We start from the raw sequence: 51,985 nt of genomic DNA, 5'->3' as shown, positions 1-51,985 counted from the left end.
CAATACACAATAAACTGGCCTTTAAAACAGGATTGAAAGCTAAACACACCATCAAAGTGAACGAATGTGTGTGTGTGTAAGCATGCAGATGACCCACTGCGGTAGATCTGATCTGTGCTGGTCCTCCGGATATTATCATGGTTAATGGATGAGCTGAAGCTCCTTGAAATTTATGACACTCATTAGCCTAGCGTCCCTCTTGCTGGCCCTTTTACAGCGAGGTGAGGGAGGGTCGTGTGTTTGCGTGGGGTGATCTTTAGCCCCAGCTCTGGGATCAGACAAACACTTATTAACAGAGAGGAATGCAAATAAAAGGCAAGACTTTAAGGGTGAACACACCAGAGAGAGAGGAGTCTCGTCCGAACACACACACACACACACACACAGGAATCAGCTGGAACAGTCTAGAAGCGAGGAATGTCTCTGAGCGAGCCAGCAGTGGAGCACTGTGACCTTGTGCAGGGAAGTCAGCAGTGCACTGCTCGATGCGTTAAACACACATTAATCAGCTCATATCTACAGACACTGGATGCTTATGAACATTGAATGAGTGACACAGTACTTATTCTGCCTTGACATAATGTTTTGGATTCCAACTCCTCTTAAAACTTTCAAGCTTTATCGACCAAATGTTGTTTGTCAGATGCTTGCTGCTTTCATTCATTAAACTCTAGGTCTTTAGGTGCTTTGACTTACTGGGTTTCATTTCTGATATGGTATTTATTTTTTTTATTTTTTTTGTCTATAGCAGACAATCAAAAACCTCAAAAGCAGTGAGTATCTTTAGTATGAGATACTGAGTAACTTTATAAAAAGTATCCTTATTACAGATATAATAAACTTTAAAAGCACATACTTAAGTGCAAAGTGAATTTAATGATTATTGATTAATGACACTTAATTACATGTTTATTCTATGCAAATCTAGTTTGCTTTGGTAAATTTGTGTTTCTCTTGCTTACTTTATGATTTTAATCCTATGTATCAAACACAAAAACACAACTGGTTTTCTTTCTTGCACAACCTGTCATTTCATTATGGATATATATATATATATATATATATATATATATATATATATATATATATATATATATATATATATATATATTACATATTACACACATATATATTATATATATATTAGTCAGCTCTCTGGGTAAAATAACAGATGGTTCAAGTAACGTTGACTTCCCATTGGATGCGATTAAATCAATATAAATTTAATAATATAGGCATTGTATATATTTCAGTAAGTTTCATGCATCTTTTTGAAATATAAAGTTAAAAAGCTAAAAAAGGAAACCACTCAGTTCTGAAAATCAGAGATCTGTGAGTGCCTTTAAAGGGTGTTGGGCGAACAGGTCTGCAGTGCAGAAGCTGACACCATTGAAACTATTTGCAAACAAAGCCACGCTGAGGACACATGATTTACCTTCATAGCGTCACAGACTCATTGGGTAGTTTTGCTTCCTTCAGCTCTAATCTGTTAATCTGCCCTTAGTGCTTTGTTTACACTCCTGCGCTTTCATTGAGACCACTCATGTCTCACACCAGTGCAGTAACACATGTAGCCAGTCCAACTCAAACAACCTTGAAAAGAAGGTTTTCAGAGCCTCTGTGCTACTGTATGCTAATGGGAAGTTTCAGTACAAATCATTCATGTTACCCATACAGAAATGCAATAAATGTTGCCATACCGAGAGTAATATTGCCATAAATGTTACCTAGAGGGCAAAATATATAATTTCAACATGTGTACATTCTCTAGGTAAGATGAAGTTTATAACACATATAAAATTCCCATAAGTACATATGTTAGTAATGTCCATATGATGATTTTTAAGTCAACAATATAGAAATATATAGATTTATATATAGATGTACATGTATGCATGATGTGAATGTCCAAAAATGTATTACACATGCATATTTATGAGCTAGATATACAGTACAGACCAAAAGTTTGGACACACCTTCTCATTCAAAGAGTTTTCTTTATTTTCATGACTATGAGAATTGTAGAGTCACACTGAAGGCATCAAGGGCTATTTGACCAAGAAGGAGAGTGATGACCTGGCCTCCACAGTCACCGGACCTGAACCCAATCGAGATGGTTTAGGGGTGAGCTGGACCGCAGACAGAAGGCAAAAGGGCAACAAGTGCTAAGCATCTCTCGGGGAACTCCTTCAAGACTGTTGAAGACCATTTCAGGTGACTACCTCTTGAAGCTCATCAAGAGAAAGCCAAGAGTGTGCAAAGCAGTAATCAAAGCAAAAGAAGAACCTACAATATGACATATTTTCAGTTGTTTCACACTTTTTTGTTCTACAATTTTCATAGTCATGAAAATAAAGAAAAGAAGGTGTTTCCAAACTTTTGGTCTGTACTATATATACATATATATATATATATACTATATATAGTGTGTGTGTGCAGAACATGTCATGCTATGCAATGCATTTCTCTGCATGGGTGGCCTCACTTGGTCAAGAGAGACTCCACTGTCAGCTTAAGGCGTTTGTTGCCATGGCAATGGGTAGGACTTGTGAAGCTATTCGGCTTACTGGAAACGTGCTTTATTGTTGACTTTCAGGAAGGGGTGGAGGTGCGCAGGGCTGAGGAGGAGCTGAAAGTACAGCTGTGGTGGCAGTGTTTTGGTCTGTGAGGTGTCTGCCTCATCACTGGGGTCAGGTGGCTGAGCTTTATGGCCATTCAGGTCAAACAAAAGAGAGCTGGATGCCTGATACAGCCAAACACACGTCACCATTCACACCTTTCACCTGATACCCCTGACAGCACTTCAGCAGGGCAGCATCCGGGGCATCAGCCACAGCCTGTCTGCTTCATATGATAAGACCTGCAAAAATCAATCAAGCCTAAAAATCTGTTCTGTTTTTTTTTTCTAAGTCTTTTAATAAAAACTGCTTATATGTTCTAATTTAAATAAGGCCTAGTCCTGACTTAAGCTAAGCCATGTCTGAGAAACTGGGTCCATATTTTTAAGAAATTCAGAAATCACATATTAAGTTGTGGTTAAGTCCTACTTAAGTGATTCAGACTGCGCTCTAAAGGTCAGCTAATAGCATTTAATATAAATTAATATTCAAAATGAAAATTCTGTCATTTGCTCCCCGTAAGTGGAACACTTAGAAGATACTTTGAGGAACACTGGGAATAAAACAATGACTTTCAACTGATACATTTCCCAAAACATCTTCTTTTGTCAGCTGGAGTGTTGCAGTGATGATGTATTTTTATGGGCCAACCTGGAACACATCACTAATTCTCTTGACAAAAACCCAATGAGATTTTTCCATTGGCTTTTGTACAATTGTGGAAAATAAGTTCTGTGATCAACAAAATTTGGTGATTTTATGATAATATCCACAAATGAACACAGCTTTTATGAATTCTAAAGCATAAATGTAATCTGCACAAGGTAGTAAAACTACACTATAAGCTATATACATACTATAGGCCACGTTGCATGACTTCAACATCACTATTAAGCTTCTGACAACTCTTTCTACATTTGAAAAAATTATAGAGTTATAATAGTTTGCAAGAGTGCAATTATAAACACGACGAGGCTGTGAAAGCATAAAAAAAATTGCTATGATGAAAGCAACTTAATTAATAACAGAAGCGAGTTATTCACAACCTGAATCATCAGACACATTTAGATGATGGAGCAGAGGACGCTTTAAAAGTCAATATATCCCATGTGCTCCAGTTCTATCTCTCTCTCTCACACACACACACAATTTTCTCCATTTTCTGCCTACTTTTAAATTTAAGCAATTGTGCATAATGAAAACGTTATGCAATTGGCCTAGTTAGATGGGTTTTCAGATTGGTGTGTCGTGTAATGTTCCCGACAACCTCTGCAGTCCCATTTATAGAGACTTGTTAGCAACCACCTTTTCTAGACAAGATATTATCTATATTATTACTGTTGCGTTTTATGATGCAAAATATAATGTGACAATGTCTTGCGCTTGTGCTAAAAACATGCCAAATTATGGGCATTAAAAAAAAAACACACACAAAAAAATCAATGACATTAAGTCGATGAAACCGGAAGTGTAAATGCACTTCTTTGAAAGGTGCACTATGTGCTGTGCTTCCATCTACTGGTAAAGACGTTCAATCGCATGAACTAACATTCAGCCATTGCGCACTAGGACCCTGAAACGACGGAGACAGGCAGCAGTGAGTGAATATGGCAGACAGAGACACAGCGTCAGATGCTCACAAACACTATGCTTATGCCGAGCTGCTCAGGTAACGGTCATCATTTTTTCACTGTAATAAAGCGTTAGTTTGTGGAGTTGTTTGTGGTCTGCAGTAACACAGACACTCCCAAATCAGCCTGGAAACAGAAAACATGCGCGAGGCAGCAAACAAGCAAAAGTTCAATCACGTGACGCATAGAGATCAGTGGGTATGACAGAAGAAGTTGTCAGTTTAAAGAAATGTATCTGATGCAGATTTTTAATAACCCTCTGAAAATGTGAGGATCAACTCCCAATCGCTTCCATCCGAGCACACTGACATTTCTGTGGGGTCTTTCAATTATGGGCACCTCCAAACAAACATGATCAAACATGCTATCACTATTTATTTCATTTTCTACCAGCACTTTCTAGTAGTATGCATACATGAGTAGAATTCTCAAATTTCTCTGAAAAACTTAACAAAAGTCATTCTCCCTCAGATTATTCAACGTTACGTGTTGCAGTTGACACTGTGAACATTTTGCAATGAAATGTCTCACTCTTTAGTCTCACTAAGGCAAATATCGCAGTAATTGTATATATCATAAACACACAAACATAGTAGTTTCATACTATTTGCATAATTTGTGAGGTACTGCTTGGTTGAAAATGATATAATAAAATATTCAGGTCTAAAGTAATAGTCATCTTTTTCTAGTGGAGATGATTAACTGAGGCAGTCGTGATTTGTATAAATAACTGATACTAATCATTTTCACACAATCAGTATTGAAATGTTTTTATTTCAGTCTTTGTTTATACGATCAGATGAGAACTGGACTCTCCTGGCCGAGAAGAGAGTCGAGAGACTGTGAGTTAAGTCATAAAAACACACACTCAATGCACAGCACACCAAAGCTGAGAAAACAGAAAGAAAGGTGATGCTGTTTTTGTGTTTCTTATGCATCTGCACAGAAGGAATCTAGTGAAAGCTGTCTGGATCCCTGACGAAAGACTAGTGGAGCTGCAGTCACCAGCAGTGAGTCTGTGACAGGCATCGAATGAGATATCATCTCCATCTGTTCGTAGGCCACTCTTAGTAACTATGCCATGTTTTGCAGGGGAAGCTTTGGCTGACGATGAGTTTTTCAGAGAAGCACTCCTGAAAAGGCTCTTTTCCTTATTGATTGTGTGAGTGGACACTTTCATACTCTTATTTATATCAGTTTTAAGTAATTTTATGTCATTGTAACTATATTTTAAGTGGAACATTTACTGGACTGAAGCAACTTAAGTTTCATTTAAATTGCTTTACACTATTGACAAAATGTGTGAGTTTGAGTTCAAAACCACTGTGAAAAAGAAGAGCGAAACGTACAATAAAAGTGCACCTTTAAACATACGCAAGTCTAATTTGTCTTCTTTAATTTAGGTTTTTTGGACATTTGGAAAGGCTTGGGTATGTTTGACCTCAGGTAACAGTAATGTGCTTGTTCTTAAAGGGACACTCCACCCTAAAATTTACTTTTTGTCATTAATTACTTACCCTAATATCGTTCCAAACCCGTAAAAGCTCTGTTCAATTTAAGATATTTTCGATGAAAACCTGGAGGTTTGAGACTGTCCCAAAGACTGCCAAGTAGGGGTTGCACAACTAGTGATTTCTGCTAGTTGATTCCTTATTTAAAAAAATACTCGAGTTACTCGACTACTCGTGGTTCATGCTACTGTAAATGAAAAGACATTAAAAGTTCTTATCATTAAATGCTTATTAATTCATAGCCTTATGCAACAGTTACGTATGTAAATTGTCTTTATAATTATGACATTACATATTTACATTTTCATGTAACAGCCAGTATCTGTATCTGTATCTAACAATCACACAATTTTTTGTATCTGCATTAGGATACAACGTCATACAGTTACTTGATAAGACCGTCATGACTATCTTTTTTTTTTTTATTGTTATCACTGAACAAGTATGCCGTGTTAAACTAAAATAATTATTAATTTCAAAAATAATATTTATCATGCAAGTAGAGAGATGTCATGACAAACGTTTAGTGATCATTTGAACATGACTGAATCAATTCAATGTGCACATTTTCATTACGCAGAACTCTTTGAGCCAGTCTTTTTGTGAACTTCACTAAACAAATGTGCGTATGCCACACAAACCAACAAAAGATAAAGATGCAATGTAGGACTAAGTTGGTTATAAGTCTACTCTTGAGAGAGAACTGGTTTGGTTTTTGAGAGACTGAGACACGCAACGCGTCTGTTTGATTGGTGAGCACGCTGTGCTTATTCTATTCATTCGTATCATATCATAGCCTAAGTTTTAAATCATTGCCTTTTACATATATACAAATAATAGAATGAGTATGATGTATTATAATAGGGGATATTACTCTTGCAAAGCTCTGATTTCTGAGAGATGCACATTTCCACTGTCGGGCCAGTGCGAGCCAGGGCTTAAAGTGGGCTGGCGGGGCTCATACACTAAAAACTAAAGGTTCCTGGAGGCATCTTTTGGGGTTCTTCACTTCGCCTCACCGGCGGAACCCTCTGAAGAGCCTCTAAGCACCGCTCTAAATGGGGGTGGTTCTCTGAGGAACTTTCAACGGTTCCTGCAGGGATGGCCAGGAACCACCTGGGGTGCTTCAAGGCACCATTTCCCTAATTTCAGTTCTTTAATATTCACATGATCCCCCCCACCCCGGTTTATTTTTCATGCTATTGACATTTTTAATGATTTTAAAAAACAAACTGAAAAAATAAAACAAATGTGTATAAAACATAGTTTATTGATAAACAACAACATCCATTATCACCTTAGTCAATGCTGCACATCACAATCCCATTCATGGAAACATCAGTGTTAATACTGCTATAAACAACAACAACAAAAAAAACATTTACTTCTTGGAAAAATTATAAACAAATAAATGTGACTCAATTATCTTAGAACTTTAAAAAACATTTCATGTACCTAAAACTATGATACAATTTAAATTCAATTCAATTTTAGGCACAATGTAATTAATAGTAACATTTTCTTTCCCATTCTAAATTATGGAAACTGATTGGGAGAATTCACACAGGACATTTTAAGAAATTGATAAGCCTCAAGGTAGATGTATTTAGCTTAATAAACCAGTTTCTCAGCAGCGTAAGTTGTTATAGTTGGGTAAACTTCGAGAGCAGTGAATGGGAGAGTATCACAAATATATTTTTGCATTCTCATTTACTCAAATAGCAAAATGAAAAACTCTACAATAGCATTTTCACAACTTTCAAGCAAAGGAAAAAAAACTGTCAGAGACTGATAACAGCAGTCAGAAGAGAGAACAATGTCAGATTTAGCATTCCTCCCAAAGACTCTGGATTAGAAACACCCTTGCATTAGCATTGACTTTTTCTGTAATTTGATACATAAAATTAAATAAAATATTTACATTTATTCATTTAGCACAGGTATTTTTTAATTATCTTAAAAATGAGGAACACCACTGGAATTATTTTTGTCATATTAGTGCATTGTGGGCTAATTAAGTGCACAAAGTGTGTATAATGTGTGTGTGTATACACTAAATATGTATACACACATGGACAAACTCATACTTACCTCATCATATACAGTCCAGGACAGCAGGATCATCATGTTACAGGAAGGGCAATGTTAGAATTACTCTGAAAACAATAAAAAAAGAGAAAAAAAACTGTTAATAAACTAAATAATTGAATGTTTTAGAAGGGTTTCTGGTATGTGTCTGCAACCGTTCACTTATTTACACACCTGCAAAAGGGTCTGTTTATTGTCAGCCAGCATCAGACTTCAGCAGCTGTCTGTCCACTGCCTCACAGGTGTCCACTACAGAGCCACATTTCTTTATTAACTGCTGAATTCAAAAGAACACATGGGTAGTTTTTTTTAAATTTTTTAATTCATTTCATTGTGACAGTGTATACAGTCATATATAATTTTGGATTAGGCCAAGCTGAAACACTATTTCAATGTCAAATAAATAATTAAATACTTACATTGTGCTGCTCTGTGAACCCTTTGAGACTTTTAGAGAAGTCATACTGGATTTTCTGAGGAGAGAAAATGATCAAAACAAGTTTTATGTACGTTATGTCTAAATGAATCGAAAAATAGACTAAAAGCCTAACGTTACATGTACGTTAACATGGATGTGTAACTATTTAACAAAAGTAAACGACAACAATAATTTAGAAAAGTTAAAGAAAAAGTTAAAATGAATAAACGTAAACATTGTGTGTAAACCTAACTAATAATTATTGTTTGTAGTCTCAATTTCATCCCACAAAGTTGGAATGGTGTGAGAGTGTCACGGTTGGTAAACCGTGATCTCGGGTTGTTTACACTTTGTGGTGAATTCTGTGTGTTCTGCGTCTGCACTGATTAGTTGTGGGCGTCTCCGTTAATTGTATCAGCAACAGCTGCCACTCATTACTCATCTCCTATATAATGGCTTGTCTCACGTCTTGTGTTTGTGAGATCGTTGTTTCATGTCGTTGTGTTACCCCCGTCTGGCTTCTGTGTTAGTTTGGGTTTTGGATGTCTGTGTTTTCCCTAGAACCTCATCCACTCTCCGCACAATCACTCAGCCACGGACACTTACCTTCGGCTCTGTTCCCTGCAGTTCCTGTGCCACTCTCTCCTGCTGCCTCACGCCGTCAAGACCCGGACTCCTCACCTACACTCCACTACCAGCTGGATTTCTCACCTTCCACCGTCTCCCTGGAGTGTTATCGCCTCATCGTCTTTGTGTGTCTTTGTATCATTCTCAGCATCTCATTAAATCCTGTTAACTCGCATTTGTTTCCGGACTGTCTTTTCACCAGCCGTCACAGAACGATCTCACCCAACATGGAAGCAGCGAGCACCAACACCTTCACCGATTTCCTGCACCATAGCGTCAAGAGAATGGATCAGCAGCAGGAGAGCATCTCGAACACCGGACGCGCTGTCCAAGCGCTAGTGGCACAGGTGTCCAAGCTCACCCAGCAGATCCATCAGCTCACGTCGCCCACTGCGCCCATCGCCCCGCCTGCGCCGACCGTTCCCCCAGGGATTCCCCAGGACCACTTCCGGCCTGAGCAGCAACTTCCGGCGCCGGAGAGTTACGCTGGTGAGCCAACTTATTGCAGTACATTCCTTAACAAGTGCTCTATGCATTTTGCCCTGCAGCCCCGCACTTTCGCCACCGAAGAATCCAAGGTAGCGTTCATGCTCACACTCTTATCGGGCAAGGCTGCCTTATGGGGAACGGCGGTGTGGGAAAATCAGCATCCGTGCTGTGCCTCGTTCCACCTCCTTTCTGACGAGATAAAGAGAGTTTTCGACCTGGCCGCGACCGGCAGGGAGGCCGCCCATTGCCTCTCGGAACTCCGTCAAGGACATTCATCGGTCACAGAATATTCCATCGAGTTCCGTACCCTGGCGGCCGCGTGCCAGTGGAACGAGGCGGCGCAGTGGGATAGATTCCTGCATGGGTTATCCGACCGTGTGCAGCAGGAGATCTACCTCCTCGAGCTGCCCCCTACCCTCAACGAACTCATCGACCTGGCGTTGCGGGTGGAGGCCAGGTTTAATCGCCTGGGCCGCCAACACAGTCCTTCCAGACCTCCATTCTCTCCTGGTAGGGGGCGCTTGAGTCGAGAGAACACAGTCGGCTCTGTCGACGATCACGAGCCCATGCAGGTGGGTCAAGCTCGGCTGTCCCGGAGGGAGAGGGAACGGCGGAGGTCCCAAGGACTATGTTTATACTGTGGAGACTCTGATCATAACATCTACTCATGCCCGGTTAAAGGACCCAGCCCGGTAGTAAACCTGAGGCTACTATCGGGTGGGATCTCCGCTGAGAAGTCTTCAACTACATCATCGACCCTCCTTCCGGTGAAACTGCGGTGGAGAAATCAACATCATGAGAGTCACGCCCTTCTGGACTCTGGAGCCGAAGGTAACTTCATGGATTCTTCACTTGCACATCACCTGAACATTCCTGTCCTTCCTGTGTCTCTCCCCATCCATGTCACCGCACTCAACAGCCAGGAACTGCCTCCCGTCACCCACCATACTGAACCCATCACACTCATCACATCCGGCAATCATCAAGAAACCATATCCTTTTTTCTCATGGACTCCCCTGTTGCTCCCATTGTTTTAGGTCACCCCTGGTTGTCCAAACATAATCCACGAGTGGAATGGGGTTCGAACACTATCACATTGTGGAGTGAAAGTTGTCATGAGTCTTGTTTGGTTTCTGCCTGTCCTGTTGTTCCTGTGTCTGTCTTTCAGAAGGAGACCATGGCGTTGCAAAACGTGCCTGTAGAGTATCTGGACCTGAAGGAAGTGTTCAGTAAGTCCCTGGCTGCTTCTCTTCCTCCGCATCGTCCCTATGACTGTGCCATAGACTTAGTGTCAGGTAAATCTCCGCCTAAAGGCAAGTCATACTCTCTTTCTATTCCCGAGAGGGAGGCCATGGAGAAATACATTTCTGATTCCCTAGACTCTGGGTTCATCCGTCCTTCCTCATCTCCAGCGGGGGCGGGGTTCTTTTTTGTGGGTAAGAAGGATGGTTCTCTGCGACCTTGTATTGATTACCGGGAGCTGAACAACATTACTATTAAGAATACTTATCCATTACCACTCATGTCTTCAGCTTTCGAGAGGTTGCAGGGAGCATCGGTATTCACAAAATTGGATTTACGTAACGTTTATCATTTGGTCCGCATCAGGAAGGGGGATGAATGGAAAACTGCCTTTAATACCCCTAGAGGGCACTTTGAATATTTGGTTATGCCATTCGGGCTCTCCAACTCGCCTGGGGTTTTCCAAGCACTCGTGAATGACGTGTTGAGAGATATGGTAGATCAGTTTATATATGTTTACCTGGATGACATACTGATTTTTTCTTCATCTCTCCAGGAACATGTTCAACATGTCAGACGAGTGCTCCAGAGGTTACTAGAGAATGGGCTTTTTGTCAAGGCGGAGAAGTGCATATTCCATGCACAGTCGGTCCCCTTCCTAGGGTTTATCGTGTCGTCTGAGGGAATACGAATGGACCCTGACAAGGTAAAGGCTGTGATAGATTGGCCATCTCCAGATTCCCGTAAGGCCCTACAGCGGTTTCTGGGGTTCGCCAATTTCTATCTGCGTTTTATTCGTAATTACAGCCAACTAGCCTCACCTCTGACAGCCTTGACCTCCCCCAGTACTCCGTTCAGGTGGTCTGACGCAGCTGAAACTGCGTTTTCTAACCTAAAGAGCCGCTTTGTTTCGGCTCCCATCCTTGTCGCCCCTGATCCCACACGGCAGTTCGTGGTGGAGGTCGACGCATCAGAGGTGGGGGTAGGAGCAGTGTTGTCCCAACGTGCTGCTTCAGACGATAAGGTCCACCCTTGCGCGTTTTTCTCTCATCGATTATCTCCTGCCGAACGTAATTACGACATTGGCAATAGAGAGTTGTTGGCGGTCAAATTAGCGTTGGAGGAGTGGCGCCACTGGTTAGAGGGTTCAGGGGTTCCCTTTATTGTTTGGAGCGATCATAAGAATTTAGAAAACATTAGAACTGCTAAAAGACTCAATTCCAGGCAGGCTCGATGGGCACTTTTTTTCGGTCGTTTTGATTTTACCCTATCGTACCGCCCGGGTTCCAAGAACGTTAAACCCGATTCTTTGTCACGTCTTTTTGATCCCTCCGCCCGTCCCGTTACTCCTGAGTGTAATTTGCCTGAGAGATTAGTTGTCTCAGCACTCGTATGGGAGGTCGAGTCGAAGGTCAAGACGGCCTTAGAAGGGGTAACGCCTCCGTCCGGTTGCCCACCGAACCGCTTATTTGTGACGGAGGAGTTAAGGTCCGAAGTTGTCCGGTGGGGCCATTGTTCCAACATGGCTTGTCATCCAGGGATAAGTAGAACTAATGGGTTGGTTAGACAACGATTCTGGTGGCCACGTATGGCTCGCGACGTCCGCGATTTTGTTTTGGCTTGCTCCGTTTGTGCCAGTGGTAAGTCATCTAACCGACCTCCTGATGGGCTCCTTCAACCGCTGTCTGTCCCTTCGAGACCCTGGTTACATATCGCTCTAGATTTTGTTACCGCCCTCCCGCCCTCTAATGGCATGACAGTCGTTTTGACTGTAGTGGACTGGTTCTCGAAGGCGGCACATTTCATTCCCTTGCCCAAATTACCGACAGCCAAAGAGACAGCGGTTACTGTTTTAGATCACGTCTTTCGGCTCCATGGCCTCCCGGTAGACGTGGTTTCAGACAGGGGATCCCAGTTTATATCCAAATTTTGGAAGGAATTTTGCAAGTTATTAGGAGCGTCAGTTAGCTTGTCGACGGGTTATCATCCCCAAAGCAACGGACAGTCTGAGCGAGCCAACCAAGATTTAGAGAGGACGTTGAGATGTTTGGTCTCCAAGAATCCTTCTTCCTGGAGTCAACAACTCTCTGTGGTGGAGTATGCCCACAATTCGTTGCCAGTGTCAGCTACGGGCCTCTCTCCGTTTCAGTGTAGTGTAGGGTACCAGCCACCAGCTTTTCCCAGTCTGGAGTCTGAAGTCGCGGTCCCCTCCGCTCACGCGTTTGTCCAGAGGTGCCACCGCACCTGGACCAGAGCCCGTGAGACTCTGCTCCGGGTGAGGGAGCGCACTAAGGCCAAGGCCGATCGCCACCGGTCAAAGCCTCCCGTCTACGGCGTGGGTCAAAAAGTGTGGCTTTCTACCAGTAACATTCCATTGCGATCCGTTTCGAACAAATTAGCTCCCAAATTTATCGGCCCGTTCACTATCACCAAGATCATTAGTCCGGTGACAGTCCGCCTCAAACTACCTCCTGCGTACAAGAGGATACACCCCGCCTTTCATGTGTCCAAAATTAAACCCGTGTTTTATGCACGTATTAATCCGCCTACTCCGGTTCCCCCGCCGCCGCGTCTCGTAGAAGGGGAACCAGCATATTCGGTTAATCGTATTCTGGACTCGAGACAGAGGGGACGAGGATTCCAGTATCTGGTGGACTGGGAAGGTTACGGTCTGGAGGAGAGGAGTTGGGTACCTGCTAGGGACATATTGGATCACTCCCTTATTGATGAATTCAATCAGCAGGTAGGCCCTTCTGGGAACTCCAGGAGGAGTTCTTAGAGGGGGGGGGTACTGTCACGGTTGGTAAACCGTGATCTCGGGTTGTTTACACTTTGTGGTGAATTCTGTGTGTTCTGCGTCTGCACTGATTAGTTGTGGGCGTCTCCGTTAATTGTATCAGCAACAGCTGCCACTCATTACTCATCTCCTATATAATGGCTTGTCTCACGTCTTGTGTTTGTGAGATCGTTGTTTCATGTCGTTGTGTTACCCCCGTCTGGCTTCTGTGTTAGTTTGCGTTTTGGATGTCAGTGTTTTCCCTAGAACCTCATCCACTCTCCGCACAATCACTCAGCCACGGACACTTACCTTCGACTCTGTTCCCCGCAGTTCCTGTGCCACTCTCTCCTGCTGCCTCACGCCGTCAAGACCCGGACTCCTCACCTACACTACACTACCAGCTGGATTTCTCACCTTCCACCGTCTCCCTGGAGTGTTATCGCATCATCGTCTTTGTGTGTCTTTGTATCATTCTCAGCATCTCATTAAATCCTGTTAACTCGCATTTGTTTCCAGACTGTCTTTTCACCAGCCGTCACAGAGAGCCGTAGATGGTTGACAGTTAGTTTTGGGCGTACTCGGCCCAGCCCAGGAACTGGTTCCAGGAGTTCTGATGACCATGGCAGAAGGTTTTGAGGAATCGCCCTACCTCTTGTATCTTTCGTTCCGTTTGATCTTTGGATTGAGGATGGTATCCAGAGGAGACGCTTACGGTCACACTTAGGAGGGAGAAAAAGACCTTCCATACACTGGAAATAAATTGGGGTACACGGTCCAACACAATGTCCTTGGAGAGGCCAAACTTGTGAAACACCCAATTAAAGAGGAGTTCTGCTGTCTCCAAGGCTGTGGGTAAACCCTGTAGGGGAATGAAACGGCAGAATTTAGAAAATCTAGTGACTATTACCAGGATACAAGTGTTACCATCAGATGGGGGCAGATCTGTAATGAAATTCACTCTTAAGTGTGACCAGGGATGGTTGGTGATGGGTGGTGGATGCACTTTGCTGACTGGAAGATGACAGGGACTCTTGTAAGTAGCGCATTCGTTACACCATCTGACGAACCATCTCACATCTCCTGCCATGTTGGGCCACAAGAAGAGTTGTGTCAGCCCCAGGGTGGGCAGTGCCTAAGGAAGTAGGCGTGGTTAGAATGAGTGGAGTGCGTTGGGTCCGTGGAACATACGGACGTCCGAGGGGCAGCCCGGCGGAGCACCAGGAGGAGCTTGAATAGGTCCACTGAATAGGGCTAGAAATGAGTTGAGTCTTCAGGAGCATGGAGTCGGGACAGGGCATCAGGCATGATGTTACGACGGTGGGGTCTATAGGAGATAGTGAACTTGAAATTTGTGAAGAGAGCCCATCTAGCTTTGTGGGGATTTAGGCGCTTTGCTTCTCTAAGGTATTGTAGGTTCTTATGATCTGCAAGTACAGTGAACGGATGAGCTGCGCCCTCTAGCAAGGGTCGCCACTCCTCTAATTCTAACTTGGTAGCCAGCAGTTCCTGATTCCCAATGTCATAGTTCCTCTCCGCCGGGCTGAACTTCTGGGAGAAGGCGGCGCATGGATGGAGTTGAGGAGGAGAGCCCTGTCGTTGGGAGAGAACTGCTGTTAGAGGCATCCACTTCCACTACAAATGGGAGTTCAGGGTCTGGGTGAACTAGGAGGGGAGCGGTTGTGAAGGCTTGCTTTAGGGTGGTGAAGGCCTCAGTGGCGGCTGGAGTCCAGGACAGAGACTTGGGCTTATTGTGTAGGAGGTTGGTGATGGGACTAGTGATGGTACTGTAGTTCTTTATAAATCTAGGAAGCGTTGGAGTTCTTTGACTGTGGAGGGTTGAGGCCAGGAGGTGATTGCTTCTATCTTCCCCTCGTGGATTCCTGATTTAAAGATTATGTACCCCAGGAAGTGTACTGAAAATTGGTGGAAGGAGCACTTTTCGGCTTTGAGGAAGAGTTGGAATTGTCTGAGTTTAGATAGGATGGTCCTTACATGCACGCAATGTTCTTCCAGGCTCCAGGAGTAAATGAGGATGTCGTCAATATACACAATGACAAAGTGGTTGAGGTACTCCCGGAGAACTGCATGCATGAAGTCCTGAAAGATGGAGGGGGCGTTAAATAGGCCATACGGCATGACCCTGTATTCATAGAGGGCAGTAGGGGACATGGATGCCATCTTCCAATCATTTTCCTGGCATATGCTGATGAGATTGTATGCACTGCATAAGTCTAGTTTGGAGAATATGGTGGCTCCTCGTAGTTGTTCAAGTGCTGCTGGGACAAGGGGAAGAGGATACCGGAACTTGCTGGTAATTTAGTTAAGTGCACAATAATCTTTACAGGGCCGCAAGCCTCCCTCCTTCTTCACCACAAAGAAGAAACTTGAAGTGGCAGGGGAGTTGGATGGGACAATGTAGCCTTGTTTGAGAGCTTCCTCCACATACTCCTCCATGGCCTTCCGTTCTGGAATTGAGAGAGGGTAGATCTTTCGCACAGTCCCAGGGGCGATGAGGAGGCAGTTGTGAGGCTTTGTGAGGGCAGAAGACATCATGTAATTCTTGGTAGCAGGGGGGAATGTTGACAGAACGTTTCTCAGGAGGACTTTCAATGGAGGTTGTGTTCAAGGGTAAGTTTTGTTGGGGTGACTTCACTGGAGCTGGACGATTGGGGAAACATGAAAACATTCACCAGCTCATGGAAAGGGTACGGTTTGCTCATCCTCTGTATTGGTCCGATCTTCTGTAACAAACGGACTCATGGACGGAAGGTAAAATATCAAAAGGTTTATTTTAAAAGCAGGTATGTATATGAATGTGATGAGAAGCAGGTGAGATCCGGTGAGTAGGGTTTGGAAATCTCGGTTGGATATTAGCTTACTCTATATGGCAGGTGGGGTGACCAGATGGAGAATCCGTTGCACACACCTCGGGGATAAAGCTGGAGAGGAATACTTGGAAAGGTAAAATCGCTGGAGGATCGCTGGGGAGCTGGGTGAGCTGACGAGGTAATTGTGAACAGGTGCTGCTGATTAGTATTCAGGTGAGGTGGTGCGTTATGATTGACTGGGTGGTAAGCCTGAGCGACTTGTGATCGTGTCTCAAAATTAATTTGAATGTTTAATTAAGATACTTTTACAAAATATTTCTAAGTTAATTGTATTTTGGTTTTAGTATGTATGTATTTATTTAATATCAGCTTTATTTATACATTTTATGGATTAACTGTATTATAAATGCAATAGTGAAGCCTGTGAAACCGTGGTTTACAGTGAATTTACAACAGCTAAGGGGGTTATAGGCACTCCGCATCGCATCATGCCTAACAACACCTATGCCAATTTTCAATGTAATTATTTAATAATATGTGAAATGTTATTTTATGATATGCAAACAAAAGGATATGTGTAAATAATACATTTTTGATAATTAAAATCACAATAAAAACGTATGTCAAATAGATAAATCTTTAAATAGATCATTAGATTATCTAGGCTAATATCTCCTCAACTGACATGATTTTTGTGCTTATGAAAGTTGGTGGTTCACCTTTTGAACTGTTTGTGGAGAATGCCTTTTGTTGACTTGCTTTCGTGTGACATCCATCTTTTTTGTCCTGTTATGCTGCAGGTGAACTGCTGGACCACATCAGCATTATCAAGTCTTCAAGCTGGTCTGAAGGGGGTTTCCAGTTGGGTATAGCTCACTTTTAATATCCTGTACACTGCTTTCCTCAATGAGCATTTATGCAACGCCACATACACGCTGTCAGAGTAACCTGGTAGCTTTGCCCTTTGTCTCAAAGTTGAAGTCAAATAAGGGTTTGAGATGATTGCACTGCTGTTTTAAATGATCTGTTTTCTCAGCTTGTCCCTGTCAGGGCAGTGGAAGATTAGTTTTGATGTTTACCAACTGGACACGGTGGCAGAGTTTAAAAAGAGCCACCCTGGAAAGCCTTACACCCGTATGTATGTCTGTATTTGAACAATTCACTGAGATGAGTCTGCTGACTTATTACCTGTATTATGAACACACCGGATGAGTGATTGTCTTTTCCCTGCTGTGTTGGTTTTGTCATTTTGCCTTAGTTATACAGTGGCTGGATGGTACTGACTGCTGATTCATGCAGGAAAATCATTTGATGCTTTTGCAGTATTTAGCAGTGGAATGGAATATGCAAGTCATTCATCAAAATGTTTAATAACACGCTTTGGCCTCGTAGTATGATCTCTGATGTCACAGTTTTGATGGTCCTGTGTCTGATCTGCATGCCATGAAGCAGCTGTCCTTCCAAAGAGGGGACGTCCCAGTGACTTCTGCAGTGGTGGGTTCACAGTGACATCTCCTTTTATTGCTTCAGGGATTTCAAACTGCAGATAGATGTGTATTAAAGGATGATTTCTGAAACTAAAATTGGACTTTAAAAACATTTGAATCTCTGGGATCTCTTAAAGAGATAGTTCACCCAACACTGGATGATCATTTACTCTTCTTCATGTTGTTTCAAGAATGTTGGTAACCAAATAGTTTTGCTTGCCATTGACTTCCTTTTGGAAGTGGGACATTGTATAAAACATTGTATAAAATATCTGAACTTTGAACATAATTTAAAACCAAAACAACTAAGTCATACAATTTTGGAATGACACAAGGGATGAATAAATGATGACAGGATTTTCATTGGTTTGGGTCAAATGCCTCTTTATGTTGATTTTAATACAACACCATTAAGAATGTGTAACGTGCAAATTCTGTCTAGGTTTTATGAAGTTTTAGTTAGTTTCAACAATAAGGCAAAGAGAAAAGTGAGACACATTCACACTTTATAAGGCATGACTAGAACATAAACCAAATGGCAAACAGCACACCAGACAAAGCATGTATATTAATGTCATAAGAATGACATCAGCTCTTTGTATAGGTTTTTTTTTTCTCTTTTCGCTGCTCATACTCGTTATAAAACTAAGAACAAAAGAGGAGGTTGAACAGGGTTCTCATTTGCACTATATAAATGTGAGCCAGTGACAGTCAATCCTGTTCAGTGCTGAATCTCTGTCTGACCCTTTGCCATGTGTCTAGGGTGGCTACTGTTTTATCTTGCTTCATTCGGTAAGTGTGTTTTAAACGTCCAGCTGTAAAGTCTGTTTATGAGTGTTATCTGGGTCATATTTTCCATTGCTATCTATGCATCTGAAAGAAGTGCTTAATTGTATTTAATGTGCACTTAACATAATATTTGTAAAAATATTTGTACTTTCAGATAATATAATGAAATAAAAGACCACTTAAGTGTGCTTAAAGAAAGACCCTATTTTCGATTCCAATAAACTGTTTAAGTGAACTTTTAAAAACTTAACTTTTTTAATAATGTTGAAATTAAATGTTGAACTTTGACTCATTAAATCATGTTTTAATTATCTTTTGTCATGCTTTATAGTACGCTTATTTTGATGTGTTGACTAGCATAAAGTACATGTAAAGTATGTGATTTTAATTGATCTGTAGTGTTATTCAATATAATGTTAAAATTACAACAAAGCTTATATATTTTTCAAATTCATCACAAGTGTGTAATTAGAACCATATTTAAATACAATACACAAGTTTGAAAAGAAATTTAATGTTCATGCATATTAAAGTAGTTTATAATAAACGCTTGTCAGTATTACCATATTTCAAAGACAATAGAAGTAATTATGAAATTACTTAAAAGAGGTACTCGAGTCCTTCTTAAGTGGGTCAAAAACATTCTAAAATTCTGCATTTAATATAAATTTTACTCGATTAAATTAACTTGCATTTCTAAGTATCCAAAAACACTACAGTCATTTCACACTTAATGAAATTATTCCTGCACTGTTTTCAGAAGTATGCTAAAGTGTGAAGGGTAACTACAAACAGTTACATGGATAATTGCATTTTAGAGTCTGCTTCTAGCATTATGTTATATGTAGTTGAGAAGAACACATTCAGGATGAAAGTTTAAATGTGACACGTGAGATTTGAATGAAGTGGGATCTGTGCAGGGTCGGCGTCTGCAGCTGGAAACTGCAGCTACAAGGCGCTTATCGAACATCTCGGCTTGGGCAGTGATGACATTCAGATGACATCAATACGGCCCGTGTTAAACTGGAAAATCCCTACCCTTGTTTATACAGACCTGTATGTGACCTCCATCACAGAAGTGGTAAACACAGCCTAATTGAACTGAATGCCATGACACATGAAGACCAGCAGCTGTATGTCACCACTCAACACTTCTTTCTTTCTACAGAATGAAAAAGCCCAGAGTCTCTCAACACAAGTCACAATTGCGCATGTAAGTGTTTTCAAAACTTTTCACACAACTTACAAACCTCGTGCAGTCTGAAGTTTTGTCTGGAAGTAATAATAATAATAGCTAATTAATATGCCAAATTATACTACATTTGTAGCAAGTAACTTCTTAACTGATCAACCGAAGCAACACAATGAAAGGTCTCAATATTTTGTCAAATGGAAACATATTTAAAAAAAAATAATCATTGCTGATCGGCTAATGTCTCCACTCCTGTAAAGGACATACAGTAGTACCATAACAAAATTAAAAATTCATCTAACTCTCGCATGCTTTTTAAAACATTTTCCTTGCTCCTTTGTCCTCCTCCTCCCACTCCTGCTTCATCTCTAATAGCTGACAGCTATGCCATGTTTTTCATTAATACATTTTAAAACATCAGTGCACTATTTTCCACACCACAATCTGTCAAGCACATCTCACCAGCAAACATACACACATTTACATCCTTCTCTTCACTCTCTGAGGCAGAAGTCTCCAAACTCATCCTTTCTAATAATCCTACTACTTTCCCGCTTGATCATATTCCATCTCATCTCCTTTAAGCCATTTCTCCTGCAGTTGTACCTGCACTCACTCACATAATTAACACATCACTTCATACTGGTGTTTTTCCCTCATCATTTAGACAGGCACGTATAACTCCACTACTTAAGAAACCCACCCTCATCCCATCTCTTTTAGAGAACTACAGTCCAGTTTCCCTTCTTCCTTTCATTGCAAAAGGGCATCTCAGGAACCGCACTCCAGTGGTTTGAGTCTTACCTATCAGATAGGTCCTTCAAAGTATCTTGGGGAGGTGAGGTGTCCAAATCACAACATCTAACTACTGGGGTGCCTCAGTGCTCAGTTCTTGGACCACTTCTCTTCTCTGTCTACAAGGCATCATTAGGTTATGTCATTCAGAAACATGGATTTTCATACAACTGCTATGCTTATGACACTCAACTCTACCTCTCATTCCATACTGATGATCTGATGGTAGCTACTCACATCTCAGCTTGTCTAAAAGACATTTCTTCCTGGATGATGGACCATCACCTTCAACTCAACCTTGCCAAGACAGAACTGCTTGTGATTCCAGCAAACCCATCGTTCAATCGCAATTTCACCATCAAGTTAGGCACATCAACCATAACTCCTTCAAAAACAGCTAGAAGCCTTGGAGTTATGATAGATGATCAGCTGACTTTCTCAGACCATATTGCTAAAACCCCCCGATCCTGCAGATTTGCTTAATTCAACATTAAAGGGGGGTGAAATGCTATTTCATGCATATTGAGTTGTTTACACTGTTAAAGAGTTGGATTCCCATGAGTAGTTAATATACTGTAGCTTCTGTCATGATGATTTATGACTTTGACCTTTGACCTTTTGACAGGTTGAACTTCCGGTAACCTTATGATGGATGGGCGGAACTTTCCGACTTCAAGGGTTAACCTATGACCTTTCCAAGCATCGATCATGTGCTTTTGACAGAAAGTTTTACCCTATTGACCTAGTTAGTTCTAAATCATGGTTTTGACGGCTAGTTTAAACGTAAGATGAAAGACTCCCCACACATCGATCATGCGGTTTTGACAGAAAGTTTTACCCTATTCACCTGTTAGTTCTAAATTAAAATGGTATATGAAAGACTCCTCACGCATCGATCATGTGGTTTTGACAGAAAGTTTTACCCTATTGACCTGTTAGTTCTAAATTAAAATGGTATATGAAAGACTCCTCACGCATCGATCATGTGGTTTTGACAGAAAGTTTTACCCTATTGACCGTTAGTTTGTTTGAAGTGTGTGCCAGTTGTTTGAACTCTGTGTCAGTTAGCTTGTTTGAAGTTTATCACAGTTATACGGTTATGTGTGTGTGTGTGTGTGTGTGTGGTTATAAGGCTTCTCCCCCTCCCATTACATTTATGAGCGGTGTATAAATGGGGTCGGTGTGTTCTACATTTATATATATATATATATATATATATATATATATATATATATATATATATATATATATATATATATATTTATATATATATATATTTATAAAACATTCTATAATTTATATAATTCTAAAAAATAATTAAAGGTTGAAAAACATTTCAGTTATATAATTTATATAATCTAAAACACATTTTAGTTATTTCACATTTATATATAAAACATTCTATAATTTATATAATGTAAAGCGATTTAACCAAGGCTGAAAAAACATTCTGTTCTTTTAAAAAAGGTTATAAATTAAACTGTATAAAAAATATACTGAAACCGACTGTTTCAGATAAACAAGATCCAATGTTTATTTTTTATTTTTTTTAGAGAGCAGAAAGGAGGTATTTTCACATCGCCTTCCTGACCTGCAAGTATTCACAGCGTCTGTGTTTGCACGCCACAGTGCACACTCGTCGGAATTTACTACAAAATCATAATATCTTCAAAGCCATTTTTTTATTAAAACTAACGTATCTCACGCGGGAGTACCATGTTTTTGACAGTTTTCTGACGGTTCACCTATGAATTACGGTGGGCGAGCGGCTAGCATCTCTCGTACCCCTCTCTCTCTCCCTCTCTCTCCCTCTAATGCCTGTGTACACACATTCGTCTCCAAGTCTTATTTTCTTCTTTTAATGAATATAAACACATTATACATTCACAAACAATATAAAACAAAACATGTACATTAGTTTTGTTCATCACTAAAAATATACATTTTACCAGGATCGGGGAAAAAATATATAATTGAACAGAATGAAGAATATGGTCTATTGAGGAACCCGGACGTGTCATTGACACAATTCAGTTAAATTCATTTCACATTATTTGTTGCAAGACATTTTCTATATTATATTTAAAACCTTTTATATCCATCTTTATATCATATCTTTTTCAAAAAGCTGTTTAATTATTTATTTTAACCATACACCTACAGTACCACCATACAATAAAATGCTGCATGCACGTACACTTTTAAGCGATCTGAATTATGACTAGCCTATAAATTTCATCATAAGCCACACGTACCTTGTTATATCACTATAATATCCACGGCGCTATACAAATTTGTATTCTGATAAACCATATAAACAAGCGGACATACGCGTGGACATATCAAGTTAAAAAGAGACTTATCTCTATTTTAAACAATATTAAATTATATATGACGGCATGTTACTAAACCGGAACATACATTTTAAACAAGTATTCATCGTTTTTATAAAACACATCGCAGTAACAGACATGTTACTAAACCAAAACAAATAATTTTATCATACATTTTTTTTAATCATGTATTCAATCAATACTTATACAACATATACAAACACATTTTAAACATATTTTAAACAAAAACTAATCATAAACGCAGCCTTCTCAAAATTACAGACATGTACAATCATGCTGATCACATATTATGGGATATTCAGACTTTTAGCCACTAATACGTTTTAGGATAATGAAAAACACCAACGTCTGAGGGCTGCCAAAATATCTCCAGTCCCCCAAAACCCACTCAGACTCCAGGGGTTAAAGAATATGAAAATAAATAATTATATAATGACATCGGGCTACTAAAGCAATTCATTAAACAAAAAAAGGTATTCAACATTTAAGTTAATCAAACTTATAAAACACACCATACTCCTCTTTTTAAAAAAGATAACTTATTTTAAATGTGATAGCATAGTATATACAATAAACATTTCTGATGATACATATAAAAAATTACCCCTTACATTTTTAGACCGGTGAGAGATGTCCCAACATGAATGAAATATCCCCAAAATAAAATAATACCACTTAAAAAATAAAATAAAAATGATTAAATCATAAACAGAATCTCACAGGTCCTCGTAGTGAAATGTATGTGAGACCCGAGGGGCTGCTTCACACACACCCCGCGCAGGCGAGGGTGGAGTTCCAGACCGCATGATCAAAGTGTACATTAGAATGGATAGAATGGTGTACATAGAATGGTGTACATTATTTCAAAGCTAACATTAATGTAATGTTTTTTAATAATCAGTACCCCCCGGTACATCTGATGTCCGTTGATTCTTAATTCAACAAAATGATGATATATATTACCTAAAATATTTTATATTTTTATATAATATTATATAATAAACAATTATTTATATAATATTATATCATATATCATATATATGATTATATTATATTAGATGCGTCATGCATTAATCACTTTAGATTCTTTAAAGTTCTTATTTTTAGCACCATCTTCAAATTTTTCATACCATCTCTCTCTCTCTCTCTCCCTCACACCCACACACACACACACACACACTCCCCCCCTCTCTCTCACACACACACACTCTCTCTCTCTCTCTATCTCTCTCTCTCACACACACACGTACACACACACACTCTCTTTCTCTCTCCCTTTCCCTCCCCCCCCTCTCTCTCTCTCTCTCTCTCTCTCTCTCCCTCTCTCTCTCTCTCTCTCACACACACACACACACACACACACAATGAAACATGAAGCCAAAGTCTTTCTGTATGTTTTAAAAAATGAATAAAAATATTGATTTAGCTTTAAATCTATGCTGAGGAGCTCGTTTGTTTGTCACAGTATAGACTGTGAAGTTTAGATGAAGTTGTTTTATCTTTTAGAAGAAAGACCCTCGATCGTATTCAACCATTAAAGATGGTTCAGGAAAGACCCACGCGTCCTAGAGATGTAATTTATGTGCGTTGCTACGGTCGTAAACCTTTCACATATCCACGGTACTTTCAGACACAGAGCAGGAAAGACATTTGCAGGCCCTCTGCTTAGCCGTCCCAAAATACCTCCATTTAAAAGCAAAAATATTAAAATGACCGCCTGTACATCTAACAGGCTGTAGTTCTATTTTATATGTTTTGTATTAAAAGTACTATCCATATTATATTCCTTATTTAAAACAATATATTTAACCGACAGTATCCCCCCAACGTGTGTTTTCCATCAGTTGTTTGCCCTTCAGCCTTATTACGTAGTGCTTTTCATTTAGCCTACTGTGAGATCCCTTTACAATAGTGTAATGAAAGTTAACTTTTCTTAAAGTTTATAGTTGTATTTTACTGTATCCCCATCCTTCTATCCTGTAGATTGTATGCGTACTGTAAAATAACAAATTTACATCTTGCTTAAAGTCACTAAAATAATTACACCTACAATTTGAAATGTGTTTAAACACATTGTGTGTCACTAAAGCAAGGCACACCGTCTATCGTCTTATTTTTTTAAATAACCGATGACCGTCATCGTCTCTTCATATAATTTATCCACCCGAGTGCTTTTCTCACACGAGTAGAAAACTCTTTCTCTTTTGGATGTGTTTGGCAGAAACATAATTTCTACATCAGAATTTTTTTTAAATGTACGCTAAACTTTTCTCATTCGACAGAAATACTATTTTCAAATTATTTACGCGGCCTATAACACTCGGTGTAAATGTTCTTACCTAGAACAGAAAACATACACTTTGACTGTTTTGTAGATGCCAACAGATCATGTCAAGGGTGTTTCACTAAGAATCACAATGTTTTGTAAATGACATTTTTCTTACACCTCGATATTTAGCCGTATCAAGATTTTGGAGGTCCGTTCACAATTTGTTTGTCGGATCCTACGTTTTTATGCGATCTTTGTGCGGCGTCATCGTAATAGGAATAAATGAAAATTAAGAAATTAAGTTACAGTTTCTCTCTTCGAGATATTTATTTTAGCTCAACTTTGTGTCTGTCCAAAAAAGTGTGATCGCATGAAGCATCGAAGCAAAAATGAAGTCTAGCTGTTTTACACTTAAAACTATTACAACCTAAACAAATCAAACGGTACACTCGTTTAAGTTTGAGCGCGTTAAAGTTTCCACACTCTTGTGAGATACATTTTATCCATAACCTTTTGTGTATTCGAGCGACCAAACCACTAAGATAGATAGTATAGCAAGAAAACTAACGTTTACAACGCATATAGAATTCAGAATACAATTGTTAAAGTTTTTTTTTTTTTTTTTGTTAACTGTTGATTTGTAAATTATATTTTTATTACTCCGTTAGATTAAGTCATCGGGTTCGGATAGCCGATGACGCAATTCACATTTTTATTTTTAAGACTCCTGTAAGTTCATGCTAATCTCGCGTGGGAAAGAGAGCGGGGTGAGCGTATTCTATTCATTTAAGAAAAATTATTAAACATTTGCCCAAACTTTTCTATTATTTTGACAAAACACGACACGACGACATTAAAGAATGTTATCAGTTCCTACGGCCATCTTCTTCGATTCAAATAAAGCAACATCTCTAGTGTATGTGCTAAACATCTTTGCTTCTCCACTTCTCCAGATTTGTTAGATGGGCTACCGTTGTAATACAAACACATTTGAGAACTACGACGTTCTCACTTTTGTAACGGTTATAGAAAAATACCGTACACACTTTTGCATTTCATAATTCAGTGATTTTAGCTGTAATGGTCACATAAGACAAAAAATTGTCAATGTGTGACTCGTAAACATGTATAATTTTATTTGTTTATTTATTTTTACCAGAGATAGTCGACCGATCTGTTGAGACGTTGTTTTGCAGTTTTCTCTGACTGCGGTCAAACATACACTGCCTGTTCATAGGAATTTTACAGCATAACAATATAGCCCCTACATCTAGAGCTCTTGTTTATATAGCCGATGACCACGTTCACATTGTTTCAACATTTCCGCATTACATTAAAGAGTAGGCCTATGCGTACTCCCCTTCGATCGTAAGCATTATCATCTACCGCGCGCTGAGATTTTTCTGCTTTGTCTACTGTTGACGGATTTGCTAGAGGGACTATGTCGCCCCGTTGTAACGTGATTACATTTAAGATCCATAAGATTGCGCTACATTCACCTGAAAAGGCTATAGATATAGTCTTTTATACAGGAAATGTGTATCAGAATAACAATGACCTAATAGTGAAATCCACTCTTCTAAACTATTGTGAAAGTTTTAATGCAACTCTGTAAATAGCTTTTTTTTTCTAATACCGTATACTGCACATTATTGTTTGGTTGTCTTTGTACAGTATTTCAATAAATAAACCGGTGTTGATAAGTCGTTCATTTAAGTGGAGGGCGGGATGATTTTGACCTTCTTTAGTCATTCGTCGTGCTTAAGGTCTGATCCGGGAAACCGCACTACGACTGGAACTGCGCTTTGTCGCGTCTAAATAACCCGCTCTTCTTTAAGAAAACCGCGAGGCGAGCAGTTTCTGACATCCATTAATTCACCTCATTTTTTCACAACCGCAAATGTTTTGTTTAGCATACATATTAGTTACATAGGTGTCACGCATGAAGTTTATAGTTATTTTAAATAATTATGATAGAGTTACAGGTTTAGGTTAGTGGGGTGCCTGTAAGCGGTGAAAACTTCGAGCATCGGAGACGACGGTGTTACTCAAACACCCCATAGCGTTATCTTTTAACAAACTATTGTATTGTGCGTTTCTAAGACAAAATCTGTAACAGCGTTCATTAATATGTTGAGATGAAAATAAACATACAAAACTTTATAATGAGCGTGAGTTCAATATAGCCTAACCAACTAATGTTTGTTCTAACGCTTTCGCACTAAAATTGCGAGATTTCCTGACTTTGCCGTGTTTAATGGATGCTAGATCTCATCACGTCGCAGCGAATTGTAAACCACACACTTTCTCATCGCATTACGCTAAGAAACTGCACATGGTTAAAGCTATTACACCATAAACTGTCTAAAGTTGTTAATGTACAAGCACAGTAAACTATTTCTACAAAAAATATCACTGCACTACTGTTTTTGCATATAATACATCGTTCAACAATACTTTTGCACACTCATTCGACTTTATTTATTACCGCCGTTCTCACGTTCCTGCTGTTCATAATGTATATATAATCCTTCATTGCTCGGTTCATCATGTACATACGATTCCTACATTGCATTCATATTTATATTCTGTATATACTCTGATCAATATCGTATATAGCAACTACACTGTATATTCTGTATAGCTTTACTTACTCTGCACTTTTATGTATATAAAACACTATATTCTTGCACTTCTGGTTAGATGCTAACCGCATTTCATTAGCTCTGTACTTGTACTCTGCATAATGACAATAAAGTTGAATCTAATCTAAACAAGTACAATCGTACGCTTCCAGGACTTTGCTCATTCTTTCTGTTTCAATTTGTTTAAACTGACTTTCGCATTCTTATCTTATTTTCACCAACTAAGCGTTATCCCTAGGCCTCGCGGATTGTTTTCTAGTTTTGGCCCTCAACCTCTTTGTTCATACGCAGTGATATCTCTGTGAATCTGTTCGATTTCATAAAATATCTTTTACGTCATATCATTATACTATCCTAGTTTATATCAGATACAAGTTTGTTTCTTCATATTTCTCGCAGGTCAAACCCTAACCAGGGCCCTTCACCCTCCTCCGCTTTTTGAGCGCAACACCCAAAACCTATTTTTTTTTGGTAGAATGTACAGAAGATCCACCGCTACTTCCTCGTGACTACGGCTAGTCTTTATCCCCTGTGAGCGGCTGACCTCATAAACTCTGCGGTTATCGCAGGTTTTCTTATGATCCGCGAACAAGGGTTTTACAGCGCGGTCGATGGAGTATCTATCAGTATCTACGTGGACTGACAGAATCGGCTTTGTCTGAAACTGACGCACTCTCAAATTTTCAAATAATAAGGCTTCGACGGATCTGAACCATTTGAAAAAACACTGGATCGTTGTGGATTTAAAAAAACGCTCGGTTTACGTCTTGGAACAAAATCTGAAAAGGATGTCCGCCACTACCAGCGCTGCTGCGGATGGTCGAGTGGAGTGCGGCTGTGCCGAAGGAAAGATGTGTCCTGTAAAAGCCAACATAGACTCTATGTTTAAACAATGTTACAGAGAGCAAATGATTGATCTGATGCGTAAAATCATAGACGATGCGTCTGATCCGAATCATGATTGTACGGCGGATTCCAAGCGCGTAACAAATCTCAAGAAAGAAATGGACGTTGTAAGAAGTCTGAAAAATAACCCGTGGCCCGATTTGACGAGCTTGTATACGACCAGCAATGCGCCGATTTGTGTAACGACCAGAAAAATTCTGTATGTGACGGCCGAATGTAGCGGCGAGATGTACATTAACGAGACTCTCTGTCTGTGTACGTGCATAACGGATTTGTGTGTGATGTTAGTCGCTAAACATTACGGTTTCGCCATACCTGAAATTATTGAAACCGTCGTCGATTTCATAGTAGAACAAAACTTGAGGGCCTGCCGAGATTTTCTTTTCTGGCTAGATAACTTGTGATGTCATGTCATCCCTATTGTTTGTAAAAACAATTTGATCACTTTCTTCATTACGTCATTGTAAATTCAACACTGTTTTGTTGAAATAAAAGTTTGAATCCTTTCACCGGAAATTCTTTCTCAGAGTTCATTTTTAATGATTTAGCATACGTCCGAAGAGACTTACAAATGAGTATACAGTCGTGGATACTCTGACGGGGGTAGAATGGACGGGAGTAGATGTAAGAGAAATATGAAGAAACAAACTTGTATCTGATATAAACTAGGATAGTATAATGATATGACGTAAAAGATATTTTATGAAATCGAACAGATTCACAGAGATATCACTGCGTATGAACAAAGAGGTTGAGGGCCAAAACTAGAAAACAATCCGCGAGGCCTAGGGATAACACTTAGTTGGTGAAAATAAGATAAGAATGCGAAAGTCAGTTTAAACAAATTTAAACAGAAAGAATTTGCAAAGTCCTGGAAGCGTACGATTGTACTTGTTTAGATTAGATTAGATTCAACTTTATTGTCATTATGCAGAGTACAAGTACAGAGCTAATAAAATGCGGTTAGCATCTAACCAGAAGTGCAAGAATATAGTGTTTTATATACATAAAAGTGCAGAGTAAGTAAAGCTATACAGAATATACAGTGTAGTTGCTATATACGATATTGATCAGAGTATATACAGAATATAAATATGAATGCAATGTAGGGATCGTATGTACATGATGAACGGAGCAATGAAGGATTATATATACATTATGAACAGCAGGAACGTGAGAACGACGGTAATAAATACAGTCGAATGAGTGTGCAAAAGTATTGTTGAACGATGTATTATATGCAAAAACAGTAGTGCAGTGATATTTTTTGTAGAAATAGTTTACTGTGCTTGTACATTAACAACTTTAGACAGTTTATGGTGTAATAGCTTTAACCATGTGCAGTTTCTTAGCGTAATGCGATGAGAAAGTGTGTGGTTTACAATTCGCTGCGACGTGATGAGATCTAGCATCCATTAAACACGGCAAAGTCAGGAAATCTCGCAATTTTAGTGCGAAAGCGTTAGAACAAACATTAGTTGGTTAGGCTATATTGAACTCACGCTCATTATAAAGTTTTGTATGTTTATTTTCATCTCAACATATTAATGAACGCTGTTACAGATTTTGTCTTAGAAACGCACAATACAATAGTTTGTTAAAAGATAACGCTATGGGGTGTTTGAGTAACACCGTCGTCTCCGATGCTCGAAGTTTTCACCGCTTACAGGCACCCCACTAACCTAAACCTGTAACTCTATCATAATTATTTAAAATAACTATAAACTTCATGCGTGACACCTATGTAACTAATATGTATGCTAAACAAAACATTTGCGGTTGTGAAAAAATGAGGTGAATTAATGGATGTCAGAAACTGCTCGCCTCGCGGTTTTCTTAAAGAAGAGCGGGTTATTTAGACGCGACAAAGCGCAGTTCCAGTCGTAGTGCGGTTTCCCGGATCAGACCTTAAGCACGACGAATGACTAAAGAAGGTCAAAATCATCCCGCCCTCCACTTAAATGAACGACTTATCAACACCGGTTTATTTATTGAAATACTGTACAAAGACAACCAAACAATAATGTGCAGTATACGGTATTAGAAAAAAAAAGCTATTTACAGAGTTGCATTAAAACTTTCACAATAGTTTAGAAGAGTGGATTTCACTATTAGGTCATTGTTATTCTGATACACATTTACTGTATAAAAGACTATATCTATAGCCTTTTCAGGTGAATGTAGCGCAATCTTATGGATCTTAAATGTAATCACGTTACAACGGGGCGACATAGTCCCTCTAGCAAATCCGTCAACAGTAGACAAAGCAGAAAAATCTCAGCGCGCGGTAGATGATAATGCTTACGATCGAAGGGGAGTACGCATAGGCCTACTCTTTAATGTAATGCGGAAATGTTGAAACAATGTGAACGTGGTCATCGGCTATATAAACAAGAGCTCTAGATGTAGGGGCTATATTGTTATGCTGTAAAATTCCTATGAACAGGCAGTGTATGTTTGACCGCAGTCAGAGAAAACTGCAAAACAACGTCTCAACAGATCGGTCGACTATCTCTGGTAAAAATAAATAAACAAATAAAATTATACATGTTTACGAGTCACACATTGACAATTTTTTGTCTTATGTGACCATTACAGCTAAAATCACTGAATTATGAAATGCAAAAGTGTGTACGGCATTTTTCTATAACCGTTACAAAAGTGAGAACGTCGTAGTTCTCAAATGTGTTTGTATTACAACGGTAGCCCATCTAACAAATCTGGAGAAGTGGAGAAGCAAAGATGTTTAGCACATACACTAGAGATGTTGCTTTATTTGAATCGAAGAAGATGGCCGTAGGAACTGATAACATTCTTTAATGTCGTCGTGTCGTGTTTTGTCAAAATAATAGAAAAGTTTGGGCAAATGTTTAATAATTTTTCTTAAATGAATAGAATACGCTCACCCCGCTCTCTTTCCCACGCGAGAGTTAGCATGAACTTACAGGAGTCTTAAAAATAAAAATGTGAATTGCGTCATCGGCTATCCGAACCCGATGACTTAATCTAACGGAGTAATAAAAATATAATTTACAAATCAACAGTTAACAAAAAAAAAAAAAAAAACTTTAACAATTGTATTCTGAATTCTATATGCGTTGTAAACGTTAGTTTTCTTGCTATACTATCTATCTTAGTGGTTTGGTCGCTCGAATACACAAAAGGTTATGGATAAAATGTATCTCACAAGAGTGTGGAAACTTTAACGCGCTCAAACGTAAACGAGTGTACCGTTTGATTTGTTTAGGTTGTAATAGTTTAAAGTGTAAAACAGCTAGACTTCATTTTTGCTTCGATGCTTCATGCGGTCACACTTTTGGACAGACACAAAGTTGAGTTAAAAGAAATATCTCGAAGAGAAAAACTGTAACTTAATTTCTTGATTTTCATTTATTCCTATTACGATGACGCCGCACAAAGATCGCATAAAAACGTAGGATCCGGCAAACAAATTGTGAACGGACCTCCAAAATCTTGATACGGCTAAATATCGAGGTGTAAGAAAAATGTCATTTACAAAACATTGTGATTCTTAGTGAAACACCCTTGACATGATCTGTTGGCATCTACAAAACAGTCAAAGTGTATGTTTTCTGTTCTAGGTAAGAACATTTACACCGAGTGTTATAGGCCGCGTAAATAATTTGAAAATAGTATTTCTGTCGAATGAGAAAAGTTTAGCGTACATTTAAAAAAAATTCTGATGTAGAAATTATGTTTCTGCCAAACACATCCAAAAGAGAAAGAGTTTTCTACTCGTGTGAGAAAAGCACTCGGGTGGATAAATTATATGAAGAGACGATGACGGTCATCGGTTATTTAAAAAAATAAGACGATAGACGGTGTGCCTTGCTTTAGTGACACACAATGTGTTTAAACACATTTCAAATTGTAGGTGTAATTATTTTAGTGACTTTAAGCAAGATGTATATTTGTTATTTTACAGTACGCATACAATCTACAGGATAGAAGGATGGGGATACAGTAAAATACAACTATAAACTTTAAGAAAAGTTAACTTTCATTACACTATTGTAAAGGGATCTCACAGTAGGCTAAAGGAAAAGCACTACGTAATAAGGCTGAAGGGCAAACAACTGATGGAAAACACACGTTGGGGGGATACTGTCGGTTAAATATATTGTTTTAAATAAGGATTTAAATACAAAAGTAAGTACTTTTAATACAAAACATATAAAATAGAACTACAGCCTGTTAGATGTACAGGCGGTCATTTTAATATTTTTGCTTTTAAATGGAGGTATTTTGGGACGGCTAAGCAGAGGGCCTGCAAATGTCTTTCCTGCTCTGTGTCTGAAAGTACCGTAGATATGTGAAAGGTTTACGACCGTAGCAACGCACATAAATTACATCTCTAGGACGCGTGGGTCTTTCCTGAACCATCTTTAATGGTTGAATACGATCGAGGGTCTTTCTTCTAAAAGATAAAGCAACTTCATCTAAACTTCACAGTCTATACTGTGACAAACAAACGAGCTCCTCAGCATAGATTTAAAGCAAAATCAATATTTTATATTTTTAAAACATACAGAAAGACTTTGGCTTCATGTTTCATTGTGTGTGTGTGTGTGTGTGTGTGTGAGAGAGAGAGAGAGAGAGAGGGAAAGGGAGAGAGAGAGTGTGTGTGTGTGTGTGTGTGTGTGTGAGAGAGAGAGAGGGATAGAGAGAGAGAGAGAGAGAGAGAGAGAGTGTGTGTGTGTGTGTGAGAGAGAGAGGGGGGAGAGAGTGTGTGTGTGTGTGTGTGTGTTTGTGTGTGTGTGTGTGTGTGTGTGTGGGTGTGAGGGAGAGAGAGAGAGAGAGAGAGAGAGAGAGAGAGAGAGAGAGAGAGATGGTATGAAAACTTTGAAGATGGTGCTAAAAATAAGAACTTTAAAGAATCTAAAGTGATTAATGCATGACGCATCTAATATAATATAATCATATATATGATGTATGATATAATATGATATAAATAATTGTTTATTATATAATATTATATAAAAATATAAAATATTTTAGGTAATATATATCATCATTTTGTTGAATTAAGAATCAACGGACATCAGATGTACCGGGGGGTACTGATTATTAAAAAACATTACATTAATGTTAGCTTTGAAATAATGTACACCATTCTATGTACACCATTCTATCCATTCTAATGTACACTTTGATCATGCGGTCTGGAACTCCACCCTCGCCTGCGCGGGGTGTGTGTGAAGCAGCCCCTCGGGTCTCACATACATTTCACTACGAGGACCTGTGAGATTCTGTTTATGATTTAATCATTTTTATTTTATTTTTTAAGTCGTATCATTTTATTTTGGGGATATTTCATTCATGTTGGGACATCTCTCACCGGTCTAAAACTGTAAGGGATAATTTTTTATATGTATCATCAGAAATGTTTATTGTATATATACTATGCTATCACATTTAAAATAAGTTATCTTTTAAAAAAAAAGAATAGTATGGTGTGTTTTATAAGTTTGATTAACTTAAATGTTGAATACCTTTTTTTTGTTTAATGAATTGCTTTAGTAGCCCGATGTCATTATATAATTATTTATTTTCATATTCTTTAACCCCTGGAGTCTGAGTGGGTTTTGGGGGACTGGAGATATTTTGGCAGCCCTCAGACGTTGGTGTTTTTCATTATCCTAAAACGTATTAGTGGCTAAAAGTCTGAATATCCCATAATATGTGATCAGCATGATTGTACATGTCTGTAATTTTGAGAAGGCTGCGTTTATGATTAGTTTTTGTTTAAAATATGTTTAAAATGTGTTTGTATATGTTGTATAAGTATTGATTGAATACATGATTAAAAAAAATGTATGATAAAATTATTTGTTTTGGTTTAGTAACATGTCTGTTACTGCGATGTGTTTTATAAAAACGATGAATACTTGTTTAAAATGTATGTTCCGGTTTAGTAACATGCCGTCATATATAATTTAATATTGTTTAAAATAGAGATAAGTCTCTTTTTAACTTGATATGTCCACGCGTATGTCCGCTTGTTTATATGGTTTATCAGAATACAAATTTGTATAGCGCCGTGGATATTATAGTGATATAACAAGGTACGTGTGGCTTATGATGAAATTTATAGGCTAGTCATAATTCAGATCGCTTAAAAGTGTACGTGCATGCAGCATTTTATTGTATGGTGGTACTGTAGGTGTATGGTTAAAATAAATAATTAAACAGCTTTTTGAAAAAGATATGATATAAAGATGGATATAAAAGGTTTTAAATATAATATAGAAAATGTCTTGCAACAAATAATGTGAAATGAATTTAACTGAATTGTGTCAATGACACGTCCGGGTTCCTCAATAGACCATATTCTTCATTCTGTTCAATTATATATTTTTTCCCCGATCCTGGTAAAATGTATATTTTTAGTGATGAACAAAACTAATGTACATGTTTTGTTTTATATTGTTTGTGAATGTATAATGTGTTTATATTCATTAAAAGAAGAAAATAAGACTTGGAGACGAATGTGTGTACACAGGCATTAGAGGGAGAGAGAGGGAGAGAGAGAGGGGTACGAGAGATGCTAGCCGCTCGCCCACCGTAATTCATAGGTGAACCGTCAGAAAACTGTCAAAAACATGGTACTCCCGCGTGAGATACGTTAGTTTTAATAAAAAAATGGCTTTGAAGATATTATGATTTTGTAGTAAATTCCGACGAGTGTGCACTGTGGCGTGCAAACACAGACGCTGTGAATACTTGCAGGTCAGGAAGGCGATGTGAAAATACCTCCTTTCTGCTCTCTAAAAAAAATAAAAAATAAACATTGGATCTTGTTTATCTGAAACAGTCGGTTTCAGTATATTTTTTATACAGTTTAATTTATAACCTTTTTTAAAAGAACAGAATGTTTTTTCAGCCTTGGTTAAATCGCTTTACATTATATAAATTATAGAATGTTTTATATATAAATGTGAAATAACTAAAATGTGTTTTAGATTATATAAATTATATAACTGAAATGTTTTTCAACCTTTAATTATTTTTTAGAATTATATAAATTATAGAATGTTTTATAAATATATATATATATATATATATAAATATATATATATATATATATATATATATATATATATATATATATATATATATATATATATATATATAAATGTAGAACACACCGACCCCATTTATACACCGCTCATAAATGTAATGGGAGGGGGAGAAGCCTTATAACCACACACACACACACACACACACATAACCGTATAACTGTGATAAACTTCAAACAAGCTAACTGACACAGAGTTCAAACAACTGGCACACACTTCAAACAAACTAACGGTCAATAGGGTAAAACTTTCTGTCAAAACCACATGATCGATGCGTGAGGAGTCTTTCATATACCATTTTAATTTAGAACTAACAGGTCAATAGGGTAAAACTTTCTGTCAAAACCACATGATCGATGCGTGAGGAGTCTTTCATATACCATTTTAATTTAGAACTAACAGGTGAATAGGGTAAAACTTTCTGTCAAAACCGCATGATCGATGTGTGGGGAGTCTTTCATCTTACGTTTAAACTAGCCGTCAAAACCATGATTTAGAACTAACTAGGTCAATAGGGTAAAACTTTCTGTCAAAAGCACATGATCGATGCTTGGAAAGGTCATAGGTTAACCCTTGAAGTCGGAAAGTTCCGCCCATCCATCATAAGGTTACCGGAAGTTCAACCTGTCAAAAGGTCAAAGGTCAAAGTCATAAATCATCATGACAGAAGCTACAGTATATTAACTACTCCCATGCTAAACATGGACAAAGTTTCAAAAATTAAGTTGTAAGTTTGAAGGAGTATTTCTGTTTCGAAAATACTCCTTCCGGTTTGTCACAAGTTTCGGAAAGTTTTTTTCTGAGTATGGCTCTGTGTGACGTTATATGAAGCGGAATTACTTATATGGTATCGTTTATTTCTTAAAGATGATGCAATCCCAACGAAAAAGGGTCACTTTTTCGAGTTATGAACGATGCAGTACTACTCTATAGGTACTCAAGATTAACAGGATATTGAGTGAAAACGAGCATTTCACCCCCCCTTTAAGAAGATCAGGCCCTTTCTTTCAGAACATGCTGCACAACTCCTTGTTCAAGCTCTTGTTCTGTCCAGGCTGGACTGTTGCAGTGCTCTCTTGGCAGGTCTTCCAGCCAGTTCTATCAAACCTTTACAATTAATCCAGAACACGGCAGCAAGATCAATTTTAATGAGCCAAAAAGGAAACATGTCACACCTCTATTTATCAATTTGCACTGGCTACCAATAGCTGCTCGCATTAAAATTCAAGGCATTGATATTTGCCTACAAAACAACCACTGGCTCTGCACCCATTTACCTAAATTCATTACTTCAGACTTATGTGCCCTCTAGAAGCTTTCGTTCTGCAAGTGAATGTTGCTTGATTGTGCCATCCCAAAGAAACACAAAGTTACTTTTACAGACTTTTAAATTAAATGTTCCCTCCTGGTGTAATTGTGATGATCGTGACCCAGTGAAACACAGGGAAAGAGATATCCAATAGCAGTATGTTCTTTTATTTAGGGTAATCCAAATCGTTATCCAACAAGCCAGGGTCAAAACCAGAAACAATCCAAAAAATAACAAACAGGGAAGGAACAGGAAGGAAACAGGAAAAGGAACAGGAACTTGGAATGAAGGAATCTCGGAAGACGAGAAGACTGGGTATGAAATGAAACAGAAGGAAAGGACTCCATGCAGACAACAGGAAAAAACTGGTTAATATAGGGAGGCTAATGACTAATGAGTGAAGACACCTGGTGCAATTACTGTGATGAAGGGACAAGGCTAGTGGGAATTTGTAGTGCCTACGGTGAGGTGCCTAAGTGTAAGTGAGCCATCCAGGGGAGTCCAGACAGTGTGACATTACCCCCTCCTCCACGGAGCATCTACCAGATGCTCCACCCAAACCCAAGAAGAGACCAAAGAAACAAAGAGACCAGGAGGGAGGTGGAGCGGTGGAGGACCAGGGGGAGGGACAGAGGGCCAGGTAAAATGGGGAAACAGAGAGAAGAGGACCATGTAAAATGGGGAAACAGAGACAAGAGGACCAGGTAAAATGGGGAAACAGAGACAAGAAGTGCAAACACAAAAACAAGGAGCCCAGGAGGAAGGTAGACCGGCAGAGGATCAGGGGGAGGGACGGAGGGCCAGGTCCTTAGAGGGAAACAGAGAGAAAGACATAGACAAGGAACCTAGGAGGGAGGTGGACCAGTGGAGGATCAGGGGGAGGGATGGAGGGCCAGGTCCATAGATGGAAACAGACAGAAGAGAAACAAAAATAAAACAACAACAAAACACAAGTCCAGAAAGTGCATAACGTGAAGCCCACCAGGGCGGAGCAGAAGACCACTACCCGTGTGGTCGAGACAGAAGCTCACCAGGGCGGCGCAGAAGACTACCACAGTGGGATCAATGACACAGGAGAGCAAGTCTGGTTAGGCAAGTCTGAAACAGAGAACATGAACAAATTAAGGGTAGCCTCTGTGGCCACGACAGGATCAGTCGAGCGCTCAGAGCATTCGGCTGAGACGTGACAAGGCTCTGGAAGTTCCACAGAGGCGAGGAGAGACTCTGGTTGTTCAGCCGAGCCGAGGAGAGGCTCTAGTAGTTCAGCAGAGGTTGTGGAGAGGCTCTGTTAGTTCAGCAGAGACGTGGGGAGGCTCTGGTAATACCACAGAGACGTGGAGAGACTCTGGTAATCCCATGGTGTTTAGACTGGATTCCAGAAGATCAATGCTTACTTGACTCTGCTCATGAAGATTATTGGTGGCCTGACTGCTCATTAAGATCATTAGTGACTATCATTTGTTCATGAAGATCATTGGTGACTTGCATTTGTTCATGAAGATCATTGGTAACTTGCATTTGTTCATGAAGATCAATGGTGACTTGCCTTTGCCCATGAAGATAGTCGGTGACTTGACCTTGCCCATGAAGAACACTGGTGACTTGACTTTGTTCATGAAGAATACTGGTGACTTGACTTTGCCCACGAACATCAATGGTGACTTGACTTTGTTCATGAAGAATACTGGTGACTTGACTTTGCCCACGAACATCAATGGTGACTTGACTTTGTTCATGAAGAATACTGGTGACTGGACTTTGCCCATGAAGATCATTGGTGACTTGACTTTGTTCATGAAGAATACTGGTGACTGGACTTTGCCCATGAAGATCATTGGTGACTTGCCCTTGTCCATGAATTTCACCGGGGACTTGACTTGACTACGGAGTGTCAACTGTGACTAGCACTGACTCTGGAAGGTCGGTGGCTGGGGAGGAAACATCAAAGAAAACATACCGCTGCATCTTAGTAGATGGAGTCCTTCTGTGACGATCGTGACCCAGTGAAACACAGGAAAAGAGATATCCAATAGCAGTATGTTCTTTTATTTAGGGTAATACAAATCGTTATCCAACAAGCCAGGGTCAAAACCAGAAAATAACAAACAGGAAAGGAACAGGGAGGGAACAGGAACAGGAACTCGGAATGCGAGGAATCTCGGAAGACAAGAAGACTGGGTACGAAATGAAACGGAAGGAAAGGACTCCATGCAGACAACAGAAAAGGACTGGTTAATATAGGGAGGCTAATGACTAATGAGTGAAGACACCTGGTGCAATTAACAGGAGTGCAATTACTGTGATGAAGGGACAAGGCTAGTGGGAATTTGTAGTGCCTACGGTGAGGTGCCTAAGGGGAAGTGAGCCCACTAGTGGACACCCAGAGAAACAGAGACCAGACAGCATGACAGTAATGACCTCCCCAACTCAATCCGAGCAGTGGTCCTTAGCCATCTTCAAGAATCGGCTTAAAACACATCTCTTACATCTTTATTTGACCCTCTAACTTTAACACTCACTTTTCTAATTCTATTCTTTAAAAAATCGAACTACCTTTCTAATCTTTTTGTATTCTATTTTCCTTTCATTTACATATACAGTTATAAAAAATACCTTTAACACTAGCTTGCTCTATTCTTTTTCTTTTTAGTTATTATATTATTTAAAAGCCCTTGCTATGTGTACTTCTTTTAAGCTAACTGAGACTTGTTATAGCACTTGTATACCATTCCTCTTTTGTTGTTTTGATTGCTTCCATTGTCCTCATTTGTAGCGTCTGCTAAATGACTAAATGTAAATAACTTTTCAGGGTTGGTTCAGTGAGTTCACGAATTGGAACCCAGTGGACTTTTGTGGAATCAAAATATGTCCAGTTAAAAAGGAAATGGTTTGGTCTCCGGACATCATCATCACTGAAAGGTCTGAAAATGGCATTCTTTAATGTAGTGTAAATTTAGATTGATTTGTTACTTGTAGAAAACTATGGAAAGAGTTCATATGAGGAGGGGTTCTTTGTATTCTGAAAACATTTAGGGAAAAGGTACCAGTCCGAAAATATATGGATATCTTTACAGGTTTCTAGATAAACTATGTAAAGGTGTGAAACTTTTGACTGATTTGAAGTTTCAGTGGAGGGACAGAAATCTTAAAATATGTTTACATTTGAATGAATGAATAAAAGTCTTATTAGTTTTGAATGACATGAATGTTTTGATGTAAACCATCCCTGCATAGTTGACTTCTGTTATTTGTTTTGTCTATTCAGCATCAAGACTGAGTTTGCAACAAAGGAGAATCCGTATGTCCAGTTGATGTGTGAAGGCATTATTGTGGCATCTAACACTTTTGCTGTGACCACGGCCTGCAAGATGAACCTGCACCGATTTCCCTTCGACATCCAAATCTGCACTTTTACCCTCCAGTCTCCAATCCATTCAAGTACATTTGAAACTCCGAAATCAGGGTCGATCAGGGTTGGGCAAAATTCAGACCTGAATAATTCAGTTCATGAAAGTGAAAATTAATTATTCACACCCACAAGATGCTGTATTTGTATTTGAATTTTAAGGGGGGGGGTGAAATGTTCGTTTTCACTCAATATCCTGTTAATCTTGTGTACATATAGAGTAGTACTGCATCCTTCATAACTCCAAAAAGTCTTTAGTTTTATTATATTCATAAGAGAAAGATAGTCTGTACCGATTTTTCCCGGAAAAACACGAGCCGCTGGAGGGCGTGACGTGTGGGCGGAGCTAAAGAATCACGAGCGCCAGTAGGCTTTTGCTTTGATAGCGTTTGGAAGCTGTGACACCGTGAGGAAAAAACCAACCAAAACAAACCATGGCTAACAGTCAGATTCAGTGTATATTTATGATCCAGAATCAGATCCAGAGGCTGAAATTTAACAAGAGCAGCATCAGCAATGACTACAGCAGGACGTCTCTATGTGGTGTGTACTGAAACTGTATATATTTGCTTAGCAGTTTTGGAAAATGACTAAGTTCCACTTTGTCGTCCTTTTTTTTTTTTTAAGCTGTACATGTGGAAAGTGCAGTTTGATGACAACATCGCGTAGTTTACTTGATGTGCTTACGCACTGATAGCTAAGTTAACAACACAGAGATATTTGAAGCAGTTTTACTCACCGCCTGCGGTTCCAACACACGATCGTGACCCTTTTTCGTTGGGACTGCATCATCCTTAAGAAATAAACGATGTGCAAATCTGGCGTCAAACTGGGCCTTGTTTGTAAAACAAGCATCTTCGAAATGCAGGGAACAAACAAAAACACTTGCACAACTCCGTTGATGCTCTGTAAAAATAAACTCCATCCACTGGTCCCTTAATGCTGTTTTTTTTTGGTAATCTGTGCAGGGTTGTCTTGCCTTCGCAACCAAAAACACACTTCCTTTGTGATATTTCGCGACGCTCTCGCTCTGATCAGTAAATGTCTCTGCTCTGCTATACGGGAGCGTGCGCTCTTCCGGCAGAAGTGCCTCAGGACCCATATAAGGAAATTCCGCTCCATCTAACGTCACACAGAGCCATACTCGGAAAAAACTTTCTGAAACTTGTGACAAACCGGAAGGAGTATTTTTGTAACAGAAATACTCCTTCAAATGTACAACTTAATTTTTGAAACTTTGTCCATGTTTAGCATGGGAATCCAACTCTTTAACAGTGTAAAAAACTCAGTATGCATGAAATAGCATTTCGCCCCCCCCCCCCCCCCCTTAATGACAGGAAGAGCAACATTGCACTTCAGATTGTAAAGATCAAAACCATCATGAATGTGGACTAAATATGCCTCTTGGTGCACAAGCTCAACTCATATTTCACCTGCTGGACATTCAGTCACTGTAATGTCGTGTTGTTGTCTTTTCTCAGACGAGGAGCTCATAATCCGTCCATTCTCTGGCGCATCATTCCTGACCCTCAGCTCCAAGCAGGCCTTTCAGACTCAGGGAGAATGGGAATTCCTCAGTATCAACATGTCTAACGCCAATGTCTCTTCTCTAGGAGAACAAAAGGATCAGCTGATATATACGGTACAGAGTGAACATCCCATCCATCCTGCTCAGAGTCATGCTTGTGTTAAAACTCTCTCCATAGATGAAAAAGTACTCTACAGTACATTGTACTTCTAAATCAGAAAACAAGCTTTTCAGTAATTGCACATCTGATTGTACAGCAGCACAGCTGAGATACTGGGATCAGATGTTGTGACCACCATTAATAGAACGAACAAAAAAAGTAGAAGTAGTTTCCCTTCTTTCTTGCAGATCACCATGAAGAGGAGGCCGTTACTGTATGTCATTAACTTTCTAATGCCGGTATTTTACTTCCTTATTCTGGATTTGGCCTCCTTCTTCATCGATTCAAGTGGAGGAGAAAAGTTGGGTTTTAAAGTAACTCTGCTTCTGGCTATTTCTGTGTTACTGCTGCTTCTTCAAGACATGCTGCCCTCTACTGCCAGTGATATCCCCCTGATTGGTGAGAGTTGTGCTCATCATTTACTGCACTTCACAATCCATTTTGAGATTTAGATTTAGTCAGCTGGCAGTGACATTGTATTATGCTGAACATCAAAGTATTCTGTGTTTGTTTGTTAATGAGGGATTTGTGGACACGTTTTGGGGTTTATGGAGAAAAAGTTATAGTTTTTACGTGGAAGTAAAAAAATGCCTTGGGGGTAAGATGGGCTGTCCAGAGTTGGCACAGAAGTTAATAGTGTTATTATATTTAAATGCAATACTATTGTAATTAATGGTGTTATAATTTAACGTCTCCATGAATTAGATGTACATTTCAGACATCTTAGTTATTGTGTAAAACCAATAAATTGGCATTCATACTGTTGCTAGTGTGACATATCTTGAAATGTTTTAAATGTATGTATTCATATGCCTATATTTAAGTCATAGATGAATTGCACCTTTCAGATTCTATTTGTTTGTCATTGGCTACTCAAAAATTCAACTAAATAGTCCCCCCCCCCCAAAAAAAAAAACTGATTTAGTATTTAACATGAATGACACTTTTAAAACATAAATGGCACATAACAAAGTAAATATCAATAAAAACTGAAATCCGTGTCGATTTAGGAGGCTTCTTACCCCTCTTTTAATGTATTTGACATTTATAACAACTATGTCGTTCAGTGTTTTAGTATTTTTTTTTTTTTATAAAACAAAAAGTTTAGAAATAACAATTAACAATGATAGTATATGTAATTATTTGCAACTTTTAATTTTTTCTTGTCTGTTGAATGAAATAAATACAATTTGATTTTTGAAATTCGATTGCTTCATACACATATTTTATTGCTATTTATATTTGTATCTTTTGTTGGTTTTCACAGGGGTTTATTGTGTGGTCATTTTCACTCTGATTGGCATCAGCGTTCTGGAGACCATTCTTATGAATTTTCTGATGGCTAAAGCAAATCAGACAGATGCAGAAAGACCAACGCAAAGCTCATCTGCTCTTTCTGGTAAACATTTACCCAACATCTGAATACGAGGGGTTTAAGCTTATTAGTTTTATAGTTTTATAGTTAATTCTAATAAAAAAACAGGTGCAGACAGGGAAACATGTAAATCCATTTTATTCCATTATGAGCCCTTAAACAGAAAGTGGTTCTTGGTATCTCTTAAGTTTCTATGATTCCTCTCACAGATGCTGTGAAGGACACTAAGGGCCCTGCGGACTCAGTTACAGACCGTCACGAGGAGCAGCTGTATGCGCTGGACGTTCTGAAGCAGATCCTCATGGAGTTTCAGGCTTCTGCTACTCATCAGAACCAACTAAAGAAGAAATCCCTGAGCTGGACCAGAGTGGTATCAATAATCAATCTGATCTTCTTCTTTCTGTATGTAACCACAGTTATTGTGTTTCTGATAACGCTGTCTGAGGCTTGGTTCATGTGAGTAAATGTCCACTTATGGACCTCTACGTGAGATGGAAAGGCTTCTTCTGCACGACTAGATTATGATTAGAAATAGCCATTGTTGGTTTTCTATTGTAATTTATGCACATTATACTATATAAGGCTGTGATTTGATATAATTATGAATTGAAATCCATTACTAATTAAAAACCACATGATAGAAATTGTAGCAATATATTTTGAGAATTAACACATTTTTGTTAACTTTATCTGTCTAATTGGATTATATTTTATATTACACGTGACTTGTCTTTCTTTAGCTTCTTTAGACATTGGTTGCATTTTTAAGTGCATTTAACATAAGTGTCATCCAGTTGTCAAACTTAAGTACTGTAAAAGTTGTAACACTAATACACTAACTTCTCATCACAGAGTAGAAATAAAATATAAATACATAAAAAAACATTTACCATATATACAAAATGTTGTTGTTGTTTTTATTTTGAGGAAATAGACTAAACATATTCATGAATTCATGAGGAGCTACACACATTCACCAAATTCATTCATTGGGTGTTTAAGCATGGTAAGTTACCATCCTGAAATACAAGGAATGAATGTATTAAATTCAGCAATACTGACATCAAAAACAAGGTTTTTAATTTCATTGACCAAGTCTATTTTTTATTAACAAAAAACACATTGTTTTACATAATTGCAATCGTAATATCATTAGAAGTACCATAATAAAACTATAGTACACAGATAAACTTTTTATTAGGATCATGCACTGTCAAAAATGAGTTCATGACCATATTAATAGTCATTTATTTTCAGATAATGTCTCTAGTGGTACCACTATAGATCTTGGCATTACAAATGCAGGAAAAACAAAGAAATACATTCTTATGTAAGCTGCAACTATATAATGAAGAAAGATTTGAAAGATTTTAAGATTAATATTAAATATTTATTATTATTTAAAATGAAAGATTTTAATACTCTCACAGAAAGTAGGGTTCACAGACTTTGCCCTACTTCCAGCTTCCCAAGGTGCCCTGGAGTCCCATACGCTAAATCCAACAGTTTTCATAAATAATATATGCTTTCTTGGGTTGCTTTCTTATGAACCAGTGTGCCGATATTTTATCCTACCTGTCAGATTTTCCTACTCGGGTTTACTGCGCATGTGCACATGCTAAACAAAGATGTTTAAAGTATCTGCATTACTGTAAGAGTAGGTTTAGGGTTGGGGTAGGTGTAGACTTGAATAAAAACGCAATCTAATTGGTACAAAATAATATTTATTGTTGGTTTCCTGTAGCTGTATCCCTTCTAGCTACAGTACAGCCACGAATATAACACATAATTACTGTATTTGCAGTACTGTAAGGGTAGGTTTAGGGTTGTGGTAGATGTAGACGTTAATAAACCATAATTTTACAGTAGCATTTTTCATTGTCAAATTGTACTACCCTGACAAAATCTGACAGTGTAGGACAAATCGACATAACACCGGGTAGGATAAAATGTCAGGACACCAGCTATGAAGAATCCATTCTATTAGGAAAAAATATAGATTTAATAGTAACAATAAAAAAAAGCGGTACTTATTAAAATAATCACCCTTTACTTAAATATATGAACGCAGAAAACTGCTGTTAACAGGTTAATATAACGTTTCCCAGTCTACGACTAGTAAAATAATGGCAACTTTGATGAACACGGCTCTCCTCAGAGTAGCTGCGAGTGCTGAGTCTTATTCTTGTGTGACAGGTATCAGCATTAAGGCACAATACTGCCACCTGGGAGCTCAACCAGGTACTGACGCTTGAGTATTTACATGTGGTGTTATCATAAGAGAACTGTTCATTTTAAATATTGCGGTTGTCGCTAATACCGATATATCGTCACACAGTAAATAAACACGATATCGATAATTGATGCTTTGAATATCACGGTTACCGTCAGGTGTATATACCTGTATATTGCGACATCCCTATTACATATAAGGCCTCGAATAATCTGTTCAGAGATAGATAGATAGATAGATAGATAGATAGATAGATAGATAGATAGATAGATAGATAGATAGATAGATAGATAGATACCAACTTGTAAACCCCTTGTAAAAACTAAAACTTCTATATCTTACCGTAACCTGAAATCTGTATCCACTGGCAATTTTTATGTTGCAATTGCTGCCTCCTCTCTCTCATCCGTACTCAACCTCCTGAGCCCTGATGAGATACTCTCAGCCTATAATGAATCTATTTGTAATATTTTGGATGACCTTGCTCCACTAAAATCTAGAACTTTCCCTTCTGCTCAGTCCTCTCCTTGGTTCACCCCTGAACTTAAAGTAGCGAAAGCTGAATGAAGGCGTCTTGAACGACTTCATAAAAAATCCTCCATTGCTGCGCATGCTATTGCTTTCTCAGATTCAGTAATGAAATATAAAGAAGCACTTAAAACTGCATGCACTACCTATCTCTCTTCTTTCATTAATAAAGCCAAGTGCAAACCTAAAACTTTTTCTCTGATATCAGCAATCTTGATAAACCATTGTCCATAACTACTGTATTAATGCCTCTGTTGATCTTTGTGAAAGCTTTCAGTCTTTTTTCCTACATAAAATTTCTCCATGTCCATTAGGTCATCCACTCAATACTTTCTTACCCACAAATATATCTGTGGTGGAACAACTAAAAAGACCTAAAAGTAGTTGCCATCACCCCAATCCTTAAGAAACCTGGTCTTGACTTGATAACACACATCTGATTTTAAATCAGTATCAAACCTTCCATTTGTTGCTAAAATACTTGAGAATATAATTCTCAAGTTTAGTCTCATTTAGAGAAACAAAATCTTTATGAGCAGTTTCAATCTGGTTTTCGTCCCTCTCATAGCACAGAAACAGCACTTTTAAAAGTGGTTAATGATCTCTGATTTAGGTGCCCACAGCATCCTGGTTCTCCTTGATCTGAGTGCAGTCTTTGATACTGTTTTCCACTCTGTTCTTTTTTCTCGACTATCTGTTATAGGTATCACTGGTGCTGCTCTTCAGTGGCTAACTTCATTTCTATCGGATAGACAGCAATTTGTTAAGATAGATAAGAACCTCGCACTATCATTATTTCTCGTGGTGTCCCCCAGGGTTCTGTACTTAGTCCACCTCTATTCTCATTAACGTGCTGCCACTGGGTCAGATCATCAGACATCATGGTCTCTATTTTCACAGCTACGCTGATGATATTCAAATCTATTTTACGAATTAACCCCCCCCCCCCCTTTCTATTGTTTTCTGTCTTCAAGAACTTAAAACTTGGAGGTAAGAATTGTTTTTACAGCTAAATGTAGACAAAACTTAAATCCTTTTGGTTGGCCCAAAATCACATAGATCCTCCCAGCATGACATCTTCATAGACATTCATGGTGTCCAGGTTAGGCCCTCAACAACTGTGCGAAGTTTGGGAGTGTTGTTTGACTCTGTGTTACACTTGGATTCACATATTGGTCAGATTGTTAAATCATGCTTTTACCATTTGTGGAATATTATTTGTATACATCCCTCACTTAATTTTGGAGATGCTGAAACTATTATCCATGTTTTATAACCTCCAGATTGGATTACTGTTATCTCCTTCTATAGTGGCTTACCTGACAAAGTTATCAATCACCTCCAAATGGTAAAAAACAAAAAATGTTAAATGTTAAACAAAAAATTCTTTACCAACTTCACTGGCTTTCTGTGGACAAACATATTCAGTTCAAACTCTTAATTTTATTAGTAAGGCCTGTCACAGCCTTGCACCTTGATACCTAGCTGAGTAAGAGCAACTATACATTCCTGCATGGACTCTCAGATCTAGCAATGATAACTTGCTTGTTGTGCCCTAGTATAAACCTTCTTTCTGTATTATAGGCCCTAAGCTATGTAATAAGATGCCCCATATTTGTGATGCCTCCTCTCTTCAGGCCCTCAAGTCTCAACTTAAAACTCATCTATTCACTTTGTTCTCTAAACAAATAATTACCTCTCTGATTCTGTTTTTCTCAACTTCTGTTTGTATGGCATAAGACCACCATCTTGACATAATAGCTTGTATTCTTTTGTGAAACGTCTTTGGGCTCTTGACTGTCTGGTGTATTTTGTTTGCCAGTTTGCTTGTATTATTTTTTTAAAGATAGATTAGATAGGCATTAGCTCTAGATATAAACAGTGTAGTTTATTTAGAGATGTACAAGTTACTTTTATTTCAAAGATGAAAACAATCAACAGGTTCTTGGCAAAAATGCTTGATTCTCAAACAGCTGAAGTCAAATCTTTGTTTTGGAGATTAAACTTATTTGACTATTATAAGACATAACTGCTTTATTACACCATTCAATCATTAAAATCACAGAAGTGTGCTATGAAACAACAACTACATGATGGCAAAGGAGTGTCAGCTGAAACAAACTGTAAATGTGTATATAGCAGGATTGAGTGGTGCATGTTATTAAAGGAAGGTGTCCTTCATAACGCCAGGCTGCTCTAGCACAGTTTTCCTTCGAGCCGATGCTTCCAGGATCTTCTTGCGTGGCCCCAGCTGAATACGGATGCCTTTAAGATCATCATCTGAGCAGAGCATCAGGGCATCAAGATCCAAATGTTCACGGGTGAACACAGGACCATAGTCCAACAGGCCGATTGAGGCCAAGAAGGAATCCAAGTGTGAGGTCTCCTCTTCCTCATCCAGACCGATCTCTTCTTCATTCCAAGGAAGCTCTGAATCCTTGTCCAAACCCTCCAGACTTTCATCCACAGTTTCAAACAACTCTTGACGGATGAGGTAACCTAGGTCTTCTGTATTGCCACTGGGGAGGTCTTCAGTGTCCAAGCCCATTTCCATGGAGAAGTTCCTGCGGAACACCATTTTCCCGAGACCAGGCCTTTCGAATATAGACTTGACCTGACTGGCTCCCTCGTCGTCCAAATCTCTCTCGACATCGTCGTCATCATCCTGAATTTCATCCTGCTCATTGAAGACCTCAACAAAACCAGGTTTCTCTTGTGAGCCGCCTTCTTGTTTGACAAAAATGACATTGCCATCCCCTTGTCTACTCACTGTCCCTTTGTCTTTCTTTCCAAATTTGTGCTGGAGGGTTCCCTTTATTGTTGACGAATTCGATCCGTTGGTGTCTGCAGCAATGAGTTTGGAGAACTGTTCTCCGTTCAGGCTGCTCAAGGTACCTGATCCAGAAAGTGAACCTCCTTCTGAGACAGAGCCATCACGGTACATCTTATCCATCTTACTCTGATGTCTCTTCTTGATGCGTTCACACTGCTTCACTCTACGCTCGGCATCTTTGGTGGCCTGTTCTTTCAGACGCGCCACCCTTTTGGCGCTCTGGCCTGTCTGTTGGGCGGCAGCGGTGTCCAGGAAGCGGACGCAGTCCATGTGATCTCGAGAGGCAGCCACGTCCATGGGAGTGTGGAAATCATTGTCCAAAGCGAAGAGGTTGGCTCCGAAGTTCACCAAGAAGCTGACGATCTGCATGTGACCGTTTGCAGAGGCATGATGCAAAGGCGTGTTCCCCCAGATGTCACTTTTGTTTGGATCCCCCCTGTAAGACATAGATAATAAAGAACAAGCATTTTAGTAAATGTATAGATCAGTTGACTACTTGATAGGTAAAATTTGTGCTGCTTGCATCCCTATTACTATTTGACATTCTTAGGATTAAGGATTTGTCGAAACAATCAAAAAAGGTAGTTTTTTAACGTTTTGAAGAGAGGTGCTGTTATTTTCCCATATGATCAGTGTGGTGGCGATAAACCTGGCAGAAATGTCCCATTACATTGAAGGAGGACTTGAGCCATATGTAGATAATATCATAGACTTGGGGACAGGCTCTTTTGACTGAGACTAGTAAGCAACCACAGAGAACATTGTAGAAACCAACTAACAACGCCTTTGCAACCACCTGAGGTACTTGAGACCACATTCTCATGCTCTTGGTTTTGTCATGTACTCTGGAGCATTTGGACTTATAGTCTCGAGTCCAGTCTTGAGTATTGGAAAACTGTGGTCTTCATTCACCCCAAAGAAAAGCATTTTGACACTTTCTGAATTGCACTCAACCCTTTACTGGACTCTGAATCGAATGAGCCGGTCTCAACCTAGAGGTTGCAAGGTGCTCAGCAATGCTCTGGATCCGGACAGTACTTTGAAAATTTAGTATTTGAAATTTAATGCAAGGAAATAAAGGTCCATTGACACCAGTGATGAAAATTATAATAGTAACTATTTTCTGAATTTTTTTTTTCCAGCTGATGAATGATTGACAGCCAATCAGAATCCACCCGACTTTAAAGAGACGACCTAACTACTGTGTGTTTATAGTAAACAGGTTGTCCATTGGTGTGGACTCTAATATAACTGTAGTTTTCATTGTAGTTATTGTTCTCGTTCTGAACAGGCCTTAAAGTGCACCTTTTATGCTTTATTGATTTGACCTTTCTTTTAGTGTGTAATACAGCAAAGTAACAAATCACAAAGTCCAAAGGGAGTTAATCACTCCACACTTGCCAGAAACACCTCGTGTGTAGTCCTGCCATTATTTTTGAGACTTTGCTACATCACAAAATAAAGTATTTGCATACTGGCTGCGTTGGCCTGCCCTCACATAAGAGTTGGGTAAGTTATTTTGCTATAATGGAGAGATGCTCGCATTGTGGGACTTTGGCTCAAAATGGTAAAGCAATATTGGCGCCAGTTCATAAATACTGTTTACAGCTTCTCCTGCAGCATCGGCAGCGCAAAAACAGGGCCATTACATTTCCTAAGTGATTAACCAGTCACAACAAACTGGGCCAGCTGACCAATCAGAGCAGAATCAGCTTTTCAGAAGAGACAGAACTAAAACAGAACATTTCAGGCAGGGGGTGAAAAGAGGTTGTAAATAACCCCAAAAGTAAAAGGATGTGTAAATGAACATAATACAGGCACTTAACAAACTACCATTTAAAAATAAATACAATCTTTGGCACTTCTCAAATGCCTAATTTGTCCTCAACAGCAATTAAAATTCCACCCGCGCATATTTTCCCATGATGAATATGATGCTATAACCATGCAAACAGTTAATATGTAACCTGCTGTAAAATAAAAGTCCACAGGGACACCCATAAAATATCTGATTACAATATCTAAAAGAGCTTATCTCTCTAAACACCATCTGTTCATAGGTAAATGAGACACATAAGGTGCAAAAGCATTTTTTTTGTCATTACAAGAAACACCCCTTTCTGGGTTCGCATTCAACACACTTTTAGAAAGGTGCTTTGTACTGTTTGAGAGCCAGTCATGGCATTCAGTATGCTCTATATCATGAGATAAGGCTCAGTTCTGCACAGAATAAGTAAACGCTGCCCTGTACAAACTGTGAAATGATGAAGAGGCCTATTGTTTCAGATTTATATAACTAATTTGGCTGATGAAACTCTTGGCGTCAGCTCTGGGAACATTACAAATGGAGTGATAATTGACTCATAAAGTACTCAAGTAAAAAGACTTGCCCAAAGGTCATAAAACTGGTTAAATCCGGAAACTCAGTTGTGATTTATTATAACCCCCAATGAAAAATAAGTACACTTCAGCATAGTTTTGAAGTAAGCACTTATTACTGAAATCACATACTTTAGAATATAATTATTTTTGTGTTGAGAAACATAGTCATCAATGTGTCTCTCTAAGTAATTCTTATTAAATATTATCTATTATTTTTTAAGATATAGTCTTAAGATTTGAAGTACTCTACAAGCGCACATGATCCCTTTAATGTAAAGTCCTAGATTACAAATGTTGATATGTAACAGATATCTATAGGCATCTATTCTTCAAAAAACAATTGCAAGACATATATGCAAGGTACTTAAACAAATTTGAGTATTATTCTGGTTGAAACTAAACGTGTAGATTTCAGTTGTTAAACCCATAGCCATCAATACAATCTAGAGGATCATTTCAGAA

General features: G+C 38.8%; 2 protein-coding genes across 7 annotated transcripts in view; one reads left to right on the top strand and one right to left on the bottom strand.

Moving 5' to 3' along the window:
* The first annotated feature begins 4,175 nt into the window (after positions 1 to 4,175).
* LOC113052575 (5-hydroxytryptamine receptor 3A) lies at positions 4,176 to 44,427 on the top strand. Of its 6 annotated transcripts, none has more exons than XM_026216974.1 (14): positions 4,176 to 4,287; positions 5,030 to 5,091; positions 5,196 to 5,259; positions 5,342 to 5,411; positions 17,033 to 17,093; positions 17,269 to 18,511; positions 19,429 to 19,589; positions 19,677 to 19,721; positions 39,888 to 39,997; positions 40,344 to 40,516; positions 41,966 to 42,126; positions 42,361 to 42,571; positions 43,440 to 43,571; positions 43,757 to 44,427. In XM_026216974.1, the coding sequence occupies exons 6-14, from the start codon at positions 18,472 to 18,474 to the stop codon at positions 44,005 to 44,007; spliced, it is 1,284 nt and encodes a 427-aa protein (XP_026072759.1). In that variant the 5' UTR covers positions 4,176 to 4,287; positions 5,030 to 5,091; positions 5,196 to 5,259; positions 5,342 to 5,411; positions 17,033 to 17,093; positions 17,269 to 18,471; the 3' UTR covers positions 44,008 to 44,427. The 6 variants fall into 6 exon arrangements, with proteins under 6 accessions (XP_026072759.1, XP_026072758.1, XP_026072757.1 ...); XM_026216973.1 differs by having other exon boundaries at positions 17,033 to 17,098; XM_026216972.1 differs by adding an exon at positions 16,296 to 16,410 and having other exon boundaries at positions 17,033 to 18,511.
* Positions 44,428 to 48,175: 3,748 nt separating this feature from the next.
* The window catches only part of LOC113052559 (ankyrin repeat and SAM domain-containing protein 4B-like), a 4,179-nt gene continuing 369 nt past the window's right edge, over positions 48,176 to 51,985 (bottom strand). Inside the window, exon 2 of the mRNA XM_026216970.1 lies at positions 48,176 to 49,577. Within this exon, the coding sequence (XP_026072755.1) occupies positions 48,470 to 49,577 (1,108 nt within the window). The 3' untranslated portion in view covers positions 48,176 to 48,469. The remainder of the gene's footprint in view (positions 49,578 to 51,985) is intronic.

Source organism: Carassius auratus, chromosome 3, assembly GCF_003368295.1.
Source record: "Carassius auratus strain Wakin chromosome 3, ASM336829v1, whole genome shotgun sequence".
In the NCBI taxonomy this organism is placed as follows: domain Eukaryota; kingdom Metazoa; phylum Chordata; class Actinopteri; order Cypriniformes; family Cyprinidae; genus Carassius; species Carassius auratus.
Note: the sequence above shows the minus strand (reverse complement) of the source record. Positions and strands in the feature narration are given on the sequence as shown.

Excerpts from the sequence above, each read along its gene's own strand:
- LOC113052575 (XM_026216974.1), top strand. The coding sequence starts at position 18,472 with ATGTGTCTAGGGTGGCTACTGTTTTATCTTGCTTCATTCG. Across the intron at positions 19,590-19,676 it reads TGACCTCCATCACAGAAGTG|AATGAAAAAGCCCAGAGTCT; the intron begins GTAAACACAGCC and ends TTCTTTCTACAG. Across the intron at positions 19,722-39,887 it reads CACAAGTCACAATTGCGCAT|GGTTGGTTCAGTGAGTTCAC; the intron begins GTAAGTGTTTTC and ends ATAACTTTTCAG.